A 72,089-nucleotide genomic window follows, 5' to 3' on the forward strand; every position below is an offset into this window, starting at 1 on the left:
GGGACACAAAGCTGAGTGGCTTACACCCGCCTAAAGCCATACTAATGAGAGCTAATACAGAGTGTTTACCACATGCAGCGCTTCTGCCCCGAGCTGGATGCGCATTACCTAGTTTAAGTCTCCCGGCTCTCCTCAGAGGAGGTGCTGTATTATCCCCTTTGGATAATTCTGGAAACTGTCAGTTTCAACAGCTGAGACTTGGTGACCTGTCTGAGGTCCCTAGCTGGAGAGGATGGACCTGGGACTTGACCTCCACGGTCAGGCTCTAGATCAGTGGTTTTGATCTTGGTGGCCCCTTTGTGTCCCCTGGAGAGCTTTTAAAACATAACCATTTCTAGATCTCTCCCTAAACCAATAAAATCAGAATCTCTGAGGGTGAGATCTGGCATTGATGCTTAATAACTGCACCCCAAGGCTGCGTGTCTTCTGCCAGGATGGAAAACAGTTTTCCCAGAGCCTGTGGACTTAACCACTGTGAGGCCCTGCCCCAGCCGTGCCCATCTCTGTGCATCACGAGGGAACCCTGAGCTTTTGCTTTTTCCTGCTGGACCATGCTGGCCCCAGACAGTGGTTGCACAGAGATCTCTGATACAGGGAGGTCCACCACAGTGTCATAAGAGAGGTCCCCTTCCAGCAGGGAAGAATCAGTAACTGCTTTACGTTGAAGGCAAGAGATTTTGGAGAAGGGTCCGAGGTTGAAGAAGATTCTGGGAACATAGCAACGGCCTCAATCTTTGTTTATTCATATGAACTCAATTCCCTAGGTACTGGGGAGCCATGGAGGGTTTTTGAGCATGGTAGTGACCCCATCAGAAAACCATCTACTTGCTGAAGCCCCTGCAGTTCTTGCTATACCCTCTTGCTCCAGGGGGAAGCTGGGAAATGGAATTGGCTGAGGAAATTTTTGAAAAATTAGTAAAACGCATAGCAGGAAAAACCATCCTCTTGTTTCTGCCCATTTCCCTGTCCATACTAGGAATGCCAGGCTCCCAGGCCACACTCCTCTTGACTTCTGTCCTCATAGTTTATTCTGTCTGGAACTCCCTTTCCTGTTTATAGGCCATATAAATGCATTTACATTTATACTTCAAAACCTGCTCCCAAAGCTTAGGAACCCTCCCAGGGTAGACTTACCCCTTTCCTCCGCAGCCCTCCTAGACCATGGACATAGTTCCAAGGCTGTGCAAGTTACCTAGCCATTGTAATTGTCTACCAATCTGGTTCCCTGCTAGACTGTGAGCTCCTTACTCAGAGACCCCAGCCTGTAATAGGTGCTAAAATCCCTATCAGGTCAAAGTTATCTCCAAGGACAGGAGTTTTGAAAAAGCAGAATTTTAGGAACCACCCCAAAACCTCATCTATAAACTCCTCTTGGAACATTTCTTTCCTTCCTGTCTGCCACACTCAGCAATTTTCCTTATTATCCTCACTGCCTGGAACCAAAGGATTGTCTCCGAAGGTTTCTTTTGTAAGACAAAAGGGTTACCTTCGATTTTGGTATCAACAGCTTCCTGACAGCCATGCACCACTGAGCCCAGCCTGGCTTGTCCGATTAGCTTTACCAGGTTCTGGAAAAAAAGTGACACAGATGTGATAAGTCGTTTTATTGTTTGGCTTGCTTGTTTTAGTTGAAGTATGGTTGGTTTATGATGTATTATTTTCTGCTGCACAGCAAAGTGAATCAGCTATATGTATACATACATCCCCTCTTTTTGGATTTCCTTCCTATTTAGGTCGCCACAGGGCACTGAGTAGAGTTTTCTGTTATGCAATCATTTCTCATTATCTATTTAATACATAGTATCCCTCAGTGTATATGTGTCAACCTCAGTCTTCCAATTCATCCCACCCCATCCCTTCCCCTTGGTGTCCATATGTTTGTTGTTTACGTCTGTGTCTCTCTTTCTGTTTTGCAAGTGAGATCACCTGCACCATTTTTCTGGATTCCGCATACATGCCTTAATATACTATACACGCTTTCCTGACTGACTTCACGCTGTGTGACGGTCTCTAGGTCCATCCACGTCTTTACCAATGACTCAGTAAGTTTTGAAAGAGCAGGGAGCGGAAAGGGCTAGGTCAGGGTGCAGATGCATGGGGGTGCTTGTCACTGCAGCCGGGGGAGGCTCGTGGGTTTATGGGGCTGCTAAATGGCCAGAGGGAGACCATCGACTGTGTGAGTGTAGATGAACAGAGGAGAGACGGGGGCTTTAGGACGAGCAAGAGCCCTCTGGCAGGAAGGGGAGGGGAGCCTTGGGGACTCCTGAGCTGGCATTGTTCAAATAGGTCGGGGACCTTAATGCAGTATAGAGTGTGTGCCCCTAAGCACGTGTACAAGAGAGAGCAACCAGTTCTCCCCCCACAGACTCTGAGCAGACCCAGGCTCCCAGGGCCAGCCAAAGAAGGGATTACTTTCTGGTTTAGTAGATTAAATGCTGAGGTTTCTGTGAATTAAACCCCAAAGCAGCTTTGGAATGTTTTCACTATCTCCACTGAGAAAATGAGATCTTTTTCATCTGGTAACACAGGGATAATAATACCCAGATCCCTGGGCTAGAGTGAGGATTAAATGAGATCCTGTACGTCAAAGCCCCGGCCTGTGCCTGGGACACAGCGAGGCCCCAGTAAATGGTGCTTCTCAAGTGAACCAGGGCTCAGGGCGCTGGCTAGAGGCAGGCCTGAAATGAGAGCTTTATTCCTTAAAGAAGCAGCAGTGCCTGCCCTTTTCCTTGGTGTCTTTCAGTTTTTGAGCTTCATGGTCCTGGGGCAGCTCAGGCTCAGGGTCAAATATGGGTTCTTTCCCAGTCTGTCTGCATCCTGGAGCAAGTTCTATAATGTCTCTGAGCCCCAGTTGCCTCTTAACAATATGACTTATCTTCTGGGGTTGCTGAAGGATTTGATGATCTCATGTGCCCCTTACTCAGCTCCCAGCCTCCACCCTCGACCCCTTCCAGACTGTTCAAAGAGTAGCCAGATAAACCCTATAAAACTGAAATTGGAACTTGTTTTCTCGAGCACACATCTCAGAGTGTTTAGGATAAAATCTGAAGCCCCCACCATGGACTGGCAGGCCCTATGAGATCTGCCATCTGCCTCCTTTCACCCTAGTTAGTCTGCTCCTGCACTTGGCCATCAGCAACCTTCCTTTCTCTCCCTAAATAGAGCAGGCTCCTGCCCCAGGGAATCTGTGCTTGTGTTCCCTCTGCCTGAATGCCTTGCCCCCATGCGTGCGTGCTAAGTTGCATGCGTTGTGTTCGATTCTTTGTGACACTTTGGACCATAGCCCGCCACGCTCTTTTGTCCACGGGATTCTCCAGGCAAGAATACTGGAATGGGTTGCCATTTCCTCCTCCAGGAGATCTTCCGGACCCAGGGATCAAACCCACATCTATTATGCCTCCTGCATTGGCAGTAGGGTTCTTAACCACTAGCGCCACCTGGGAAGCCCTCAGAAAACAGATAGAGCAAAGCTTGTCTCCACCATTGATTAAACTCGCTGAAATCTCTCTGTCACCTCCTCCTAGAGAAAACTCCTGATTCTCTCTCTTAAGCAGCATTGTGAGGCTTTCTCAATTCCCCTGTGTGCATATGCATGTGTGTACTCAGTCAATCGCATCCGAGTCTTTGGGACCCTGTGGACTGTCGCCTGCTAGGCTCCTCTGTCCATGGAATTTTCCAGGCAAGAATACCGGAGTGGGTTGCCATTTCCTTCTCAGGGGATCTTTCTGACTTAGGGACTGAACTCGCATCTCCTGCATTGCAGGCAGTTTCTTTATAACTGCATCACCTGGGAAGCCCCCTCAATTCCCTTATCCTGATGTATTTTCCCCAAGTCACCGAGCGTGGCTGACACTGTCATGTACATTTATCTGTTGTTGTCTCCCTTGTTAGAATGTAAGCTCCAGGAGAGCAGAGGCTTTGTTGAACTCACTGCTGTAGGCCCAGCGAGCGAATAACTCTTTGCTCAATAACAGTTTCGTGAAGGAATAGATGAATGAGTTAGCACCTGTGAAAGATCATTCCTACCCCACGGTGAGCATTCAGAATTGTTAGCGATGGAGTGAAATGACCTTGAATATCTAGCCCGAAGACCCAGTTCTTGCTGACTGTCAACTTACTGTGCAACCTCAAGCAATTAACTTACCTTCTTTGGAACCCAGGGCAAGAGAGGATACCCGCTCCTGTCTTAGCTGATAGGGATCGGGGGTCATGGAAGGGTCAAGTTGATAAGGAGACAGTTTGCCAAGCAAAAGAAGCCCAGGAATAATAAAGTGAAGGCCATTTTCTCTGAAAAAAGCCAGTGTCTCTAATTTTTCAATATGCTGCCAGCTGGGCTGTATCAGATGGTTGTGTGTAAGGGGAAAAAATGCCTTTGACTGAAATGGTGATGTTTTACCGAGGCCACTTGGTTCTGCTTTCAAATAATTTCTTCAGGCCTCCCAAGTGCCTCCTCTTTCTTACTCATTAGCAGTCTACAGAACTTAAAGGGAGACTCTAATTAGGCAGAACTTTCATATCATTTACTAGGGAAAGATTGAGGGAGGGGGCTGTCTTATGGGCCAGAGAGAACCTTCTAAATCTGCAGAAAGGCCCGTTGGTTCCAGGCCTCTGACTTGACCTCAGGAACTAAAATGAAAGCCACAGGTCAGGAGGATGCATCTGCCATTTGGAGTAAGTAATTGTTATTTTAAAAATACATAAATTCTGAAAAAGTACACAGGTCTGGGGCATCTGGGGTCCCTGGGGATGGGTCTGACTCTGGCTTGTCAAAGAAGTGCAATTATTGACTCTGCTGTTAATGAGAATGTGGCGCTTACAGGCTCAGGGCAAAGGAAAAGCAATGAGGACAGCCTGAACTGGCAGAGAAGATTCCAGGGACTGCGCTGCCGAATCCTAACTCTGAGACCCCATCAGAAAGCGGGCAGGCCCACTCCTAGTCCCTCTGGAAATCCGTGGAGGTGAAAAATATTTAGATTTTTGTGCTGATATTAGCTCAGTGTGTATCAGCAGTGGTGGAAGGTTGCCTGGAGGGCTGATGTCTTGGGGTCCTACCAACGTAGGTAGAATGTGCTGAATCAGGAAGATGATAGTCCTGCCATCCTCCATATTGATCATCTCCAAAGATATCAGGGTATTTGCCTGGGGTCCCCAAATTGATAAGGAACATAGACATAACTGGTTAAGCAATAGAACTAAAAAGGTAGCGGAATCTTGTGACAAGGACACCCGTTAGCCAAGGAGTGGGAATCCTGGCTCTATGTTGCTGACTGTGTGGCCTTGAGCAGACATTTGTCTCATCTCCTTCCTCATCTGTTAAAGAGCATGATTGTGTGCTCTATCTCATAGGAGTTTTTCAAGGGTCAGTTTGAGTAAAATTACATAAAATGTTTAGCATGTAGCATGCACTCAACAAATAGCAACAGTTGTAAGTATGATTATGCTTACTCTGAGAGAAGGGGAGGCATCCTTGAAATATTAAGTACGAAAATTCTGGAAGGGATTCTTGTCTGGGAAGGCAATGTGCTAAATGGCCTGGGAGCTTTGGGCAGGGCCAAGGAGGTGAGTCCTGGTCTTTGTGGGCAGCAGCTTTCTTAGGCAGCTCTGCTTCCTCTCCCTGCCCTTCTGCCTCTGCCAGGGTGATGCTCATGTGATGCTTGTGGGTGATGTTTGTCCTGTGGGTGGGGAGGCAATGGCTGTTCTTAGATGTGGTCTCTGAAAGCCTTCCTAGAATCCTTTTCACTATGTTGGGCCAGGATGTGGGAAGCAGTGGCTCAGAGGGTGTTTAGGAAAACTTGGATGATGCCAACCCAGAATAAGATCACCTGGGGGCTGACGACTTCAATCACAAATGCAAAGGACTCTGGGTCTTAATCTTTCCCATATCTCCTTTGGTCTGATTTTGACCACAAACCTGGCTGAGGCAGCTCTACCTGGGGCCACTGGGATCTTAAAAGAGGTGTGCTCCTGGGACCCACCTGCAGCTGTTAGCATGAGACTGACCCTAGAGAGGAAATGGGATTTGGTTTCAGCTAAAGCAGTGATGGGCATGTGATAGGTCAGGATTTGCATGTCTGAAACCCCTGAGTGATCATCCTATTCTTGCATGGGCACTACCCCAGTGGCATTCCACCGGGGGTTGGAGTCAGCAGCCCCAGGTTTACATGTCCTGGTTTGGTACCATCCACGTTATTTACAATCACCAGGGTCCTAGGTCCAGTGGTCAGTGATGGAAGGTGGTCAGAAAAGGGACCTCTGTGTCTGGTGTTAGACTCGTATTATCTCATCCTTTATGACAGACCCATTCTAGTCTCCATTTGACTGGTGAAGAAAATGCAGCTCAGAAAAGTTAATCACACTGCCCAAGGTGACACAGGTAGGGAATGATGAAACTGATTTTTGTGCCTGAGTCTGTCACTTCAAGGTCTGTACTCCATCCATTGAGACTTGTTTTAAGGGAGACTGGTGATGGGGAGAGGGAGAGAGGGGGCTTCCCTGGTGGCTCAGATAGTAAAGAATCTGCCTGTGAGGCAGGAGACCCAGGTTCAATCCCTGGCTTGGGAAGATCCCGTGGAGAAGGAAATGGCAACCCACTTCAGTATCTTGCCTGGAGGATTCCATCCATGGGGTGGCAAAGAGATACAACTGAGCGACTAACACTTTCACTTTGATTTCAAGATCTGTGCTCCCTCCATCGAGTCTTGTTTTAAAGGACACTGGTAATGGGGAGAGGGAGAGAGGGTGAACATCTGCCCCAGGGTCATAGTTTGAGAAGTAGGACAGGAGAGCCCCCTTGAGAATGAGAATTGAGGTCAGTGAGTGAGTGTCCGGGATGGTTCCTACCCTCCCTCTCCCTAAGTAAAGGGTGGTAAGGAAGATAGAGGCCGGCTTCCTTTTAAAGGAGGTCCCTCTGGGGAGTGAGCAGTGGGAAGAGCATGGGAGAGTGGCAGAGTGGCCGCCTCCTGCCATCCTGCTGGTTCTGCTGTGGTGAGAAAAGCCCTGGCCCCAGTTTGGCTGTGGCAGCACAGACAGGACAGCCTGGGAGCTGGGGGGTAACATCGTCACCTGCTCTCCCCTGACTTTTTCTGTGGCCTTGCGCCGGCCACTCACACCGCCTCCACGGGTCTATCTAGTTCTGATGCTCTATGCCAGGGCCCCCTAAACTTGAGAGTGCCTGAAAGTCATCAGGGGGGCTTGTTAAAAATGAAATTCTGTTTCACGGCGCTCCCAGAAGAGGCTGGTGCCATCACCCAGGGACCACACTCTGACTGACCCATTCTCACCCTCTGGACTCTGAGGCACACTGTGCAGACAGCACCAGAGTCAAGGTATTTTTTCCCCTGTGTAGACGCGGAGTGTTAATAGATGAACTTGTGCCAAAGGACATGTCCGTCTGGCCTCTCAAAGCTTCTTTCAGGACGTCTTCCCTGATCTGCTTCTACCGTCAGTTCCTTTAGGTGTGCAATGGTTAGGAATATGGACCCTGGAGTCAGATGTTCTGGGTTCAAATCCTGACTCTGCCTGTGTGACCTTGAGCAAGTTACTTAACTTCTCTGAGCCTTGGTTTCACCATCTTTAAGCTGCAGATGATGGCGATACTGATCTCAGAGAGTAGAGGATTAAAGGAATGATCATTGGTAAAGCTCTCAGAGTGAGCCCGTTATAGACATTCCCTCTTCATTATTTTCGCCATCGTCACCATCCCTTTCCTCCCAGCCTCCCTCCCGCCCTCGCTTGTTCCTCTCTGGGCCCCAGTGCCCAGCACAGAGAATTTACTCAGAACTCAAGTAGGGTGCCCTGAGGCCAGGCAGAGCAGGACTGCTGCTCACAGGATGCAGATTTATGGCCCAGAGGCCAACATCAGGGCCGACTGAGGGATTCTGGTGGGATTACAGGCTCCTCTCAGCAGGGTCAACCTTTTCTCATCTTATCTGGGAGCTGACAGAAAACAGAGGGTGACCCAGTTCAAGCCTCACCCTGCTCTGGGGGCCATGACCAAACCCTCTGTGATCTGGACATTTGACCTGTCTCCTGGGGTTTGCTCTAAGGGTAACCCTCTCCCATAAACCAAGCCTGGTGAGGCTAGGGAAACCCATGAGCGTGGGTGGGGTATGCTTCCAAGCTGTCAGATGCGACACGGGACTAGGTCTGTTTCATCACTGACTCCCCTGCCTTCTCACCAAATGCTGGGGATGTCGTACCCTGCCGGGGGACTGGAGGGGTCCATGCCATAATCTGACAGAACGCAGTTCCCTCTTCAGATCCCTGGCTAAAGAGAAAAATGCAAGCACAGAAAACAAAGGCCCCACTACCCAGCATAAAATACTGCTTCCTAATCCCAAGTGTGGCCAAGTACGCTGTTAAGATATTTAGAAGGCTCTTGAATTATTTCCACTTGAAAAATGTTTTTATGTCTCCCATTCTGTTCACTTGATTGGCTAAGGTGTAATTGCTCTCCTGGCCCGGACTTTGCTTCCTCACCGATGGGGACCCTGCTTCTGCATCTTGATATTAAGAACAGATACTGAGAGCTGAATGGGGCATTGTTTCCTGGCCAGATCAGTAGCTGCTGCCTGCATTTAGCGAGCAAGTGGTCCAAGACTGGCAGCCCAACCTAGACCCGCTGTGGCTTGCTTTGATTACTTGGTTCCATCCCGCTCCAATCAGGAATGGATCACACATGTCCAGGTTTGCATTTGCTTCCCCCCCGCCCCCCGCCCCCGCCACGTGTTTTCCACAGTTGCAGCTTAAAAGAGTGGGTTTGTGGTTGGAAGCCTACTTCAGTTTCTGTGTGTTCAGGGGGTTGGGCTGTAGTAACAGGGAATGTCCCATTGTTGTCCCTTCTCTTCAACCCCCCTGTCCCCACCACCATTGACTCAAAGCAGAGGCTTGGAATGTAAGCATCTTCTGCTGATATGTTCCCTTACTTGTGACCAGAAAATGTTCTAGAAACATCCCTCCGATTAAGAACAATGAGGAACGCCCATTCTTTCCCCAGCAGGCAGTAATCACTTGAAATCTGGCACTTTCACATTTTAACCAGATAGGTCTAAATATAGAATCACAGCATCTCAATTTAAAAGGATTTGGGAACACGATCTACTGGTTACTTAAAAACTCTTGACTGCAAGTCTTTATTATCCTGCCCATGTCCCCCCCTGCCTCCCTCTGCTCATCGTGACATTTGGTCATAAATGCCAAGAACCCAAATAGAAGCCTTTGAGCAGTGGGACCCAGCTAAAGAACAATGGCAGGATGTTGGCTCGCAGAGTGTCAGCATTTGCCAAATAAGTTTATCCTTTATTTATTATTTTCACTGTGGCTTAAAACATGCAGTCCTCAAAGCCAAGTCTTTAAACTGAAACGTATGTCAGGCCTGCTTCTGCTCACGACGAACTCGGGGACTTTCCCCTTTGCTCCTTGCCAGTGACTGGGACCAAAGACAGTATGTTTTGAATTTACTGAGAGATCTACTGCTTTGGGCTCAGTTTTTGTACTTTTAAAAAGCAATCAATAATGGCCAGTTTGTAATAAGAAAAATTTATGAACTGACAGGCAAAATGTAATTACGGAGGGGATTCCTTGCAAGAAAAAAGAGGTGATGTTAACAGACATCCCGACAATCTGTTTGCACTCATTTTCATTCATATAAATGATGAAGTGCTTCTGGGTGGAAGTAGCGTTCTCCAAAGGCTTCCTAGGAGCCTGGAAATGTCGCTGCCAAAGTTTTCGCTAATGAAGGGCAATGAGTTGTGTTAACTTCTCATTGTTATCCACGAGGTGGATTTTTCACAGTGTTGTTTTTATGACTATAACTGTCAGCCAGCAGCAATTTCTACACCTCGTCTTGTTGGTCCCTGAGGAGACCCAGCATGTTTGGGAGTTTCTGGAAACCGAGGTGGTGTTGCAGGCGCCTCAGGAGGCTTTGGTTCCTTCCACCCGTCACTCTGGCTCTCTCTGGCCACTTTCTTCTTTCAGTCCTGGCTGCTGAAGAGAGACCTGGAATTTCCTGTCTGTAAAAGGTGTCCTTCAAGAGGGAGAGCGGAGGTTCCTGGGTGCATACCAGAAGTTGCCCCCAAACTAACTGATGCTGATGAGGATGGAGCATAGGGCCTTTATATATCCTAAGACTTGGGCTTCCCTGGTGGCTCAGTGGTAGAGAATCCACAGGCAAGGCAGGAGATGTAAGAGGCAGGTTTGATCCCTGGGTTGGGAAAATCCCCTGGAGGAGGGCATGGCAATCCACTCCAGTATTCTTGCTTGGAGAATCCCATGGGCAGAGGAGCCTGGAGGGCTAAAGTCCATAGGGTCACACAGAGTCAGACACAACTGAGATGACTTAGCATACACACATGCACATCACAAGTCTTAACAAATGCTTGAAAAATAGTAATGGCATCTGACACCCACATGTCATTTCCAGATCATAAAGTACTTTAGATACCAATGTCCATTTTGACCTTCCCAGCAATCTGCAGGGACATTTATTATTATACTCATTCTACAAATTAGGAAATTCAGGCTCAATGACATTACTTGACTTGCCCACAGTCCACCCAGCTTATTAATACTGGAACCAGGTTTTGGACCCACATTTCTCTGTCTCCTCGGTATGTGGTCTTCTGAACATGGCAGAAGTAGAAAGGTCAGTTCTTTTAGGAAGATCGAGGAACAGAATAGACATTCTGTTACAGAAATATGATTTAGTGACATTGAACTTAAATTGGTTGACTTTTAAGGGGAGACTAAAGTTGCCAAAAAAGTGAGAGCTGTTTTACCATTTTACAGCTGCAGGCTGTGTTGATTTTCCAAGTATGTCCATATCTTGACTTTCTGTCATTTGCTTTCTGTCACCACAGCCCTGTGGAGGGGGGCAGGGAGACATCTCTATTCCCACACTGTGGAGGAGAGTAAAGCTATGAGGCTGGGGGACCTGCCCGGGTCAGAGAGGGCAACCCCAGGAAGCTGGAAGCTCCTGATCACATCGCCACAGCTCACTGATGTAGGAGAGGGGCATTTTCTTGTTTTTCCAGAGAAGACAACCTTTGTATGCTTTACTTTTTTTCTCCCCTTCATGTTAACCTTTCAGTCACATCACAAATCAGGTTGTGATCCAGGAGAGAGTTGAAGTGAGCCGCAGCCCCACAAAGAGCAGTGACCAGAAAGAGGGCCTGGGCCCCACAGCCTGATTCCCATTAGACATTCAGCCCCAGTCCCGGTGCCTCTGCAGCCTGGGCAGTTACCTAGGCAGACAGTGACGTCTCAGAGCTTTTCAGTGACAAATGTGAAAACAGAAGGGGTCTGAGCCTCCTGCTCTTACCCAGCGGTCCAATGCACAGCAGCTCTCTTGATCTGGTCAAGGCCCCTGGATGTAGGTTTGGGAATGTTTGGCCCTGTGCCTCCTCCCCAGGCACAGTAACGGGTGACAGGTGTGGCCACAGGACAGGTATGGCTGTGGGGGCAGGGTTACCCTGTCAGCCTTATCAGTTAGGAATCTGGTTTCTAGATCTTTTATTTCTTTGTTACTACAGTAAAGCTGCAGACCCTGTAACTCAGGGGTTTCAAACCTCATTCTCTCTTGCTCCTGTGTCTGTGGGGCATCTGGGTGTTGACCGATCTAGTCGGGGTCAACCCCAGCGCTGTGGGTTGGGTTAAGATCTGCCCCCTGCATCCTTCCTTACTCCAGTTCCAGTGGACCCACCTGGGTGAGAGCCATGTTGATGGCAGATGTGCAAGTCACAGTCGCAAACATTCCACCCATCAAAGACAGTCATGTGGCCCAGCACAGCCTCAGTGGACCAGGGAAATCTGCTCAGTGAACCCAAAGAGAGTAAGAATTTACTGAACTTTCAAATTATCACACAAGCTACCTGATTGGCATCCTATTTCCTAATTGACTGTAACTCAGAGGGAGGAAAGAGATGTGACTAACTATGATAGAATTTCCCCTGAAATCCCCTACACAGAGACCCTGGGCCCTAGATGCTGAGGGTAGAGAGGACTTCAAGAAGGGCAGTCAGGCAGGGGCAGCGGCCTCCCTGTGATGGATCAAGGGCATTGAGCTGGGGACCAGCAATCCTGGGCAGTGCCTTGAAGAGCGACAGGATGGGAAGACAGGATGGTGATGGAAAACAGAGGTACCAGAGCCGGGACGAACTGGGTTCAAATCCCAGCTTCTCTACTTACTGAGCATGTGATTTCCTACTCTAGGGCTCCATTTCCTCATCTATAAAAGGAGGACAACCCCATGTACCTCAAGGCAGGCAAGTGAGCAGGGAGAGCCAGCAGAGAGCAAGGATGCTGGGTGCAGGAGGATGCTCTGAAGGGAAGGAGGAAAACACAGTGATATCTGAGAAGCTTGGGTTTCTGGACAGGAAGAGAATGCTAGGATAAGTTTAGTGAGTGAAGTTGAGTGGGGTGGCTTCTATTTTAGCTGGTTAGAATCTCAACGCCCCATCCCAATCCCAGTTCCTTCATTCCTTCCGGAAATGTTTACTGAGCTGCTGCCCTGTGCCAGGCACCAGACTAGGTGCTGGGGCTGGATCAGTGAATGAACCAGATGAAACTCTGCCCTCGTGGGGGTGGGGCTGGGACTGAATTAATGAAGCATGGGTATGTTTCAGGCACTGTGCTGGGCTCCATATGTATCATCGCCAGATGGTTACTCTTCTTTCTGACTTGGGGATTAGAAAACTGAGAGTAGTGGAAGTAAATAACTATTCCATGGCCATCTGCAGCCTGTAAGAGACACAGCTGATACTGCTCCATCCTGGAGTCTTTCTACTCTGTCACATCTCCAGGCACGAGGAAGCCTTGTGAACAAGCCCTGAGACTCTTGGAGGAACAAGGGAGACTAGAAGAGAAGTGACGGTGAAAGCATGTTAAGGTGACTAGTGATGTTGTGAGCAGAGGCGCTGGGCTGGGAATTCCAGGCTGGTGCTAGAGCATGGGTGAGAGTCCTGAGTGCAGGCAGTTCCTCTCCTGGCCTGTCCAGAGGGGACCAGTGCTCCTTTTAAGACTGAGGGAGCAGGGATGGCTCCAGGGGATCCCTATAAGCTTCTTCACCATTAAGCACAGCCTGATCCCTTCAGTAATGTCAAATGCTCCAAGATAATGGGACCAAGGCCTGACTGAAAGCAAAAAGAAATCTGAAACAGATGTTAGGGAACCTTTTTTTAAAAACTTCGAATATGAGGATGAGCCCAGCAATTATTGGCAGAACTCTGGCCTGTGTCAGAAACAATTAGCTGCCTGGCCTGAGACCAAATGGGTCCCCAGCCTCCTTTTACTTCCTTTCTGGCTCAAGCCAGATGTGTTTCCAAGGCTGAGCTGTGGCCTTCCCAATGGGTGGGTGGACCCTGGGTCTCTGACTCAGTCTGGACCTGTAACCTCCCTGTTCTGCTCCTCCTGACCCGCTGTCTTTCTCTCTTCCTGCCTTTTTCTCCTTTGTTTTCTAATTCCCACCCACACCAATACTAACCATGTAAACTTGGCAGGTGCCCACACACAAACATACACACCAAACATGCCACTTCCAGTTTTGGCAACTGCCTCAAGATTCCTAATGGGAACCAACCAGACAGGGCCATCCAAAAATGTATAATCCTCCTGTTCATCAAAGCCCCTCAAATAATCTTTCTGTGGAATTTACTCTTAGTCATGGCAACTGAATGGGCTCTTGGCTGGGGCCCTGCTTCAGAAATTCCATAAACTTTGGATTCAAGAACACCATTAACTGAGCACCTTTGGTGCGCCAACCACTCGACAAGCATATTCCAGCTCTTTTTGGGGTCTCTCCAGCTTTCTGTGGTGGTCAGATCTCACGCTTCATCGGCTCCTGCCCCATCCTGCAGGACTTTCTGGTCTTGTGTGGAGGAGCTCAGAATGGTCACCTACAGGTTCCTGACTTGGCCAGGTACGTGATGACCATATGCAGCCTTTGGGAGATCTTACTCGCCTGCCCTCTTGCCCATGGGAGTCATCAGGGCCCTAATATCAATGAGTATGACCAGGTCCCCAAAGCTCCTCCATCTGCCACTCTTCAGAGACTAGAACTTGGCTGAACTTCATGTAAGAGGACTTCCCTCCTGCCTCCCTACACCCTCACCTGTATTGTTTGGGTCTCAGACTGTGCTGACCATGGACGACATTTTATCAAGTCCCTCTGGAAACCCATTCCTCCTCTTCCACCACAGCTTTCTTCTCCATAGAGCTTATACTAAAATTTCTTTAGCTTGACTGAGATCCCCAAGAGGTATTATGTTGTCCTCTCTTCCATGTTCTTGTCCCTTATTTCCTCGAGTTTGCATTCCCTTTCTCTCTAGAAAGAGGGCCTTGTGTTCCCTTCCCCATGCCTCTGGACATGACTGATGTCCCAGAGGTACCATCGACTTTATCTCAGGGTAGGTTACATTGACTCCTCACAGTGATCCTGTGAGGAAGTCAACCAGGTAATTTTGTGGTCTAAATTGGGGAGTGGAGGCTGAACATGATGGAAGAGAGTTCACTGTTCTCCAGAAGTCCTGGGTTCTAGACCTGGTTTTGCCACTGATCCCAGTGGGGCACCATAGCCAAATCTGTCCTCTGTGGTTTCCTGAGTTCCTGCCCATGAACTGAAGACAGTAAGAAGATAGCTCTCCAAATTCTCTTTCTGCTTTAATAAAAGGGATGCCTTGTTCAAGAATGGGCTACATGGATCTTCCTGGCGGTCTCCTTACACACTCACCGCCTGGTGATACACCCCTTGAATTTCCTCAACATGTACATTGAGTGCTTGAAGGACTGAGTCAACTTGATACTTCTCTGTGTCCCCAGTGACCTGACAGCCTTGTTGCTTCTCTGCAGCAGCCTCCACTTTCACTTGGCCTGACTTAACGAACATGGCCCCCGGGACCTGCTGGACTTCCTCTTCGACTGCTCTTCCTTTGCTCTCTACTTCCAACACACTAGCCTCTGGGGATCCTTCACACACCGCACCCCCTCCAGCAGCAGGTCTGTTCCTTTTTCCCGGGCCACTCTTACCCCAGAGACTTGGAGAGCCTGATCCTCCATCCTTCGCGTGTTTACTCACATGCTACCTTCTCAGGACTTCCCTGGTGTCTAGTGACTGAGATTTCACCTTCCAATGCAGGGGATGCATGTTCAATCTCTGGTCAGGGAGCTGTGGGAGCTAAGATCTCACATGTCTCAAGGTCAAAAAACCAAAACAACAGAAGCAATAATGTAACAAATTCAATAAAGACTTTAAAAATGATCTACATCAAAGGAAAAAAAAAACAACTTAAAAAAAGACACTGCATTCTCAGCAAGGCCTTCTAGGAATGCCCTCTTTCAAAGTACTCCCTATACGACTGCTCCTATCCCCTTTCCTGGCTTTATTTTCTCTGTAGAACTTATTAACATGACTTATTCTATATTTTCCTCATATTTGTGAACTGTATTGTGTGTCTCTGCACATTGGGCTGTAAGCTCCAGAAAAACGAGGGGTTTAGTTTTGTTTGTCTAGAACCAGGGCGAAAATATTGCACAGCTCGAAGGGGCACCCTTTACATAGCATATAATGTAGAATATGAGGTAGTGGCACTACCTGAAATAGTGCTTGGCATATAGTTGGCACTGAAGGCAGTTTTGTGGCATGAATAAGCCAGAAGTAGCTGTCCATCCTTGGCAGAATTAAATCTCTTGGAAGCAGAATGTATATGGGAGTTTCCCATCCATGGGCAACCGAGGCATGAAGTAGGATGACACAGGATCAAATATCCTTGTGACCCAAACAGCAGAGCCCAAACACCCTGCTTTTGGTCCTGGATATAAGACATGTAGAAGTCTGATATTCATAAGGTGCAGAGGAATAAAAATGGATACAAAAGAAAACAATAAATCTAGTGAGCTTAGGATGACCAGACTCAAACTCAGTGCTCCAGGAGCAGAGAAGAAGAGTCCGTTTCTTTTTTTTTTTTAATTAATTTTTATTGGAAACCCCATGGACTGCAGCACTCCAGGCTTCCCTGTCCTTCACCATCTCCCGGAGTTGCTCAAACTCACGCCCATTGAGTCAGTGATGCTCTCCAACCATCTCATCCTCTGTCACCCCCTTCTCCTCCTGTCTTTAATCCTCCCCAGCATCAGGGTCTTTTCCAGTGAGTCAGTTCTTCGCATCAGGTGGCCAAAGTATTGGAGCTTCAGGTTCAGCATCAGTCCCTCCAATGAATATTCAGGATTGATTTCCTTTAGGATTGACGGGTTGGATCTCCTTGCTGTCCAAGGGACTCTCAGGAGTCTTCTCCAACACCCCAGTTTTCAAAAGCATCAATTCTTCAGCGTTCAGCTTCCTTTATAGTCCAACTCTCACATCCATACATGACTACTGGAAAAACCATAGCTCTGACTAGACGGACCTTTGTTGGTAAAGTAATATTTCTGATTTTTAATATGTTCTCTAGGTTTGCATAGCTTTTCTTCCAAGGAGCAAGTGTCTTTTAATTTCATGATTGCAGTCACCATCTGCAGTGATTTCGGAGAAAATAAAGAAAACAAAGCGTGTCACTGTTTCCATTGTTTACCCATCTATTTGTCACGAAGTGATGGGACTGGATGCCATGATTTTAGTTTTTTGAATGTTGAGTTTTAAGTCAACTTTTTCACTCTCCTCGTTCATCTTCATTAAGAGGCTCTTCACTTTCTGCCATAAGGGTGGTGTCATCTGCATATCTGAGGTTATTGATATTTCTCCCAGCAATCTTGACTCTAGCTTGCACTTCATCCAGCCTGGCATTTCACATTATGTACTCTGCTTATAAGTTAAATAAGGAGGGTGACAATATATGTATGCATATATCCTCTCTTTTTGGGATTTCCTTCCCATTTAGGTCACCACAGAGCACTGAGTAGAGTTCGTGAGCTATACAGGAAATTCTCATTGGTTATCTATTTATATGTAGTATTGATAGTGTATATATGCCAATCGCAATCTCCAAATGCCCCCAAATTCTGTTTTTAGAAGATCTGTCTGTTTACTTGTTTTTGACTGCACTGGGTCTCCATCGCTTTGCCAGTTGCAGCACGTGGGGGCTGCTCTCCAGTTGTGATGTTTGGGCCTCTCACTGCGGTGGCTCCTCTTGTTGCAGAGCGTGCTGTCGAGTGCATGGGCTTCAGTAGTTGTGGTGCTCAGACTTAGTTGCTCCGTGGCACGTCAGATCTTCCCGGGCCAGGGATTGAGCCTGTGTCCCCTGCATTGGCAGCCAGATTCTTAATGAGTGGACCACCAGGGAAGTCCCCCAATTCTTGAGGAAGCTAGGAAGGGGAAAATAACCATATTCACCAGCTCACTCTGATATGGAAACACGTATGTTTCTCAAAGTGTTTCAGGAAAAAAGATGAACTATAGACTGGGTGGCGGGGGTAGAAGTTTTCTGGGTAACTTTCAGTAAGATAGAACTTTCCAGTTACCCCCAGTCTTTCCTCCCTCCTCCCTTGCCCTATCCTGAACACTCTGCTAATCAAGGTCGAGCCACATCTCCTAGGGGGTCTAAGAGAAGTGCCCTTGAGCTTACTGAACATTTGGCTTCAGGGACGGAAAGACATTTACCTGGTGCCATGTCTTTTAGGCACAAAGGGCTAAGTCATGGTTCTTTGTCTCTTTTTCTAAACTGCGTATCTATTAATACAAAACCTATTGCCTGGAGAATCCCAGGGACGGGGGAGCCTGGTAGGAGGCCGTCTATGGGGTCACACAGAGTTGGACACGACTGAAGTGACTTAGCAGCAGCAGCAGCATCCTGGCAGTGGGGCACAGAGGGCTGGGCCAGAGCCACTCCACATGCTTTTGAGAAAGCTTTTGAGGCCATTATCTCCTGGACCACAGCAGGAGCCAAAGTGGGTGTCATTAGATGCCTCTAAAAGGCTGGTCTGCATCCCACCAGAGATACAGAAAAGGGTTAATTACAAAGAGGTGCTGGCTGAACAAAGGACCAGAGACAAGAAATTGTAAAAGGTAGAAGAAAAGAAAAAGCGAGACAAGATAAGTTAGGGGCAGATGGCAGTTCCCTAAACAATAAACACAGTGGGAAGTTTCTGTAATTGTGGGTGGCATGAGGGAAAAGGGGCTTTTAGAATACCATTAGGATAGGAATCTTCAAACCATGGCCGTTCCTAAGTCCAACAGAACCAGGCTGGCAAGGAAAGGGGTCCTTTCGGAATTTCAGGCAGCATTCTTTCTATACACTCCTTAGTCTCCCTTTCCTTAAATATCTAAGGGAAAGTACTTTAAGTTTCTCATGTCTGAAATCAGCCAACTAAGTGCAAGTAATAAGATGCATTGCCTCTCCAGGCTTGCTTACAGTGACAGTGGTAATAGAAGCCTCTATTGAAAACTACTTCATTGAGATGAAGGGAAAAGACCAACCAAGGAGTGCAGTCTGGGCCTGCAGAAGGAGTTGGACATAGACCCAACCCCAAACCATCACCAGCCCATGTGCCGTAAGCAAATTTAAGACAGAATGAATATTGAAATCAGTAAAGACTTGAATTTAAATCTCCGCTTTGCCATTTATTAGCTGTGAGAATTTGGGTTGTCACTTCACCTCTCAGAGCCTCCATTTTCCTTTCTATAAAATGGGAACAATATCACAGTGTTCCAAAGGGCCAGTGGGATGATACAGTGAAATGGCTCCAAGTTGAGGACTCTTTTCATGCATCACAAGGGTCTTCACCTGCTTTTAGTGGCCCCATCAGACTCATTGTATTAAGGGAGCTCACTAAAAATGGCAATGATGGTGTCCTCAATAAGAATGGAGATGACAAGGATGGAGGTATACTTCAACCTCAAGAAATCGACCTCAGGCTTAGATTTAGCCTAAAAGGTAGGATATCAAACAACAGGGAACTTGACAATCAGGATAGATGAAGACATTCTTCAGACACTGTGGTTATTACACCAGGATGTTTTACAGCCACGTTTCTCACTCAAGTGTCTGCTGAATGCAACTGTTCACATTCATAGTGATTATTGATTATATAGGTGGGTGTCTGTCTTTGGTATTTCTCCTGGATTAGCCAGATCATTAATTTCATGGCATATGCTGCTTACTGACACTTCTGGGAAATCTGAACTATGAATAAACACTTTTACCAGAAATTATATTAGATTTAATATTTGACTAAGAGATTCATAGATATTTAACATTACACCATAGTCAAGAGAGAAAGCTTGGGAATTCCTGTGTGACTTCAGTTTGTAACCCATGGCATTTTATTTCCCTTCCTTAAGGTCATCCAAGCACATAAGACATCTTTACTCCTTTTCCCATCCTGGGCATCCTTTGCAGGCTCTGAGTTTCCAAGGAGCCAGGGAGCATGCATTAGATCTTCCTGAGGTCTGCCTCTCACCTCTCAGCCGGGACCACCCACCAGGCCTGTGGTGACCCCTAGTGATATCCTCAAGTCTCGCCAGTTGCTTGCTGTACTGGGTTGAATTGTGTGTGTTTGTGTTTGGTTGCTATGTTGTGTCTGACTCTTTGAGGACCCGTAAGTTGTAGCCTTCCAGGCTCCTCTGTCCATGAGATTTTTCAGGCACGAATACTGGAGTGCGTTACCATATCCTCCTCCAGGGGAGCATCTGGACCCAGGGATCAAACCAGCATCTCCTGTGTCTCCTGCATTGGCAGGCGGGTTCTTTACCACTGAGCCACCTGGGAAGGGTTGAAAGGTAGCCACCCCAAAAGATACACCCACCTAGAACCTGTGAATGGGAACTTATTTGGAAAAAGAAACTTTGCAGATGGAATTAATTTAAAAATCTTGAGAAGAGTTCATCCTGAGTTGCCTCAGTGTACTCTAAACCCACTTACAAGTGTCCTTACAAGAGACAGAGATCAGGAAGCATGGCTGAAAAAGACGGGAAGACACGTGAAGATGGAGACAGTGATGTAACTGCAGGGAACACTGAGAACCATCAGAGCTGGAAGAAGCAAGGAGGGATTCTCTCCCTGAGCCTCCAGAGGACGCAGGGCCCTGCTGACACCTTGATATTGGACTTCTAGGCTCCAGGACCATGAGACTAAATTTCTGTTGTTTCCTGATACCTGGCTTGTGATAATTGGCTATGGCAGCCCTACGAAACTAATATAGCAGTCCAGCCTGCTTTCTGCCAGGCGCTGGTCTCTCCCAACTCTCTGTACAGTATTGCCTGGGGAGGGTAATTTATATGCACACATTCCAGCTTTATTTAGTTTATCTTTTAATATTCAGAGGCTTCAGATACAGGCGTCTCAGCCTCACATCTTCAACCTGAAGATAGCAGGGATTTGAGGCTACAGTTAGTAGGCATCTTCCAATCCCTATGCTCATGACAGACAGTCATCTCGAGCACTCTCTCTCCTTACTCTGATTTCTCTTCTACAGCATCTTGGCAGGGGAATTTTTCTGGGACTTGCTTGCTTGCTTGCATTTATTTATTTAATATATATATATATTTTTAATATGGACCATTTTTAAAGTCTTTATTAAATTTGTTACAATATTGCTTCTGCTTTATGTTTTGGTAATTAGGCATGTGCGATCTTAGTTCCTTGACCAGGGATCAAACTTGCATCCCCTGAATTGGAAGCCGAAGTCTTAACCACTGGACCACCAGGCAAGTCCCCTCACTTACTTGCATTTATTCACAGACAAGGAGCTCACCAGCCTCACAGCAGCCTGTCTGGTTAGAGGCTCTCTGCCTGTTAAGACCTTGTAGTAGCCAGATACCAAAACAAATTTGCTTGTTTGCCTATAGCTTCACCTACTTTGGAGTAACACGAGATACACAGGCTTCCTATATTTGCAGAGAGCTGACCCCATCCCTGGGTCCATCGGTGTCAAGGCGAACAGCCCTGCTTCCTCCAGGGAGTCGGTGCCTGCTGTACCCTCTCAGTTCAGTTCAGTCGCTCAGTCATGTCCGACTCTTTGTGACCCCATGAATCACAGCACACCAGGTCTCCCTGTCCATCACCAACTCCCAGAGTTCACTCAAACTCATGTCCACAGAGTCGGTGATGCCATCCAGCCATCTCATTCTCTGTCATCCCCATCTCCACCCGCCCCCAATCCCTCCCAGCATCAAAGTCTTTTCCAGTGAGTCAACTCGTCACATGAGGTGGCCAAAGTATTGGAGTTTCAGCTTTAGCAACAGTCCTTCCAATGAACACTCAGGATAGATCTCCTCTAGAATGGACTGGCTGGATCTCCTTGCAGTCCAAGGGACTCTCAAGAGTCTTCTCCAGCACCACAGTTCAAAAGGATCAATTCTTCGGCACTCAGCTTTCTTCACAGTCCAACTCTCACATCCATACATGACCACGGGAAAAATCATAGCCTTGACTAGACAGACCTTTGTTGGCAAAGTAATGTCTCTGTTTTAATATACTATCTAGGTTGGTCATAACTTTCCTTCCAAGGAGTAAGCGTCTTTTAATTTCATGGCTGCAATCAGCATCCGCGGTGATTTGGGAGCCCCAAAAAATAAAGTCTGACACTGTTTCCACTGTTTTTCCATCTATTTCCCACGAAGTGATGGGACCAGATGCCATGATCTTTGTTTTCTGAATGTTGAGCTTCAAGTCAACCTTTTCACTCTCCTCTTTCACTTTCATCAAGAGACTTTTGAGTTCCTCTTCACTTTCTTCCATAAGGGTGGTGTCATTTGCATATCTGAGGTTATTGATATTTCTCCCAGCAATCTTGATTCCAGCTTGTGCTTCTTCCAGCCCAGCGTTCCTCATGATATACTCTGCATATAAGTTAAATAAGCAGGGTGACAATATACAAACTTGAAGTACTCCTTTTCCTATTTGGAACCAGTCTGTTGTTCCATGTCCAGTTCTAACTGTTGCTTCCTGACCTGCATACAGGTTTCTCAAGAAGCAGGTCAGGTGGTCTGGTATTCCCATCTCTTTCAGAATTTTCCACAGTTTGTTGTGTGTGTACACTCTGGCCCCCTCCAAATGCAATGTACTCTCCTCTGCAGCTTTTTCTCCAGCCCAGGCACTTCCATAGAGGCTCCCAAGGATGATCAGCACTCTCTGGCCCCTCGCAACACAAGGGAATAGACCCCAGTTGTCCTCCTGCCTGTTTGCCTCCCTTCCTTTAGGAAGAGTCCCACACTCTGCGATTCTGAAGAGGCTGATCAAGGGCATCAACATTCTCACCCCAGGGAAAACAGGGACCCCCGAAAGAGCACCTCAGACCCCTGGACACAGTGGATGGGGTTAGATGGACTCTTGCAGGGACTAATTTATGCTCATGAGATGTTGTTATCGTGTAAGCCTGATCCGCTCAAGCGCTACATTCCCACTCCTGGGAAAGAACCCAACAGAGAACGCCTCAGACACAGTGAAAAACAATGGAGAAAAAGAGAGAAAGAAAGAGGGCGGGGGGAAGAGACGAAGAGCGATGAGAGACTGAACTCTGGGGATACTCTTGGAGCACCTGCATTCAGCTCTGTTTAATGCTAGCCCAGCCCAGGACCATTCACGTGCCTAAGGTTCCATCTTTTCTGGAGCTTGTTTGACTTGGTTTGCTGCTTCTGCAAGCAAGGGTCTTGGCCAAACACATCCAGCCCAGCCAGTGCTCCTCTCTGGGCCACCCAGGAAGGACTGACTGTGTTTGACTCTGGCCATTGCCAAACCTCCATGCTTCTTTCTGACTCTGCCTTCAGCCAAGATCATGTGGATTCCTTCGCTTATGACATCTCAGCCATGGCTGTCTCCTCGTTTCACACTGGTCCTTTGCAAACTCGGCCCCACGCTTCCCTGCCCTCTCTGCCCCATCTCTGAGCTCTGCTCCATTAGAGCTCTTGTGCAGAGAGGTGTCCCCATGCCTTCTGCAGGGCCCTCGTCAGATCCAAAGTGATTCCCTTTGGCCCGATTGGTATCTTTGCAAGCCTCACATGGAAGCCATGCTGCACAGACTCTAAGAAAGCTTGTGCATGCAACACAAGAAGGCTCACCTTCCTTCAATCCAATTTAACTGTAAGAATAACAGCACTGAAAAACAATCTTTAGCAATCAATGCTGTGATGAATTATGTAGCAAATCATTAGCATCACCCCCAAATATTATGTCTACAGGAAATGGCCTTATGCAGCTAATTGTTAACTGGGAAACTCTTTCATTAATTCAAATGGGTCAACATTTTAAATGATACTGTCATATAAATGCGGTGTGAAGGTTTACATGCAGATCACTCTAAGGTATCCCTTTTTTTTTTTTTTGGTGAAGCCGACTAATGCTGCATTATGTTTTATTGTGCAATAAAATTATGTGCTAAAATTATGCTCATAAATGTACGCAAATGTAAACCAAGCTATTAGTTATGTTTTCACAGATAAAAGTCATTAGCATAGCTATCAAACTCTTCTTCCATTTGAATAACAGAATTATGTCTGGAGTCTCTGGCTGCCTTGCTGGGGCTCAGTCTCCGGGGGAACAAGTGTAAATCTTGTTGCCTGTTGGTTATGTGGGAGTTAGTAACCTGACCTGACTTCCACGCGCTGAGGATGACTTTATATGGAGCCCACTGGGTCACTAGCTGAGAAAAGACCCTTTCAGCATCTCTCAGCATCTCACATCCCTGGGAAGTCATTCTTAACACCTCCCCACCTACTTTCTGCTAATTAGACTTACTGAGAAACAATTGCAGATCTTTGGAGATTTCAGGAGTCTGACAGCATCTTTTAGCAACAGTCACAAGGAAACAAAGTTTCATGTATAATTCATGAGGTGCATGGTCATCCTGGTGGGAAATTATCTCCTGACAGACTTGGCGGTGGTGGTGTCCTGTCAGAACGGCCTACAGTGTATAATTAAAACCTGAACAGAACAAATTAATGCTGATTACTTTATAAACAATTTGAAAGCTTGAATTCTGTTCCCTGTCTTACGGGAAGAAAACAGATATTTCAGAAATGTGTAGATTTCCCCCACCCACTAATAGTTCTGCTAATAAAGGACCCTTGAATAGATATTACAGTTAATATTCTTTGTCCTCCAATTTGCTTTCATGAAGCTCAACTACATGAAGTCAGAGGCTCCAAACCAAAAATCTGGCAGGTGCTAAATTTCCATGCTGAAAGTAACTCCCTGTCTCCTGTAAATGCAAGTGTATCTGTCTGACCAGGCTGAGAAAAGCATTCTCAGGATATGAGCACTGTAAGGTCAGCTGGACATATCCCTTACTTGAGAGATAGGGTCACAGAGGCCAGTGAAGAAGAGTGGCCTGAGGTCAAGCAGAGCTGTGGTGAGGTCACTGCTGGCCAGTCCAGAGCTCCTCAAGCCCCCTCTATTTTTGACTCAATCAATCTGCATCAGTTTTCTGAACAGTTTGTCTCCCTGCCTCCAACTCTGATCTCTTCAGATGGATTCTCCACACCTCAGTCAGAGCTGGCTTTTCAGAAAATGCATCATCTCACCTCCAGCATAAAATAATCAGTTCAACAAAACTCTATTTAGCACCTGCCACCAGCCAGGCACAGGGCTAGGGGCAGGGTGCAGTTACTTCTGTGTTGTGCTCAGTTGCGTCTGACTCTTTGTGACCCCATGGACTGTAGCCCGCCAGGCTTCTCTGTCCATGGGATTCTCTAGACAAGTATACTGGTGTGGGTTGCAGTTCCTACCTCAGGGGATCTTCCAGACCCAGGGAACCTGCATCTCTTGTCTTCTACCTTGAGAGGCAGATTCTTTCCACCGTGCCACCTGGGAAGCCCTAAGTGCAGGGTGTATGTCAGTGACTAAAACAGATCAGGTGTCTGCGCTCAGGGAGTTAGTTGGATGGAGGGGGCAGATGATGACTGCACTTGAGTCAAGGTTCAAGCTCTTGTAAGTCGTTGAAAAGACTCACCGAATCTTGGGCTCTTTTTCTCCAGCTTCACCTTCAGCAATCCTTCCTGCATGAGACCACTTTCAAAAAGCAAGGAAATAGGTCTCAGCTGGCTTTTTCCATTGCAAAAACCTGTGACATTGAACTTCGTGCCCTTCTGTCCTGTCTGCTCCACAAGAACCCTTAGCCAGAATTCTCTTTTCATTTTTGTTGTTCAGTCGTTCAGTCATGTCTGACGCTTTGCAACCCCATGGACTGCAGCATGTCAGCCTTCCCTGTCCTTCACCATCTCACAGACTTTGTTCAAACACAGTAATAACATGCAGCCTCACATCACAGCCCCCCTGGCTGAGCCCTATTTCCATCGAGGAGGATAGTGCAACTGGGTCAGCGGAACACCGGACTGAACCAGCTATGAGTTCTATTCTAGCTCAGGCTTTTAGTAGTTACCTGAACTTGAACTTTCTGTCTATGCTGTTGTTTTTCAGTGGCTAAGTCATGTCTGACTCTTTGTGACCCCATGGACTGCCCTCCACCAGGCTATCTCCCAGAGTTTGCTCAAACTCAGGCCCAATTGAGGCTGTGATGTCATCCAACTGTCTCATCCTCAGTCACCCTTTTCTCTTCCTGCCTTCAATCTTTCCCAGCATCACGGTCTTTTCCAATGAGCCAGCTCTTCGCATCAGGTGGACAAAGTATTGGAGCTTCAGCTTCAGCATCAGTCCTTCCAACAAATATTCAGGCTTGATTTCCTTTAGGATTGACTGGTTTGATCTCCTTCCTGTCCAAGGGACTCTCAAGAGTCTTCTCCAACACCACAGTTCAAACGCATCAATTCTTCGGTGCTCAGCCTTCTTTATGGTCCAATTCTCACATCCATGCGTGACTGCTGGAAAAACCTTAGCTTTGACTAGATGGACAGAACTTTGTCAGCAAAGTGGTGTCGCTGCTTTTTAATACGCTCTCTAGGTTTGTCATAACTTTTCTTCCAAGGAGCAAACATATTCCAGTTTCATGTCTGCAGTCACCATCCACAGTGATTTTGGAGCCCAAGAAATGAAAATCTGTCACTGCTTCCACTTTTCCCCCTTCCATTTCCTACGAAGTGGTAGGACTGGATGCCATGGGCTTAGCTTTTTGAATGTTGAGTTTTAAGCCAGTTTTTTTCACTCTCCTCTTTCACCCTCATCAGGAGGTTCTTCAATTTCTCTTCCCTTTCTGCCATTACAGTGGTATCATCTGCATATCTGAGGTTATTGATATTTCTCCCAGTAATCTTGATTCCAGTTTGTGATTTATCCAGGGCAGCATTTCTCATGATGTACTCTGCATATGAGTTAAATAAACAGGGTGACAATATACAATCTTGTCTTATTCCTTTCCCAATTTTGAACCAGTCAGTTGTTCTATGTAAGGGTCTAACTGTTGCTTCTTGACTCGCATACAGATTTCTCTGGAGACCAGTAAGGTGGTCTGGTATTCCAATCTCTTTAAGAATTTTCCACAATTTGTTGTGATCCACATAGTCAAAGGCTTTTGCATGATCAATGAAGCAGAAGTAGATGATTTTCTGGAATTCCCTTGCTTTCTCTATGATCCAGTGAATGTTGGCCATTTGATCCCTGGTTCCTCTGATTTTGGGCTTTCCTGGTAACAGCTGGTAAAGAATTCACCTGCAACGTAGGAGACCCCAGTTTAATTCCTGGGCTGGGAAGATCCCCTGGAGAAGGGATAGGCTACACACTCCAGTATTCTTGGACTTTGCTGGTGACTCAGATGGAAAAGAATCCACCTGCAATGCAGGAGACCTGGGCTTGATCCCTGGGTTGGGAAGATCCCCTGGAGGAGAGCATGGCAGCCCACTTCAGTATGCCTGGAGAATCCCCATGGATATAGAAGCATGGTGAGCTACAGTCCCTGTGGTTATAAAGAGTCAGGCATGTCCTCTGCCTTTTCTAAACCCAGCTTGTGCATCTGGAAGCTCTCGGTTCAGATGGTGCTGATGTCTAGCTTGAAGGATTTTGAGCCTCTAACTTCATGTTAATGTCTAAGGTGTGGTATGGTTTGGGGTGGTGTTTGCAATTCAGACAGCCTCTCCTCAAATTGTGTCTTCTGTAAATTTAATTTGGACTGTCAAATTTTATGTATCTTGACATTGAACTTTTACCAGCATTTTAAGTGATATATTCAAATTATTTTATTCCATTTCTTTCCTTTTAGAATGTGAGATCTTCAGCATTCCAGCAATATTTAAAGTGCCAAGACTGTGTGTGTGTTAGGATACTTGATGGGGGTGATGGGAGAAAGCGACACAAGAGGCTAGAAGTGCGTCTGTTTCATTCTTAGTAATGAGCAAGTGGAGATGTACACACACTCAGCCCGGGAATGGAGATTAGACACCAGAGAGAATTTATTGAGAAGGAGGAATGCAGACTTGCAAAGTCATTCTGCATGAATGCCAGCGAGCTCCCTGTGAGGCATTGCACTCAAGCTGTGAATCCAGAGATGAGCAGGACTTAGAGCTGCTACCCTCATGGGACGTAAACGGAGGCTGGAAGAAAGATGAAAACAAATAATTATGCTTACAACTCTGGGGTAGCAATCATCCTTACAAGCAAGGGTCAAAAATTTCAAAGCCATCGAAGAAAACATTAATACACTTAAAGACATTAAAAACTAAAAGTTCTGCGTCATAAAAGACTCAACATAAACAGTTAATGATAAGCAAAAGATTGGTTGAAAATATTTGCAACATATATAACCTTTAAAAGATATTCAACTGTGTTGTACAGATTATCTACAAATCAAAAAACAGGAAACTAGGCAAAGGATATGTATTAGTTATCTACCATCACATAACAAATTGCTCTCATATTTAGTGACTTAAGACATTTATGATCTCAGTTTGTGTAGCTCTGGAATCCAGGCATGGCTTAGCTGGCTCTTTTTGCGGAGGTCTCATGAAAAACTGGACTCAAGGTGTTGGCTGGGGTTGCAGTCAAGTCAGACTCAACTGGGGAAGGACCCACTTCCAAGCTCACTCTCATGACTGTTGACAGGATTCTGATCCTCACAGGCTGTTGCATTGGGAGCCTCAGTTCCTCTCTGGATGTTGTCTGAAAGCCATGCCCAGTTCCTTGCCATGTGGGCTTCACCATAGGACAGGTTGAAATCTGACAGATTGCTTCATCAGATTGAAGACAAGCCAGGAAAAAAAAAGTGTTAAGAAGATGAAAGTCACAGTCTTTTGCAACCTAAATTTGGAAATCATAAAATGTCATCTTTGCCCTGTTCTATTCATTAAGAGCAAGCCACTGGGTCCAGCCCATCCTCCAACAAAGGGGTTACACAAGGGCATGAATAACAAGGGATGATGGTCACTGGAGGCCAGCTAGAGGTCTGACTACCACAGGATACCAAAGGGCAATCCACAGAGAATTATCTATAAACTTATGAAAAGGTGCTCAGCTTCATTCTAAAGATGAGGAAATTGCAAATTTATAAAATAAGAAAGAGAAATCATGTTTTATCCACCACCCTGGGGAAAATTAAATACTGATGACCTCTAGTATGGGCAAGAGTTTTGGGAAATAAGTATTGTCACACACTATTAAATTGATAGTGAATGTAAAATTTACAGCTAACTTTTTATCCATCAAGGGAACTTCAAAGAATCTACTGCAGAAAAATGCATGTTCAAGAATGCTCATTAAATAATGTCTGTGACGATGAAAGATTGGAAACCACAGCCATGCCCATTTATAAGGATGGTTAAATAAATTATAAGACCTCTGATCTATGGAATTTAAGCCAAAGCTTGAAAGAATGAAGTAGATGGAAAGATCTTTAAAACATATTTTTAAATAAAGAAAGCAAACTGCTGGATAACAGACATAATGATATGTAAAGAAGATGTCGTACATATATACGATGGAATATTACTCAGCCATAAAAAAGAATGGAATGATGCCACTTGCAGCAACATGGATGAACCTAGAGATTGTCACGCTAAAGAAAGTCTAAGTCAGAGAAAGGCAAATATGATATCACTTATACGTGGAATCTAAAAACAAGGGGTACAAATGAACTTATCTACAAAATAGAAATAGAGCTATAGATGTAGAAAACAAGCTTATACCCGGGGCGGATTCATGTCAATGTATGACAAAACCAACCAATATAATATTGTAAAATAATTAGCCTCCAATAAAAATTAAAAAAAAAAAAAACAAGCTTATGGTCACAAGGGGGCAAGGTGGGGAGGAATAAATTGGGAGACTGGGATTGACATATATACACTGCTGCTGCTGCTGCTGCTGTGTCACTTCAGTCGTGTCTGACTCTGTGTGACCCCATAGACAGAAGCCCACCAGAGTCCCCCGTCCTGGGATTCTCCAGGCAAGAACACTGGAGTGGGTTGCCATTTCCTTCTCCATAGATAACTAACAAGGACCTACTGTATAGCACAGGGAACTCTTCCCAACACTCAGGAATGGCCTATATGGGAAAAGAATCTACAAAAGAGTGGATACATGTGTATATATAACTGATTCACTTTTCTGTACACCTGAAATTAAAACAACATTGTAAACCAACTGAATATTCACTGGAAGGACTGATGCTGAAGCTGAAACTCTAATACTTTGGCCACCTGTTGCGAAGAAATAGCTCATTAGAAAAGACCCTGATGCTGGGAAAGACTGAAGGCAGTCGGAGAAGGGGACGACAGAGGATGAGATGGTTGGATGGCATCACCGACTCAATGGACATGAATTTGAGCAAGCTCTGGGAGTTGGTGATGGACAGGGAAGCCTGGCGTGCTGCAGTCCATGCAGTCACAACTGAACTGAAACCAACTGTACACTAACAAAAATTTTTTTAAAGGTTAATTGAAAAAACAAGCACACACAATAAAACAAAGCTATTACTTTTCTATATGCACATATAGGTATACAGATACATATGGAGAACATGTGACGGTAGTACTTACCTCTGGGGGAAGTTAGAGGAAAGGAAGGAGGGCTAAAGAGGATTTTCCCTTTATCTGTGATAGTCTTAACTCTTAAAATTAGAATGTATACATGCATTATTTGTTTAATTAAAAGATAACTGAAAAGAATGGTTATTTTTGAAACAGTTACCATTGGTGGAGATTATATTGATAAATCCATTCTCCTTGGAAAAGAGAGTATGCTGTAGCCATGGTTCTTAGCCTGGATCCTGAATGTTCTTGAGGGATATAAACCAGATTAGATTACAGAGTTCTGAAGCTAGAATACCTCATAGTAAAAGGCAGAAAATCTAACAGGCTATTAAAAATGGAGGGACTTTGGGAGCTGCTCCCTCAAACTCTCTGAGATTATCTCCTCAAGGCAAAATATGAGAGAGTTTGGAAATACCATATATTCTACCGCTCTATGGACATCTTAACTTGGGATCTATGGGAACCCCCATGAAATATGGTGAGATCAGATAAGTGTTGAGATGCCTTTCTGGTCTCTAATATCTGCAAGGCTATTGTTTCTGATGAATTGTGGTTAAAATATCAGAATGCTTTCATACTAGTTAATACACACATCCGTCCCCCACAACTGACACCTTTACCTCCTCTTGGACCTGCACCTCCCCGTGAGTCAGCAGAAAAGTGGGGCTGTCTGGTACACGAGGGGCCCCAGGACCTTTCTTGATAGGTTGGCATCAGTTGTGATTGGCCAGTGCCAGCCCACTGCTGTTGCTAGATGTATATATGATTTGAGTAAGTCAGGATGTTTGATGGGTACATGGGGTAATAATGATGTCCTCCTATGTAGAATATTAAAGGAAATTGCAGGATTAGTGGTCATCATAATGTCTCTTCCTTTTTCCTCTTTAGAGGTAGGTCATTATGGTGATGAGAAGAATTGAATTGGAAGGAAATTGGAGAAGTTATTGTAATATGGGGGCCCATATTAAAAAGAAATCCTCTCTGCTTGACCTGGCTTAGACATGCCTGAGGACAGATTTCATGCTATCAATGATGCATATTAAGGTTCTCTTACATAGGCAATGCAGACAGAAGGACATGTGGCATGTGGTGGTGGAAGCATGCTTGAGCACTGAATGCTATGGGAGACCAGACAAAAGGATGGGTCAGGGAAGGCTTCCTGGAGGAGGTGATCCCTGGGCCTAAATGATCTTTGAAAGACAAGAAAGAATTAATCAGCTGAAGAGGAGAAGGAAGGGTATTTCAGACAATGAGAAAAGTGTCCAGAGGGCTTCCCTGGTGACTCAGTGGTAAAGAATCTGCCTCCAAAGTAGGGACATGGGTTCAATCCCTGGTCTGAGAAAATCCCACATGCTGTGGGACAACTAAGCCCACGCACCGCAACTACTGAGCCATAACTACTGAGCAAGCAGTCTAGAGCCCGTGAACCACAACTATTGAAGTCCATGCACCTAGAGCCCGTGCTCTGCAGCAAGAGAGAACCACTGTAACGAGAGTCTCGAGCACCACATCTAGAGAGTAGCTCCCACTCCCTGCAACTGGAGAAGGTATGTGTGCAGCAAAGAAGACCCCGCACATCCATAAGTAACATACATAAAAAGCAAACTCTTGAAAAAAGAAAAACATCAGCCACACACACAAACACACGCCTCCAAAGTGAATTTTACATGGTTGGAGAAAAGGGTGTGGATTATAGGGAGGGAGGAGGCTGGGCACAGAGGCCAGGATAGGCGCAGGTAAGTGTCCTTAGTGACATAACTATTGCAGGAATGTGCCTTGGTGGGCTTAAGTGAAAGTGCCACTGTCCCACCTTTCATATGCTAGGCTGAAAGCTTTTCCTTAGTCTAGATTTTCCCTCTCAAAATCCAACTCTGTGCCTTGCCACCTCCCCACACCTCTTGTCCAGGAAAAAGACTGAATATATTGAGCAAAACCGCTAGTATGATAGGAAACTCAGGCAGCAATTGCGTTTGAGGCTTCTCTGGTCAAGATATAACCCATGGCTGGAAAATGACTGACTTGGGATCCTACGACCTTGGTCGTCAACACCAGTGGGCAGAGTTGTTTACATGAGACAGTTGACCAATTGTAGACCAGGGAATTCTGGGTCTGGACGGGCTTTTCTCAGGGGAGTGAGGTGGACATTCCACAGCCGTCACAGAATCAGAGTCCCAAGGGTGCTCTGTCAGGCAGCCTGCAGAGGTCGTCTTCACCTCCTCCGCCCCTCCCTCCGCCGATGAGGATGCTGGGAAGGATGAACTCATCCAGCTCTCATGAAGACTGGGAGTTGTGATTTGTCTCTTCCAATCAGAGTCTGGTGTCAGAAATTCCGACCAATTTCATGTTTACTCGCTATTTTTAACAGTTACCAGCAGGATACCATGGGTATGGTGTTTAAATTCTCTGAGCCTCACACTCCTCAGCTGCAAAATGAGGGAAAAAATAACCTCACAGAGCCTCTCTGTAGATGCCCTGGAACCACGTGTAGTTGGGACAAGCTCTTTTTGTGCCATCTACCCCAGTCTTTTCTGCAGCTCCTGGGGAATAGGATCATTTTTGCAGGAATCCCTTGGACAAACATTTTGATGGAGTTTTGGATCGTGTAAAGGGGACACCCAGCTCCTGTTGCCAATGGTGAAGTTGAGAAAATGAGAAGAGAAAATGAGAAACTGCTTTGTCCTAAGAATGCTTCTCAGTGGATAATTTTCTGGATGGTGCCAAATGGACACCAACTGGTGTGGAAGAAATGGTTTATTTCTCAGTTTGTTTCTCTTCTTAGTAGTCCAGGGAGAAAGTTGAGGTGACCAGATAGAGCAGCACCCCAGAAGATGACTTAAATAATGATGGTAAGACTGATGAGGAGACTGTACGTGGGGCATTTTCCCTCCCTTCTTTATTAGTCTAAAAAGTTTTGAGAGGACAGAAGCACATGAGCAAAGGCGCTCCATGGGAGCGGATCCCTGAATTATGTGACAGGTGAGGAAGAGGCAACCTAAAGATGGCGGGTCAGAGGGTCTCCCCATGGAGGGACCCCTGGGGTTCTTCAGGAACTCTGATGAATTCAGTTGATGTATTTTTTTTCTTTTTCCTTTCTTCACGTTTTCTGTTCGGATTATTCTCAAATCCTCACCAACATTATGCGAATTGTTTAGTCCTCCTTGGTCTTAGTGTTGGAAAATTATGTCAGAGCCAAAGTTTAGAGCTGTGAGGATAATGAAGCTGTAGCAGCCTAAGGCAGGAGCAGAGGAATGGCTGGAGTGACCTCCAGCCCCACCAGTGACCCTGCAGGAATACCTGAGTTTGGGAGGTTCCTGGAAGGATAGGCTTCCTGGAGTCGCCCAGGAATGGAGCTTGAACTCTGAAGTTGGGAGTTGTTTCTGTTTTGCAGAGCTAATTGGTCACCTCCTTCCCACTCTGGATTCTGAAAAATAGACACAAGGGTCAAGGTGCAGGGTCACCAGTCCTGCTGATGAGGTACCTGGCACCAGATGAGAGTCGTCTTCTATACTTTAGTCTAGCTGCCAATTGTCTGAGGCGGGGAACTGGGTCTGCAAGTCACCATGAGCTGCTTGCTTGGAGGGTTGCTGCGCCCTCACCTGACAATAGGAGGGATCAATAGCACTAACCAGTGAAGCCACCCATCACTTCCTTCTGTTACAAAAGGATGGACCAATGGAAGGATGGACCAGTTCATACATCAGACAAACCATCTGTCCCAGGCGGGAACCTCAGAGACGGTGCAGCAAAGGTCAGAAGATTTATACCTAACACCTTGAAGAAGAGAGAGAGAGTAGTTTCCTATGTGTATTAGGACTAAAATGATGCTTGATGGAAGGAGAAACTGGAGACCTATACTTATAATGGTAAGTTGTGAGAGGCAGCTATGGGATGGGTTAAAAGCACACACACAGGAATCATCCTGGCCCTGCTACTTACTAGCTATGTAACCTTGGGCATGTTACTCAATATCTCTGGGACTCAATGTTCCCATCTGTAAAATGGCGTTTGATAATAATATCTATTTCATTTTTTGTTGGATTGAATTTCTGTTGTTATAAAGACTAAATAAATTAATACATGTAAAGCTACCAGGTCATCATTAACTCATTGCTTTCAATCTCATGAATGCATACATACTCAACACAGCTCCTGGCACATAGCTGGCAGCAGTAAATGGTGGTCAATTCCTCTGTTTTATCTTTGGGGTGAAAATCATTACTAGATACCCTGACAGTGAGAGGGAGTGGTCATTGGGAAGAGCCATGGTTCTGGACATGGTCTACTTTTCAGAGAAAATATAATAGATTGTTCCAATAATAGCATTGGAGAAAAATTCCTTTCCCAAGTAGGGCCAGTGATTTATTCTCCAGTTGTGAGTAGAGATTGTTGCTAATGCTGTGCATGTAACCCTCGCTTTTCTAAACTTTTAGTGGCTCTGGGTTTGAGCAATCCCTTGCCTCTCCTAAGGGTCTGGAAAGCGGACATGTCTCTCCTGCTCACCTCCAGCTCCTCCTGTAGCCCTCTAATGAAATGGTAGCCCCTAGGGAGAAACTGTGAGCTCTCAGAGCCCTCTCCAGTGAGAGGCTGGACTCGGCATGCCTGCTTCCTTACGGAGTGCAAAATGAGGCAAGAGGCCAAGACGATTTCCTCTCCTTTACTGCATCATAAAAAAGCATCTCATTTTGCACATGACACATCTGAGGTGCCCATGCCCAGGCCATGATTCGCAGATAATCTCCTAAAGGCCTGTGGTCCCACTGCCAAGACCCACCTGTCGGAGAAAGTGAAGGCCTGTGGCAGAGACCCCTTCCCACAGCCTTGAAGGCTTGATCTGTTAAGTCACCCCTTTTCCATCTGAGGATAATCCAGGCTCTCTATTTCATTGCTGGCTTGGCTTCCTGGCCCCCATTTTACCTTCTCAAAGAGAAGCCCGCCCCCCCAACCACCCAGACACTACCAAAAAAAAAGACCTCACTCATTCTCTGACTGAGTCAGAGAAGTATTGAGCTGGGAACTTTGGAAATTGTCCAGCAGTGAAACATTTTCATGTTATTTATAGGGAAAATGAGGCTCAGAGACATCAAACGACTTCCCCAGAGTCACACCACAGAGGAATGGCACAAGAGGAGTTGGTATCTGGATCTCCTGACACTCAGCTGAAGGGTGCATTGTCTACACTCCCACCATCCATCAGCTGGGCCTGTTTCTTGGCTGAGCGTTTATTGTCTCAGACCCAGCCAAGAAATACCTGCTGAGAAGGGGCACCAGTTCCCAGGCTGGCCTTGCAGCATCCATCTCAGGTAATCACCGGAACTGCTATTCCGCTGTGTGTTCAGCTCCACAGGGGCACCCAGTAGGGGACAAGAGGATTCATGAATGCGGTCAGCAGCAGAGGACATAGTGGGCTTGTAACAAGCAGTTGACTTGTACTCACTAGGAGACTTCGATGGGGTTAGGATGGCCAGGCACGTTCTCTATGGGTGACCAGCACAGGCCAATGCTCTTCCAGACTAGAGAGACCATAGGGTAAAGGAAACGGTGTGGCATGGGCTTGGGTTTGGGCATGGGACAGGCCACTTTCTAGCTGTGTGACCCTTGGCTATACAATTCTCTCTGAACCATGTTTTAAAAATAAGAGCAAAAATTGCTGGCATCGTAGGCTGTTGTAAAGATTTAAAAAGTGATTCTTTATAGATAGGCCTAGCATGGAGTCAGACTCTTGGTGAGCATGCAGTTATTACCATTATATGATCCCTCCTACTTTTACCAAATCAGACAAATCACAGCTTATCTGAGCCTCAAAGTTTTCATCTAAGGGAGATTATTCCTACCCCATAAATCTAACCATAAGTTAGTTGAGAAACACTCAATGGGTTCTCCTGTCAGCATCAGTTTCCTTCCTTCCATTTGGCAAGTGGGAGTTCTTGTTGGCAGAAAGAAATGCAAGTCAGTTGAAGGTTAAAGCTCAAGCTCTGTTATTCTTACCATGGGTGCTAAACATCTGTATTTATTATATGTCCATATCTCTCTATCTGTGTGTGTGTGTGTGTATATAGATATGTGCACACAGACACAGAAGATAAAGATATGTAGAGAAATACAGATATGGGTAGAGATATGGATATATATCTGGGCTTCTCAGGTGGTGGCTAGTAGTAAGGAATCCATCTTCCAGTGCAGGAGATGTAAGAGATTAAGTTTCGATCTCTGGGTCGGGAAGGTCCCCTGGAGGAGGGCATAGCCACCCACTCCAGTATTCTTGCCTGGAGAATCCTATGGACAGAGGAGCCTGGTGGGCTACAGTCCATGGGGTTTTGGACACGACTGAAGTGACTTAGCATGCACACACGTATCTACGTCTATTGCTGTATATGTCTCTATAGCTATTCCATATATGCTGCCAATATCATCCCTTTTAAAAACAAAACAAACCAACTATTTGAAAAATTATATTTAAAAAAATATAATAGAGAAAAGTTTAAAGATAAATTAGTAAAATGATCTCACATACTACTACTCAGAAATAATCCTATTGAGAATAATTAAACATCATTGCTGTTATTTTTGTATTTGTGCACATAGATAGAAAAATAGATATCTAAAAACACTTTAATAAAAATGAGATAATTCTAAACTATTTAGAATATCAGAAGGACTACCTTTAACTTTCCTGGAATTTAATGGAAGAAAATGTGCCAGAATCAAACTACAGGTTACTAAATATAAACATCTCCACTGTAGGACAATATTTTATGAAAAAATCCTTTTAAGGCTGGTCAAAGTGATTATGATGTATATCAAAGTGGCAGCCATTATTTCTTTTTAAACTACATGTTTCAATTTTAGTATCAGTTGTGTTTTGGCTGTTAAAGGTAAAGACACTAGAACTCTCCCAAGTCTTCCAGCTCCCCTCCCCACACAATTTGAATTTTGTTTTATATTGTTCAGATATATAGTTCTGACTATCAGCTCTGTAACTAGCATATTTCCCATATTTCCTCCCATATTTCGTTCAATCCCAGCCATGCTGACTGAGTTACCTTCTATGGGGTGGGATGGGGGCAGATAATGAAGAATAAAAGAGTAAAACATATGGTATGTTAGAAAGTGTTCAGTTTAGTCACTCAGTCATGTCCAACTCTTTGCGACCACATGGACTGCAGCACTCCAGGCCTCCCTGTCCATCACCAACTCCCAGAGTTTACTCAGACTCATGTCCATTGAGTCGGTGATGCCATCCAACCATCTCATCCTCTGTCGTCCCCATCTCCTCCTACCTTCAATCCTTCCCAACATCAGGGTCTTTTCTAATGAGTCAGTTCTTCCCATCAGGTGGCCAAAGTATTGGCGTTTCAGCTTCAGCATCAGTCCTTCCAATGAATATTCAGTACCGATTTCCTTTAGGATGGACTGGTTGGATCTCCTTGCAGTCCAAGGGACTCTCAAGAGTCTTCTCCAACACCACAGTTCAAAAGCATCAATTCTTCGGTGCTCAGCTTTCTTTATAGTCCAACTTTCACATCCATACATGACTACTGGAAAAACCATAGCTTTGGCTAGATGGACCTTTGTTGCCAAGGTAATGTCTCTGCTTTTTAATATGCTATCTAGGTTGGTCATAACTTTTCTTCCAAGGAGCAAGCGTCTTTTAATTTCATGGCTGCAGTCACCATCTGCAGTGATTTTGGAGCCCCCCAAAATAAAGCCTGTCACTGTTTCCACTGTTTCCCCATCTATTTGCCATGAAGTGATGGGGCCAGATGCCATGATCTTAGTTTTCTGAATGTTTAGTTTTAAGCCACCTTTTTCACTCTCCTCTTTCACTTTTGTCAAGAGGTTCTTTAGTTCTTCTTCACTTTCTGCCATAAGGGTGGTGTCATCTGCACATCTGAGGTTATTGATAGTTCTTCCAGCAATCTTGATTCCCGTTTGTGCTTCATCCAGCCCAGCATTTCTAATGATGTACTCTGCATATAAACTAAACAAACAATATACAGCCTTGACATACTCCTTTCCCTATTTGGAACCAGTCTGTTGTTCCGTGTCCAGTTCTGTGCTATAAAATAAAAACAACAAGTAAAGCAGGGGGAAGGAAATGCAGAATGCTGAGGTGGGCTTGGGCATATCCTGCCAGAGTAGGGCAGTTAGGGCAGGCTACATTGAGAGATAGTGCTTAATATTAGTATACATATTAAATAGATTTATTACTTACCACTAGTGCTCTCTCTGGAGAAGGAAATGGCAGCCCACTTCAGTGTTCTTGTCTAGAGAATCCCAGGGACAGAGGAGCCTGGTGGGGTCACACAGAGTCGGACACGACTGAGGTGACTTAGCAGCAGCAGCAGCAGCAGCAGTGCTCGTCCATGGTATTTCAATTCCTAAGTTCTTTTTTCCTACTTTATTTCTTAATTGGCAGAATGTCATTGTCACACAAGTTTGTTTAAGAAAGGCTCACGGGTGCTATATTCCTAGGTTTCTCAGGTTTAAGAGTCTGTTGCTTTTATATTTAACAAGGTTCTTGTGTGGCTACAACATCCTGGAGTGTACTTTCTTTCTCTTAGATCATCATGAACACTGTCTTTTGTCATTAAATGGTGCTGTGGAGAAGGCTGAGGCAAGCTTCATTCTAACCCCTCATAATGGTTTGCTCTTCCTGACTGAATGTTTGAAGTGTTCTTATTTATCTAGTAGAGATATATTTTGAGCTGTCAGTATTAAATTTTCCAGGAACATGGTATGTCTTTTAATTTGCATATTCAATTTTTTTCCTTTTTTGGATAATTTTAAAAAGTGTTACCTTTGGCTATTTCTTATCTTTTATCTGTCAGGTTTTTTAAAAATCTATTAGCTTCTTTGCACTTGTTTCAAATACCTTTGTTTCAATCTGTACTTGCTGTGATTGTCTCAAAGTCTCCTCCATATAAATAATTTATTTTCAGTGGAATATACCTGTTCCTTGCTCTAATTTTTGTATTAGCTCTATAATGATGTGGCTTGGGCCCTCAATTTGTTTCTTTTAGATCCTCAATCTCCCTTTTTATTTTTAATCTCATTATCTTGTCTTTCAGCCCTACAGCTCCTAAATTTATATTCTTACTAAGATGTCTGGTAGCATGAAAGAACTGTGAAGAATTTCCTTTTGTTTCTTTACTATTTTTTTCCTTAGGTTGGTTCTTTGGTTCTTTCTTTTCTTCTTTCCTTTCTTCCTCCCTCTTTCTCTCCTTGCTACTTCTCTCTCCTGTCTCACTTTCTTTCTTCTTTTATAATGCATCTGCACTGTTCTTTCATAAATAAGAGAGGAATTTTTATGATGCTGTTTCAACTCACCAACATAACATTTGTAGAAGCTCATTGTAAAGTGTCTGATTCTGTTTCTCTGCCTTAGGAAGCACTATCTGGGAAACTGTTGCCTTAGATTCTGAAAGGGGCTGTTTCCTTGTCCAGTGGGGTGAACCAAGGCAGAGACTTAGATCAGGGACTCCATGGGGCATCCTGATTGGCTGGAAGGCTTAGACATAGATAGTAGGGAAAATGCTAAGACTACAATACAGAAACCCAAAGAAACTGATCTGAGGGAACCATGAATCCAATTTGTAGTATCTGAACCAAACACTTAATATCTACGGTGGCTGAGAGATACAGAAAAACTGGTGTTTTGTCTAGGCTCTGCAACTTACTGGTTTTATAATCTTGATCCTCCGTTTTCTCTTCTGTACAAGGGGGTTGACAGTGTTATTTCCCTTACAGAATTGTTGTGAGGATTAGATGAGGCAATGAAAGCAACAACTTACCTCAGAAGCTGACAGCTTTAATAAACGCTAGCATTTTCTGTCCTTATAATTACTAACATACAAAGTTCTGGTAGGCATTGATGTCAGAGACTGTCTAATCAGAAGATAGTGCTGAGCAGCAGAAGGATGTATTAAAAGTGACACGAAGTTAGTTTGGTGCCAGCCACAGTATTTAAGGCTGTTGGTTAATCATTCACCCTAGGACCCCAGACTGACTGGGAGTCACAGGGAACTCGAGCTCCCACCTCCACTGTGCTGGTGAGAGGTCAGAGGACAGGGGGCACCTATGAGAGACAGATAGAGTGACTTGCCTTGGTCTAGTGGTTTTTGAAATGTGTTCCCCAGACCAGTGACATCATCACTTAGAAATCTGTTAGAAACACAGATTTCTCGGGCCCATTCCACACCTACTGAATCAGAATCTCAGGAATTGAGATAAGGAAATTTGTGCTTGAATAAGTTCTCCAAGTGATGCTGATGTCCTTTTAAGTTTGAAAAGCATTCTGCCTTCTCCTCCTGGGCTAGAGTTTGGGGAATTAAGAGGCCAGGGTGGGAAGGCAGTACTCCTGGAGTGCCTTGGCCAACATCTTGGAAACTTGAAGTAGGCTGTGACTTTGTATGCAGAATTGGACTAAGTTGTACTCGTTAATGGGCTTCCCAGGTGGCACAGTGGTAACAAATCTGCCTACCAGTGCAGGAGCCGCAAGGGACGCAAGTTCCATCCCTGGATCTGGAAGATCCCCTGAAGTAGGAAATGGCAACCTACTCCAGTATTCTTGCCTGGAAAATTCCATGGACAGAGGAGCCTGGTGGACCCAGTGCATGGGGTCACAAAGAGTCAGACGTGACTGAGCAACTGAGCTTGCATGTATATGCTTGTTAAAAGTGAAAAAATATTGTTAATAGGCATACAGTCAACCTATTTATTCTTCCAAACATACATATTATCTGTATCATCTGTATCTATAAGGATACTCCTATGCTTACCTATTTTTTTTATTGAACTATAACTTTGATTATGAAATAATAAAATATAGAAAAACACCTGACTTCCATGGTTAAGGTAAAAATCTGGAGCTTACCATGAAACCAGAGTATCATCTGCCACCTGGTGGCAGCCTACCCTACTGACAGATTTTAACAGCAATAACTATAAGGATCTTAAAGATCTCAGAGACATAGGAATTAGGGGGCATCTTGGATCTGAAGAAATCAGGGGAAAGTTTCCCCTCATGTCAGGTCATTATGGTTTCCTTTCAGAGAAGTGGGGGGTGGGGGAAAGCATGGATGCTAGACAGAATTGGGCTAGGACAACTTTTGGAAAGGCATTTAATGTCTCTGAGCCTCAATTTCCTCAGCATGAAATGCAGGTGATAGTATGTTAGGTGACAGTATGTTAATGCTTCCAGCTCTAGATTATTGTGGGGGTCAAATGAGGTAATTGGTTGAAAACAGCTGGATGTGTTTGGAAAACTAAGAGCTGCCCAGATGTGAGTTGTTTATTATTTAGATTTGAAATTTGGTCTCCAATTGTGGAATGTAGTGTTCTGTGTTGGAGGAATTCTAGATATTACCAAGCAGGTGGAGAAGGTATTTGGTGTTTGGGTTTGTCTTGGAAAAAACTTTTTTTTTCTTTTTTTAATTTATTTTATTGGAGGCAAATTACCTTACATTAATATATTGGTTGGCTTTCCATACATTGACACGAATCCGCCCCGGGTGTACATGTGTTCCCTTTCTTGAACCCCCCTCCCACCTCCCTCTTCCCCATATCCTCCCTCCAGGTCATCCTCATGCACCAGCCCCAAGCATCCTGTATCATGCGTCGAACCTGGACTGGTGATTCATTTCACATATGATAATATACATGCTACAATGCCATTCTCCCAATCATCCCACCTTCACCCTCTCCCACAGAGTCCCAAAGACTGTTCTATATACCTATGTCTCTTTTGCAGTCTCGTATACAGGGTTAAGGTTACCATCTTCCTAAATTCCATATATATGCGTTAGTATACTGTATTGATGTTTTTCTTTCTGGCTTACTTCACTCTGTATAATAGGCTCCAGTTTCATCCACCTCATTAGAACTGATTCAAACGCATTCTTTTTAATGGCTGAAAAATACTCCATTGTGTATACGTACCAAAGCTTTCTTATCCATTTGTCTGCAGATGGACATCTAGGTTGCTTCCATGTCCTGGCTATTATAAACAGTGCTGCAATGAACACTGGAGTACACGTGTCTCTTTCAATTCTGGTTTCCTCGGTGTGTATGCCCAGGAGTGCGATTGCAGGGTCATATGGCAGGTCTGTAGGGGAGGGAGATTCTGCCCTGCGTTAACCCCACGCTATGCCCGCACTGAGGTGATGGGCAAGAAGACCAAGAATTCTGGCCATTCTGCCACCTCTTGTCCTTGTGTTGTCTCAACTCAAGGGAGAGAAGGGGGGGAGAAGGGGAGAAGACTGGATAGGAGTTTAAGGAGACAAAAATGGCTGTGCGGGAAAGGGGGAGAGAGAGAGAGGATGGAAGGCAAGACAGAGGGCAGGAAGGGAGTTAGTGACAGAGAGGATCAGGGAGAAGAAAGAGAATGTGGAGGAAAACACTTTAAAAGAAGGCTCAGATGGAGGGAAGAGGGCAGAGCCTGTGCCTGGTGCCGTGGCCGTAGTTGCTTCTACGTCCTTCCAACTGGCAGCACTTTCTGTGAGTCCACTTTTGCATCTGAAACTCTTCTTTCTTCAGGGACCTTGTGCTTTTGTATCCATGAAGTGTTTGAATCCAATGTGCTCAGTGAAAGGGAAGAGTCATACATTGCTGGAAAAAGAGACCAGATGTCTTTGAAATCATCTAAATTGTCTCTATTTTTAAAAAAGTTACTCTTCCATTGCTGCCAGATCTGAAAGTCCAATTTGCCAGGATAATGTATCCGGTGTGGATAAAGATTTCCAAACTTGAAGTGTTGGTTGCTTAGCAACCCAGGGGCATGAAGGGCCCACTTGGGCTTGGCCACTGAACCTTTCAGGGGACCAAGCTTCCCCTGGCATTAGGGAATAGACTGGGAAGGAAGGTGAGCTCCCTCAGGCCCTGGGCCCACTGTCCCTCCCCTTCCAAATTTCTTCCCAGGTACTTGAGTCTAATAAAACAGAGGAAGAAAAGGAAGCAGGGAGAGAAGCAGTGAGAAAGGGAGCCACCTAAAGACCAAAGTCCCAGGGAAGGAGTTGAAAAGAAAAACACCAGTTGTGCTTATGACTTGATCGTTGGTCTGCAGCACACAGTCAGACAGCTACTTCTCAAGTGGTGTGGAACAAGAAGAGCGTTGTTCTTTCACAAAGGCTTTTGCAATGTTAACTTTTAAAACACCATGCACAGTATCATTATGGCTATTTCTCCTGCTGTTTAGAAGAATGCTTTCAGTCCGTACATGGTATGTGTGTAAATCACTCAGTCATGTCTGATTCTTTGCGACGTCATGGACTATAGCCTGCCAGGCTCCTCTGTCCGTGGAATTCTCCAGGGAAGAATACTGGAGTGGGTTGCCATTCCCTTCTCCAGGGGATCTTCCTGATCCAGGGATCAAATCCTGGTCTCTCTCAATGTAGTCAGATTCTTTACTGAGTCACCAGGGAAGCACTGCCTTTCTCTCCTCATTGATCCAGAACTCAATCAAAAGTTTGAGGCCTCAAGTTTCAAGCTGGGGACTGGGAAAAAGAAGGGTGGACATTGTAGATGTTCCCTCACTCCCACGCCTTCTCTTGGCAATTATCCTGATTGTTGGTCCAGTTTCCATCCTCTAGACTCTACACGGTTCTTGCACTAGCAACAAAGATGGCTACATGCAAGGGCTATGGCCAGACCTAAGCTAGTATGCACAATCCCACCTTCCTGCCACAGTTATTAGTTCAGGGATGGGCCTGGGAATCCATTCTGGCTATGGAGCTACAAGAAGAGTGATTTGCTAAGGGTTCCTAGGAAAGCTTTTCTTCACACATATGGAGAAATTTCTAGGCATGGGTCTTTTCTTATTCTCTCTGCAATCAAATGCTCTGCCACTGAGTTTGTTGGTTCTCTTTGGATACTTACAACCATTTGGGGGACAATGAGAAGGAGACAGCCTTAGGGTAAAGCTGAACCTAAGAAGGATAGGGTGAAGAGAGAGAAAACAAATAAACAAAGGAACAACTTCTTGATGACATAGTTAGGCCACTCAATCAAACTGCTCCCAAAGCCCAGCTTTTTCTTGAATCTCCAGTTACATAAACCAATAATTTTCCTTTATTGTTTAAGCTTCTTTGAATTGGGCTTTCTGTTACTTAGAAGCAAACATTCCCTATTTACATAGTAACATTTATTGAGCACCTACTCTATGCCTGACACTCCATGAAATGCTTTTATGTGTCTTAGTTGCACCTAATCTCCATGGTAACCTGGCAGAGAAAGCACAATGTCTCCCCTTTCAACTGAAGAGAAGTCCAATTTTAATACAGAAGGGTTTTGTGGCAGAGCTAGAGTTTTAACCAGCAGTCTGACTGTAGCACTCAGGCCTGCCCCCAGGCTCAGATTCTCAGCTGGCAGCAGGAAACACCTGCTCTGAGCAGAGGTGGCAGAGAAAGATGGGGAGGGCAAGTCTGAGATGACAGGATGGACTAAGACCGAGACCCTGATAGCTCCGTTTGTAAAGAATATGCCTGTAATGCAGGAGACCCCAGTTAGATTCCTGGGTTGGGAAGGTCTGCTGGAGAAGGGATAGGCTACCCACTTCAGTATTCCTGGGCTTCCCTTGTGGCTCAGCTGGTAAAGAATCTGCCTGCAATGCAGGAGACCTGGGTCCGATCCCTGGGTTGGGAAGATGCCCTGGAGAAAAGAAAGGCTACCTACTCCAGCATTCTGGCCTGGAGAATTCCACGGACTCTATAGCCCATGCGGTCACAAAGAGTCGGACATGACTGAGAGACTTTCACTTTCAAGACGAGGGCCTTCAGTAGAATCAGCAGTGGGCTCAGATGAGCTGGCTTGTGCTGGGTCCTCATGTGGCAAACCATCTTCTGACACCACATGGACGTCCTCTATGTCCAGGCCATGGTTGGCTTTAAATACCAGCTCCCTGGGCACCATGAGGGATGACAACTTAATGACAACTACTCATCCCTTTGAACATATGCAAAATTTGTGAAATTTTATTTTACTTAAATAATGCTTCCTAATTTAATGTCTTCCTTTCCATCTTTCTCTTCCAAGTCAAGATCAGTCAGCTAAGCCCTGGAATGACAAGGCCATTGAGACGTGACTATACTAGTTAACCTTCACAGACCATTTTCTCTGTGCCAGGCACTCTTCCAAGTGTCTTCCATATGTATCGTGTATGTTACTGGGCAGGATGTAGTCTACCCTCCTCCACTGCAAATGTGGAAATGGAGGCTCAGAGAGGTTAAATAGCTTGGCCAAGGTCACACAGCCAGTGCTCTCAACCACTATACTATATTGCCATTTCATATGGGCAGAATGAACAAAACCTCCTGCCAAGGTTCTTGGTGAACAGGATATAATAGATGAAGTGATAGATTGGGCATGAACACCACCATTCAGTATGGAAATGAATTGAGTGTCACTTTGAAGTTGGAGACTGATATTTTTAAAAAACATCATACATTTTATAATTCATTTGTTGTTGTCATTGTCCAGTCACTCAGTCGTGTCCGATTCTTTGCAACCCCATGGACTGCAGCACACCAGGCTTACCGGTCCTTCACTATCTATTATACCATACTTTAAAAAGTTATCCTCCATGCCAAAGCCTTATTTCTGAAAGAAAGAAAACCAGAAAAGACTATATAAAAATCTTTCAAAGAGAATAGCACTGTTGAACATTAAACAGTAGTAATTAAAGCTGCCTGGTCTGTGAATGAAAATAAACAAGTAGATCAGTCAAAACAACAGAAAGTTCCTCCATACTATTATTTGGTATGTAATAGATGTAGTATTTCATGTGTGGAGGGCTGGGCAAAATATGGTACATAGAAACATATTAATTTGGACTCTTTCCTCCTACCCTATACTACATTACATTCCAGATAGGTTAAATAATAAAATATAAAAACTAAGGCCACAAAACATCTATGGGATTAGATCCCATTTTAGGATGGGATTAGGGGAGGCTTTCCTAAATATTGCATCAACAGAAGGAACCATTTGCAAGTTTATAGATTTCACAACATAAAACAAGTATTTCTGGATAGCAAATATATCATTGAATATATGAAAGACAAAAGGTTCACAGCATTAGTATATAAAGAGCTCATAAAATCAGTATGATAAACTGGTGAACATAGCAAATAAAAAACATCAGGCCACTTTTATCAATTATTAATGAAAGTATGAATTTACACATGATGAAACACAACGTGACAAAACACATCAAAGACCTTAAATATTTGACCCAGCAATTCCCCTTCCAGATATTTATCTTAAGAGAAGGACTGGACAGATATGCAAAGGCATTTGTGCAAAAGATGCTCATCCCAATGTTATTCATGAGAATTTAAAAAATTGAAATTAAGCTAGCTGTCTGAAGAGATACATGACAATATCTCTCCATTCAAAGAACATTTAACAGTGATTAATAAGGATGGTATAGATGTGTATATTTGCTGACATCAAAATGTGTTCTTGATATGTCCTTAAGGGGGAAAAGGAAGTTACAGATATGTATCAAAATATGATCATATTTGTGTATAGAGGTAACCTTCTTTCTCTAAGTATAAAAATGCCTGGCAAGCAATTCACCTAAAAATAAATATATTTGTTTTTTGTGTGTATTTCTGTTTTCCAATATTTTCTAAAATAAATATATATTTTTATGTAATAAATTTAAATACATTAGCAAGTTATTTTATATGTATCAAGTATTGCATGATACAAAGCAAACAAAAACTGAAGATGTGTCTATAAAAGAAAAGACATTTTTCCCTTTTCCTAGCCCAAGTGACTTGGGAATTGGCCTGTTGGGTTGCAAGAAAGAGCATGATCTTGGAAACCCAACTGACCTAGGTTGAAATCTCAGTTATTACATACCAGTTGTAAGATTATAGACACACCTCTTAACCTCCCTGAGACTCAGTGTCCTCATCCACAAAATGAGAGTAATATTTCCCTTGCAAGGAAATACTATGTGGAATACATTAAAATGATAAATCTTCCAGCTCAGTGACTGGTACATAGACGAGTCTTAATAGCCTGTAAGAAATATCACCCTCCTTTAATACTTAGCCCCAGTGCCTCTCTGGGTGTCTTCACCAGCTACCCCGGACAGTTTGTTCTTTTACTGCCCTTTATAGGCACCTACTATTTTTCAGTCTTTTGACCCATTAGATGTGAGCTCCTGGAAATCAGAGATCAAGTGAGCTTGCCTCTGGGTCCTAAGTACTTAATCAGTACCTGGAACATAGTAGGGCCACATGAAATAATTGTTAAATGAATGAATAACAATTATTATCAATGGCAGCAAAGTAATAAGAATACATTTCCCTAAGGGGATTTAAAGGCTTACATTTACTCACTGGTATGCTGCATTTAAAAAAGCTATGACAAACCTAGAGAGCATATTAAAAAGCTGAGGCATCACTTTGATGCCAAAGGTCCATATAGTCAAAGCTATGATTTTTCCAGTAGTCATGTACAGATATGATAGTTGGACCATAAAGAAAGCTGAGCACCGAAGAATTGATGCTTTCAAATTGTGGTGCTGGAGAAGACTGTTGCTTGTCCCTTGGACTGCAAGAAGATCAAACCAGTCAATCCTAAAGAAAATCAACCCTGAATCATCATTGGAAGGACTGATGCTGAAGCTGAAGCTCCAATACCTTGGCCACCTGATGTGAAGAGTTGACAAACTGGAAAAGACCCTAATGCTGGGAAAAATTGAGGGCAGGAGGAGAAAGGAGTGACAGAAAATGAGATGGTTGGATGGTATCACCAAATCAATGGACATAAGTTTGAGCAAACTCCAGGAGACAGTGAAGGACAGAGAAGCCTGGCTTGCTGCAGTCCATGGGGTCATGAAGCGTTGGTCATGACCTAGTGACTAAACAATACATGAATATTATTTTGGAATATCATTTCACAAAGAAATTTGATTATATTATGATTTCATAAATAAATGGGATTATGTAATGATATATAAGATATGACAATGGTGATTGCAAATATTTAACTCTTAACTGTGTACCTGACAACATGTAGGCACTATATATATAATATTTATATAGCATGTATATACTACTTACATAGTATACATTATATGTATATAATTTCATTTATTACTTTCAAAAGATACACAATGAAGAAACTGATGACTCAGTTCAGTTCAGTTCAGTCGCTCAGTTGTGTCCGACTCTCCGCGACCCCATGAATCACAGCACGCCAGGCCTCCCTGTCCAAAAACACTTGCCTCCAGAGCCAGAAATGGCAGAATCAGGATTTGAACCCAATCTTTCTGGCTGATTTAGGATCCTATGTTCTTCAGCATGACCCTCTCCAGACAACATTTTAAAGGCTCCATTGAGAAGAATGCTGATGGCTCTGTAGCAGCCAGCCCAGTGGGCCTCATAGCACTCTGGAGAAGCCTACAGTGGTGGAAAATGAGGAAGAGGAAGTGGGTTATGCTAAAGAGATAGGAGAGAAGAATGATGGCAGAGGGAGGGTGGGAGATGACAGGGAGAAACAAAACGGACACCAGATGAATGGATAAAAAGCACCATTGACCACTGTGGCCTGCCATCCTGGAACGCAGCGTTTTTATTATTTGGGCAAAATTGTGAAGCAGGCAGAAATGCAGAAATTAGGCAGAAATGAAAGATATGTAAATGTATTTTGTTTAGTCTCACAGTTTAAAAAAAAAATCAAACTTTATGAAATATTGATTTGTGTGTTGAGTTAAAGCAAATTGACCGTCCAGCAAAAACTTGGCAAGAGGAAGAGGTCTTTTACCTCCCATCCCTGCAAGCCCTAACCTTCCCCCCACCCCATAAGCCTTTTTGGTGTTCTATTTCTGCTAATCCTTGCTAAGAAGTAACTGGTGAGCAAGAGGTTAGCTGATGGGGTCTCAAGGTGTGACCTTTCCCAGGGGCATTTGCATGTTAATAGAGGGTACTGGGAACCCAGGAACAGCCTCCAGGTCTCAAATGAAAGAAGTCCTGAAGGTGGAGGAGAGGGTGGCTCGGCCCCCAGGGGCCCTGCTGTGGAGGCCACGTTGAGTTGGCCTGTGTGGATGGCCGCTGGTCTGGGCTTTCCTCCAGCTGCTTTTACAAAGAAATGGTTTGGAGAAGAACAAAGGGATTGTGTTTATTCCCCCGCAAGAGCTCCATTGCCAGGGCTGTGTGCTTGGTGCCCAGCTCAGAGAATCTGGACTCAGGAGGCTTTGCTTAATGGTAATTCATTGAATGAATGAAGAATCACCTCCCCACCCCCCACAACACAACAGACACACCTTTAGCCCTGTTGCCTATGAAACCCTTAAGCTCCAAAGCCCACACCCAAAACCTGGGCAACTTCTTTCTAGTGATAAGAACATGGCCAAGAAGAAATGTCTACCATTTGCATTTTTATTATTTTCCTGTCTTAACCTGGAAACTTGTGCTGAATTGCATGACCTTGCTGATCATGTTTCATCTTCCTCATTGAACTGTAGTTAAGACAATCTCCTACAGCCCAACTGCAGAAAAGGAAATTCCTACATGGTCACAATTTCATGCACATGCACACTTCAGGGTCCTGGGGAGGGAAAGCGGGCGGGGAGCAGATGGGGAGAGAGCAGTGAGGACAAGACTACTTTTCTGTTTGGCTGAATTCATCAAAAATGTCCAAACCCCATACCGAACATTCATCACTAATTAAATCCTAGCACCATAATTCAGAGAAAACAATTACAGCATTTAGAATTTTTAAAGGAACTATTATTGCTGCCTTGGCCCTTTTAAAAATTATGCTCCCCAAAGGACAAAATGTGATCCATTAATATGTATGTATTATTACTTTTTTTTTTTTTTGTAAGGGGAAGATTGCTGATGCCTGTGAATATGGAGGCATTTATCGGTTGCAGACAGCCGCTTCGTTGACTTGCAGTTTTAAGTGCAGTATTTTCTAGAATCTAAAAGGCTATAACATTAATTACCTTTTTGCTTTTAGCTGGTAGACTGCTCATTTCTCCCTCACGTTCTCTTCTCTTACCCTGCCCATTCGGGTAACTAGTTATCCAGGGTAGGGTTTGGTCAGAGCCAGGAGTCAAAACCATTATTGGGAAAGATCATGCAGTATTTCATTCAATGGAGACAATTGTTCCCATTCACCACTGGTGCCCAAAACGAGTCCATGTTTCTCATTTTTCAGTTGAAGCCCCTCACGCTAGTCCTTGAGCAAAAGATTTCCCAAGTCAAATGGAGATTCTTCCGCATCAAGTATCCCCAGCTAAACTGAAGACTCAGCTCTACTTTTCTCTCTTTCATTTTATTCTTCTTTGTCTTGATAATTTAACTGAGTTACTCAGAGGCTAGTTAACTGAGCCTGGCACCAAGGATGACTGTTAGGATGCGCTGTGTGCGTGATGTGTGTGTGTGCGTGTGTACATGCTCATGCACAAAGTTGCGTGCATGTGTGTGTGTATGTATGCTTGTGTACCTATATAAAAGCACAACTCAGAAATTTTCATTCAGCTCCCTGATCAGTCTATTGTCACATGCATTTGGCATTCATTATCCATGAGCCTCCGGCGCCTCTGGTCCTGTGCCCTGGCTCACAGTGATTTGGTTTATAGAGATCATATGGCAGGGAAACAGACCTTGAAAGACAGAGCTCTGAGAAGCACATTTGATGAATTTCCTATGATTTGAGTCTGGGTTTATTCTTCCCTGTGGCGGGGCAGACACCCCAGAGCACACAGAGCCGGCCTGGGAGCCCAGGAGGAGTGGAGGCTATGACAATAAGCGCAGTGTTTTTTTCTTCACACGTCTCGGGTTGCATTTCCTATCTGGGAAAAAAAGAAAAGGGAGCCTTGTAAAGGATCCAGAATCTGGGCAGGAAACCACACAGAGTGAAGGTTGCCATTGTCATTAGCAATTAATGTAACCACCACGGCTGGAAGGAGAAAACCCTGCCAAGGCAGCCGGCGTGGGGAGGGGGCAGGGGCTGTTGGGGGAGAGGGTTGTTCACCCCATTCACCAGCCGTGCTTGGTTGCGGGGCTGAGCAGGACATGTCTCCAGACATTCCCGAGAGGTTCCACGGTACTAAATGGGTTTTATTTTAAAACAAGGTGCTCAGGACTTGATAAGTTATCAAATGTCTCTGTCACCCATTCTCACTCTCTGTGGCTCTGTGTCCAATTTCTTAGTCTCTTGATCAGTGAATTTTTTCTGCCTAAGTGAGTCTGCTGAGACTCATTTCTTCAGCAGTATTTACTGAGTACCTTCTATATGCCAAGCACTTGGGGTGCTGGGCAAGAGGCTGGTACTAATCTATAACATGTGTTGAGTGTGTGAGGACCCAGCCTGGCGCTATGTATTTTCCATTTCCATTTATTATTTCATTTAGGCATCACTACAGTTCTGCAAGCTAGGTTTCTTCTTACTCCATTTTACAGATAACATAACTGAGGCTCAGAGAGGTTAATTAACTTCTTCCAGGTCATAAAGTCAATACATGAATCCAGCTGGGATTTGAGCCCCAGTAAGTTAATCTCTTCAGACCTATACTTCCAGTCCTTACTGTATGCCTTCAAGAAGCCCACAGTTTAGGCAGGATTCTAGCAAGTAGATCAGTGTTGAAATGTTGAGGTGAAACAGGTTACAGTGAGGGTCAGCTTAGGGTCTCTGGAAGTCCAGTGAAGAGATACCTAACCTAGGCTCAGGGGGCACTCAGGGAAGGCTGCCTGGAGGAGGTGAGTTTGACATTGCTCCTGTCCTCTCTTGTGTCCCAGTGGTGACTTGGCCACACTAGTCAGCCTGGAAGGAAATGTTTGTGTGTTAGTATGTCTGCACCGCTTACTTTGTAGGTGTTGGGATATTCGGCAGATCTGTCCAGTCACTGAAAAGAAGCCTGGTCATCTGGGCCGGTAAGAGATGGGACGGCCGCATTCCTTCTACGTTTTAGATGGATTCAGTCGCTCTCCTAGTCCTCCTCCCCGTCCTGTTTCCTCTCTCTTCCTCTTCATCCCTCCCCTTTCACCCCCACCTTCTTTCTCTTTCTTTCTGGTAGTTTAAAAAATGCCACTTTTCATTAATGTGACCAAAATGTCATCAAGTAGTTTAATGCTCTTTAATGTCCTTGTATCGTTTACGTTTTGCGAACAGTGTGGAAATGAATCCCATCTGTGGGTTCAAGAACATCAAAAAAGTTGGACAGGCTATTTAGACGTGCTCCTTCACATCGCATTAGTGTGTACAGTGTCAGGGGGCCGAGCCAGGCGCAGCCTGTCCGGGCCTCGGCCCGCCCCTTCCTCAGCCTGGGAGCAACAGATCCTTTACCTTGGGAACTCAGAGTCAGTCCTGGGGATGGGGGTCCTGGAAGGCTGCCCGGAGGCCCCAAGAAAAGTGTGAAAGCTAAATAAAAAATGAGAAATGATTCAGGAAAATCTCTCTCTTCCTTTCTGGTGCCAAGACGCCCCAACAATAGCTTTTTCATCACTTGGGTAAGAGGCTGGTTATAATGCTGTCTGACTTCTTCCAAATCATGAGCTAGTTTCTCTCTGTCTTTCTCTATCTCTCTTCTCCCCTGTCATCCTTCCCCGGTTCCCCAGGGAAGGAAACTCTGGGGCCAAAATTAAGCTGATGGTTTGTATGGAGATGGCTATAAACCAAAAATGACTGCAGAGCATCAAGTTCAGGGCCAGCAGAACTCGTAAGAGAGATGTTCACCAGAGGACCCTGAGAGGGTCTCAGGAGCCCCATCAGCAGGGTGATGGTTCCAGGATGATGGATTTGCTGTGGCAACTGACAAAGGGTGCTGACTCTGGAGTCACCCTGCTAGAATTCTGGCTCCTCTATTGTCTTGAACAGGTGAACCCCTGTGTGTCAGTTTCTTTACCTGCAAATTGAGGGTGCTAATTACATCAACCTTAGCAGCAGCAGCACCAGTCAAATGAGCTAATGGATGTAAGGCACCCAGACCTGTGTCTGGCCATAGAGAGTCCCCGATAAACGTTACTGATCAGCTGTTGTTAGTACTGATTGGTGGCCCTGCTCTTGCCATATCCCGCCACCTACCCTGAGCCCCTTTGGTTGTGCTTCCAGGTGGAGTCAGTCCTCCTTCCCTCCCGCTGAGCCCTACCTAACCCTCTCCTGCAAGGGTAGTGGCTAGGGGGAGGGGCAGGGGACCTTGACTCCAAAATATCCTGGCTTTTTTCCAGCTCTGTGAAAACCCCTCATTCTAATGCATTCCCTGGAAAGAAAGATGTAGCTTTTTTATTTCAGGAAAAAAAAAAAAAAACTCTCCAAAACAAAAGCTTCTATTCTTCCCCCAGACATAGAGCAAGAGTGGATTTTTAACTGTTAATCATTACAGCAGAATGAATAATAATCCACGTCTCTGAAGGCTCTTAATCAGTAACCAGTATTACAACCCCCTCCTTATTTTGCATTTGCTCATATGAATACCTAATCCTAAATATAAACATAAGCAAATAACTTCTGATGATTATTTCACAATTTTCAAGACAAGGTCATTCTGTTTTAACTTCTAAGGTAAACAAACAAATATGTTCCCTTAATGCAATTACCAGAAGGGCAATTTTCTTCTAAGTTCTTTATAGGATGTGGTTTATAAGATGTGCATCTGTCAACCTGTTGGTTATTTATGCTGAGGCAACTGGAAGAAGGCCAGGGGGTGTTACGTCTGCAGTTCCCTGGAGAAAATGTGAGCTCAGCTTATAAAAGCCTCCACTCTAGTCTTTGGGCTTAGCCTGTTGGGAAGGACACTGGATTCTAAAGTGCGCCCCAACCCCAGGCCTGACTCGAAGACCTGAATCACGCCTTACTTGCTGTGTGACCTTGGATAAGTCCCATAGTCTCGTCCAGCCTGATTTTCCCATCAGTATAAAATGCAGCTGGTCTGTGTGAGCCCTGTGGGGCTCTCAGTGTCCCGTCCTTGTGACATTAACATCTGTTCATCCTGCAGGCTTCAGTTAAGAAGGCTTTTCCTGACCTCTTTACTGGGTTAAATACCAGAGCCTCCTTGATCCATCTACTTTTCATTTTAACTCTCATAACGCTGTTGTTGGCTGGTGGTTTCAGTGCTATGGCTAAGAGCACAGACTCGGGCGCCAAGCTACATACGTTTGATTTCTGGCTTTGTTAGTTGCTGGCTAACTGGATGAGTTACCCTGGATGAGTTACCCAACTTCCAAGACTAATAATAGTATCTCTCTCAAAGGACTATTGTAAGGATTAATTGAGTTAATATGTGTTGGGCACTGAGCCTAGTACCTGACACACAGTGAAAGCTAGGTATTAATACATCAGCTATTACTTTCTCTTCAATAATTTAACCTTTCTTTATAACTACACTGAGAGTTCTCTGAGAAACAGAGTCCATGTCTGCTTCCACTGCCATAGGCCACCACTGAGCACGGTGCCTGGCACTTGGAAGATTCTTATTATTATCTGTTGAATTGTATCGAAGTAAAATAAATGATGTAGAAATGTTTTGTGAATCACCATGGGAAAAATTGTTTATTATTAGCTCTGGGAAGAATTTATTAGATGAAATATAGCTGCTGCCATTGAATATAATAAAGTGTCGATCAATCGACTATTCGGTCTATGAGTTCACCTCTGTTAGCATTCTCTGTGTTTAGTTTTATCCTCCCTGTTGGCTCAATGAGTAAAGAATCTGCCTGCAATGCAAGAGACACAGGAGACTCGGGTTCGATGCCTGGGTCAGGGAGATCCCCTGGAGGAGGAAATGGCAACCCACTCAAATATTCTTGCCTGAAAATTCCCATGGACCAAGGAGCCTGGTGAGCTATGGTCCACAGGTTTGCAAAGAGTCAGACATGACTAAGCACAAGCACATATATATATATATTTCTTGTTTGTGCTGAGTGGGCTTGCTAGAGAAAACCTTCAGGTTTGCTAATATCTTTGACTCAACTGATGTTGACTTAATGTCCCTTACATTGCATCCCCAGGCTGGGCAAGGCTGCAGACCGGAAGCAGAGTGAGATCCATTTCCAGTCCTGTAGTCCAGAAGGGAGGCAGATGTTTGAAGCCTGGCTTGGCCATACAGAGTATCCTATTCCCCTGGACACAGTAAGAAATCAGTGCCTGTTCCAACCCTGGTCAAAGTCTTTCCTCAGGATTTCACATATGGTGACTGAGAGACACAAGCTTTCTCTTTCCTTTGGGGTCAAAGACTGGTTAAATGCAAGCCTGAACATGTCTGGAGGCCATATTCACTCTTTCTATGTTGCCTGGAGGAGAAGGCAATGGCACCCCACTCCAGTACTCTTGCCCGGAAAATCCCAGGGATGGAGGAGCCTGGTAGGCTACAGTCCATGGGGTCGCGAAGAGTCAGACACGACTGAGCAACTTCACTTTCACTTTTCACTTTCATGCATTGGAGAAGGCAATGGCAACCCACTCCAGTACTCTTGCTTGGAGAATCCCAGGGACGGGGGAGCCTGGTGGGCTGCCGTTTATGGGGTCGCACAGAGTCGGACACGACTGAAGCGACTTAGCAGCAGCAGAAGCAGCATGTTGCCTGGAGGGTGCCAATTGGAGGTGGCAAAAGATGAAGACAACTCATAAAGTGAAATGGGGGTGCTGTGAGGGAGAGCTCTGGGGGTCTTTCAGTATTGTAGCAAAACCAGTCTACTCAGCTAACATAAGCTCAGTTCAGTTCAGTTGCTCAGTCGTGTCCGATTCTGTGCGACCCCATGGACTGCAGCACGCCAGGCTTCCCTGTTCATCAACAACTCCTGGAACTTACTCAAACCCATGTCCACTGAGTCAGTATGCCAGCCAACCCTCTCATCCTCTGTTGTCCCCTTCTCCTCCCACTCTCAATCTTTCCCAGCAACAGGGTCTTTTCAAATGACTCAGTTCTTCACATCAGGTGGCCAAAGTATTGGAGTTTCAGCTTTAGCATCAGTCCTTCCAATGAATATTCAGGACTGATTTCTTTTAGGATGGACTGGTTGGATCTCCTTGCTGTCCAAGGGACTCTCAACAGTCTTCTCCAACACCATCAATTCTTCGGTGCTCAGCCTTCTTTATAGTTCAACCCTCACATCCATACATGACCACTGGAAAAACCATAGCTTTGGCTAGATGGACCTTTGTTGGCAAAGTAATGTCTCTGCTTTTTAATAAGCTCCCTCTTCCCTACATCTCTGTATGATGCCACATACCAAGGCCTGAAATCCCTATCGTTTGGAAAGCTTGGGCCATGAGTTAAAGGATTCCAAAGCCTTGGAATGCGCAGGAGTCTTCGGCAGAGCTCTGTTTGTATCTGTCTTGTTGTTGGCATCCTGGTCCCTAATGAGGTCATTTGAACATCTGTAGCGTCTCTGCCAAGAGCCAGTTAACTGGAAATGACATTAGTCACTGTTCGCAGAGTGTCTCTTCCCCTTTCTCCCTGGCCCTGTGCCTTGGGGACACTCCGGCCCAGCTCAGAGGTTCTTATGGCCCAGACATCAAAGGGAGGGATATAGTCATCAGCAGCCCCCTGTCAAAACATTCAGCATTGTGCTTGCTGCCTCCCAACCTTGCTGATGCTGAAGACCTCTTTTAGTAATCCCTCCCTCTGAGTTTTGAAAGATCAAGTCTTCAAACATAAAGCACTGATTAAGTCATAATATACTTATTTGCTCATTTGCTGTTAATCCGCCTTCACATAGAGTGCTGATCAGATAACACTAACAGCAGGGAAGTGATATAATTTCAGACCAGAGAAATTTCCGTTTGGTTAGGTGGGTTTAACAGCGGGCAAGAGGGGGGTTTCCAGTAGGTCTTTTATTTTACTTTTAATTTGCTTTCAAAACTGAGAAATTGTTGTAGACCTTTTAAATGAATGAAATAGTCCAGAAATCACTACCCTTTAGCATCTTAAGACTACGAGCTCTAAAATGGCCTTATACTGTACTCTGCCATTAATGCTCACTTTATACCCTGTCAGTAATGCCTGCAGGACACAGAACCAAGGTAAAAGGCAGTCTGCATACTCACTGTGTCCCAGGCCTAGGCCAGGGACTGTAGAATATTAATTCCTTTTACTCATCCCCAAGCCCTGCGGTAGAACTACAGGAGTGTCCCAGCATGGCTAAGCTTTGGCATGAGCTCCCGGGGATAAGGGGCAGGAAAAGCCAGAAGCCCCCAGGACAGCCCTACTGATCTTGCCTAGTGCCCCACCCGTCCCTCCCCACCCAGTGTACTCACAAGGAGCCAAGAAGCAGCTGCTCTGAAAGGAAAGGCCTAGTGTCCCCTCCCAGGTTGTGTGTATGTGTGTGTTTGCACGGAGGAGCTGGAGTCCTTATAAATATTTCTCGCCTTGAGGTTTTCACAATTTCCATCAACACAAGTTACCAGGCAACTATGCTGTGACTTAATGGAAATTCATGTTGGACAGGACCAGAAATCTTCATTTCAGAGATGAGAAAATGATGACAGGGAAGAGCTCTGAGGTGCCAGAGGTCACACATCAAGTAGGGAAAAGTCTTTGGTTCCAAAGCCCGCGTTCTTACAACTTGATGGAGTGGCAGGGTCAGGTGGGCCCCTATCATTGTGCAGGTAGAGAAACTGAGGCTCAGAGAGTGTATATCCATGACCAGGGTTACAATTAGTTCATAAAAGAGCCAGGGGTAGGATGCAGGTCTCCGAACTCTAATTCCAGTGCGTCTGAAATTTTTGAATGGCCATCAGAGATGAATGGAAACGTAGAGATTCATTCATCCAGCTGACCAACCTTCACTCCTTGTTAGAAATGAGGAAGCCTTGCCCAGAGGCCTCCTTCAGCCATGTGTCACTGGCTAGAATTGCGCCCCATGCTGAAGTCTAACCAATACACTGGTCAGGGAACTAGGACCCTCTATTCTCCTGAATGTCTCACTCCTGTATCCACCTTCAGCCTACTTGATATTTGCACCTGAATGTCTAGTAGGTACCCCCAAATCCAGCATATATCAACCCAAGTTCTGGATCTCTTCCCACTCAGAAGTGCTCATCCTCTGGTGTTCTTTATCTCAGTTAAAAATGGCACTCTTATTTATTCAGTTGTGCAGGCCCCAGTGGCTCAGTGGTAAAGAATCTGCCTGCAATGCAGGAGATACAGGAGACACGAGTTCAATCTCTGGGCTGGGAAGATTCCCTAGAGGAGGGCATGGCAACCTGTTCTAGTATTCTCGCCTGGAGAATTTCATGGACAGAGGAGCCTGGCTGGCTATGGTCCATGAGGCCGCAAAGAGTCAGACAAGACAGAGTGACTTAGCACACACAGCAGGCCCCAAACTTTCATTCTCCATACCAAATTCATCAGCAAATTCTTTTGCCTCTACCTTCAAAATAGGTCCCAAATCCAACCAGTTATCACCCCCTCCCTGGCTACCACCCTGGTTCACCATGCTCACTGGTCTCCTGCTTTCTCTCTTGCCCTGCTTGAGTCAGTTTCCCACATGGCAGGCACGGTAATCCTCTTAATATGTAAGTCAGATCAATTATCTCTCTTAGTGAAGAGTCCCCAGTAATTCCCTATCACATTTAGAACAAAATTCAAAGTCATAACACTCTAGCCACTCCAACCAACACTTCAGCTATTTGGCCTTCTAGCTCATCTCAACATGCAGGTTCATCTCTTATCTAGGGCTTTCAAGCCTGCTCTTCCCGCTGACTGGACTGCTTCCCATCACCCCTGTCCCCACCCCTAAGAGTCACATGGCAGGTGCCCTGCCTTTATTCATGTCTCTGCTGAAATAACCACCACCCTCTGTCCCCTTATCTGAAATAGCAAGACTGTTTCTCTGTTTATTTGCATTTATTTTTTCATTAAATCTATCATTATTTGGCTTGACACTGTATATTTATTATATAGCATATATTTATGTGTCTATTTCCTATCACTCCAACTAGAATTAAAGCCACATGAAGGTGAAGACTTTGTCTAATATTTTCATGACTCTACCTTCAGTGCCTAGAACAATGCCAAACATAAATTGTATAGTCGCTAACTCCTGTCTGAGTCTTTGCAACCCCAAGGACTGTAGCCCACCAGGCTCCTCTGTCCTTGGAATTTTTCAGGCAAGAATACTGGAGCAGGTTGCCATTTCCTTCTCCAGGGAATCTTCCCAACCCAGGAATCGAACCCGCATCTCCTACACTGGCAGGTGGGTTCTTTACTCCTGAACCACTGAATAAACATATGATGAATGATTGAATGGCTTGGACCCATGAGGATCCATCCCTCAAAGAGGGAGATGCACCAGTCTCTCCCAGAGGAAGGTGCAGATGTGAGCATCAGGTTCCACCAGCTCAGGAGGAAGAGTATATGGATGTAGAGTAGATGATCAGTAGAGTCTGCTGTATCTAGCTTGTCCAGTTTCTGTTGTTACAGAGTCATGAGCACATTTGGGCCAGCTCAGCATGACCCACTATGTTTTGTTTCAGCAAAGCAGCCAGCAAGAGGGTGTGTACTAGCTCTCCTGGGCTTGGTCAGGGTGGGAGCACAGGGTGTCTATTCTGTAGGCCCACAGCAAAGCCACAAAATGAATTCTGATTTCCTGGGGCAGTGGGGACTCAGGGCCAGTATCCATTTGTTATCTCCCTTGGTGACAGGCTGGTCCCCAGTGATGTCATCTGAGCATCTGTAGGCACCTCTGCCAGGAACCCACTAACTGGAAATGACATCAGCTACCAGCAAAGTGACTTGGGCGCCCAGCAGACACGTCCCACTGATCCCTTGTCTGGAGCTCATCTCCTGCCTACCTGGAAGTCTTCTGGCTGGCACTTTGGCAAACAAAGAGGCATTTGAGAGGGAATTAAGTTGACTTTAAAAGATAGCCTCAAAGTGTTTCCCAACACGTTGATGCTTACATTGAATTATAGGTGCTAATAAAGCTGTCAGAGCCTTGGCGCGAGGACCAAACTCAAGCTAACGATCCCTGAGAAATGATGAGAATTCCTCTGGGCCTGGAAAGTCAGTCCCTGGCCCAGCTGGAGGCTCACACACACACTACAAAGTTAAGGAGGGGATGGAATTACCCATTCTGACTGCCATGATGATTGGCCCAAAGGGCTTGCCATCATCTTAAAGTGGAAGGCAGCTTTGCTGGAGTCCCCTGTGTATTCTTGTATTCTGGAAAGACCTGTCCTTTCCTTTCTAGAATACTCAGTGTTGTCATCGAGCCTGAGTGACTACCAGAATTTGTAGTTAAGAGTAGTGTTTAAAGTGTTAGGGAAAAGGAGGTACAACAGAGCACTCCTCCTGGGACTTAACTAAGATCAGGTCTGTGATTTTGTTCAAAAGACACACAGATAAGTCCCAGATCTCACATAGGTTTCTATTTCCTGGGAACTTATTAAATGCCAGGTCTTATACCAAGTTCTACACCTCTTGAAAGCATCTAATAAACTGTGTATGCATGTATCTATGGATGACTGGAGAATATATGTATGTATTCATTTCACCAAATATTTATCAAGAAACAATAATGTGCTAGGCCTTGAGCTAGACTCTTGGGATATAGTGAAGAGCAAGAGACACACACCGTACCCCGTCCCTCAGTTTTGGTCACGTAAACCACAATCATCAACAATTATAAATGTAGTGAGTACTAACGAGTAGTCGAGGGGGCTGTGTGAAGATGTAATTGAGAAATATAAGGTATTTTCATGGGAAATAGATGGGGAAACAGTGTCAGACTTTATGTTTTGGGCTCCAAAATCACTGCGGATGCTGATTGCAGCCATGAAATTAAAAGACACTTACTCCTTGGAAGGAAAGTCATGACCAACCTAGATAGCATATTAAAAAGCAGAGATATTACTTTGCCAACAAAGGTCCATCTAGTCAAGGCTATGGTTTTTCCAGTGGTCATGTATGGATGTGAGAGTTGGACTGTGAAGAAAGCTGATCGCCAAAGAATTGATGCTTTTGAACTGTGGTGCTGGAGAAGACTCTTGAGAGTCCCTTGGACTGCAAGGAGATCCAAACAGTCCATTCTAAAGGAAATCAGTCCTGGGTGTTCATTGGAAGGACTGATGCTGAAGCTGAAACTCCAATACTTTGGCCACCTCATGCGACGAGTTGACTCGCTGGAAAAGACTCTGATGCTGGGAGGGATTGGGGGCGGGAGGAGACGGGGACTACAGAGAATGAGATGGCTGGATGGCATCACTGACTCGATGGACATGAGTTTGAGTGAACTCCAGGAGTTGGTGATGGACAGGGAGGCCTAGTGTGCTGTGAGTCATGGGGTCATAAAGAGTTGGACACGACTGAGCGACTGAATTGAACTGAACTGAAGGTTAAAGTGTCAAGGAAGGCTGCCTTGAGATGGTGAAATTGAAGCTATGAGCTCAAGGGTTGTGACAGTTAAGGAAGGCAAGTTCAGTTCAGTTCAGTCGCTCAGTCGTGTCTGACTCTTTGCAACCCCATGAATCACAGCACACCATGCCTCCCTGTCCATCACCAACTCCCGGAGTTCACTCAAACTCATGTCCATCAAGTCGGTGATGCCATCCAGTCATCTCATTCTCTGTTGTCCACTTCTCCTCCCGCCCCCAATCCCTCCCAGCATCAGAGTCTTTTCCAGTGAGTCAACTCGTCGCATGAGGTGGCCAAAGTATTGCAGTTTCAGTTTTAGCATCAGTCCTTCCAATGAACACCCAGGATTGATCTCCTCTAGATTGGACTGGTTGGATCTCCTTGCACTCCAAGGGACTCTCAAGAGTCTTCTCCAGCACCACAGTTCAAAAGCATCAATTCTTTGGCGATCAGCTTTCTTCACAGTCCAACTCTCACATCCATACATGACCACGGGAAAAACCATAGCCTTGACTAGACGGACCTTGGTTGGCAAAGTAATGTCTCTGCTTTTTAATATGCTATCTAGGTTGGTCACGACTTTCCTTCCAAGGAGTAAGCGTCTTTTAATTTCATGGCTGCAGTCAGCATCTGCAGTGATTTCGGAGCCCCAAAAGATAAAGTCTGTCACTGCTTCCACTGTTTCCCCATCTATTTCCCATGAAGTGATGGGACCAGATGCCATGATCTTTGTTTCCTGAATGTTGAGCTTCAAGCCAACCTTTTCACTCTCCTCTTTCACTTTCATCAAGAGGCTTTTGAGTTCTTTTTCACTTTCTGCCATAAGGGTGGTGTCATCTGCATATCTGAGGTTATTGATATTTCTCCCAGCAATCTTGATTCCAGCTTGTGCTTCTTCCAGCCCAGCGTTCCTCATGATGTACTCTGCATATAAGTTAAATAAGCAGGATGACAGTATACAACCTTGATGCACTCCTTTTCCTATTTGGAACCAGTCTGTTGTTCCATGTCCAGTTCTAACTGTTGCTTCCTGACCTGCATACAGGTTTCTCAAGAGTCAGGTCAGGTGGTCTGGTATTCCCACCTCTTTCTGAATTTTCCACAGTTTATTGTGACCCACACAGTCAAAATCTTCGCATAGTCAATGAAGCATAAATAGATGTTTTTCTGGAACTCTCTTGCTTTCTCCATGATCCAGCGGATGTTGGAAATTTGATCTCTGGTGCCTCTGCCTTTTCTAAAACCTGCTTGAACATCTGGAAGTTCACGGTTCACATATTGCTGAAGCCTGGCTTGGAGAATTTTGAGCATGACTTTACTAGCGTGTGAGATGAGTGCAACTGTGCAGTAGTTTGAGCATTCTTTGGCATTGTCTTTCTTTGGGATTGGAATAAAGACTGACCTTTTCCAGTGTGGCCACTGCTGAGTTTTCCAAATTTGCTGGCATATTGAGTGCAGCACTTTCACAGCATCATCTTTCAGCATTTTAAATAGCTCAATTGGAATTCCATCACCTCCACTAGCTTTGTTCGTAGTGATGCTCTCTAAGGCCCACTTGACTTCACATTCCACGATGTCGGGCTCCAGGTGAGTCATCACGCCATCATGATTATCTTGGTCACAAAGATCTTTTTTGTACAGTACTTCTATGTGTTCTTGCCACCTCTTCTTAATATCTTCTGCTTCTTTTAGGTCCATATCATTTCTGTCCTTTATCGAGCCTATTTTTGCATGAAATGTTTCCTTGATATCTCTAATTTTCTTGAAGAGATCTCTTGTTTTTCCTATCCTGTTGTTTTCCTCTATTTCTTTGCACTGATTGCTGAGGAAGGCTTTCTTATCTCTCCTTGCTATTCCTTGGAACTCTGCATTCAGATCTTATATCTTTCCTTTTCTCCTTTGCTTTTCGCTTCTCTTCTTTTCACAGCTATTTGTAAGGCCTCCTCAGACAGCCATTTTGCTTTTTTGCATTTCTTTTCCATGGGGATGGTCTTGGTCCCTCTCTCCTGTACAATGTCACAAACCTCCGTCCAGAGTTCATCAGGCACTCTATCTATCAGATCTAGTCCCTTCAATCTATATCTTACTTCCACTGTATAATCATAAGGGATTTGATTTAGGTCATATCTGAATGGTCTAGTGGTTTTCTCTACTTTCTTCAATTTCAGTCTGAATTTGACAATAAGGAGTTCATGATCTGAGCCACAGTCAGCTCCTGGTCTTGTTTTTGCTAACTGTATACAGCTTCTCCATCTTTGGCTGCAAAGAATATAATCAATCTGATTTCGGTGTTGACCATCTGGTGATGTCCATGTGTAGAGTCTTCTCTTGTGTTGTTGGAAGAGGGTGTTTGCTATGACCAGTGCGTTCTCTTGGCAAAACTCTATCAGTCTTTGCCCTGCTTCATTCCATGCTCCAAGGCCAAATTTGCCTGTTACTCCAGGTGTTTCTTGACTTCCTACTTTTGCATTCCAGTCCCCTATAATGAAAAGGACATCTTTTTGGGGTGTTAGTTCTAAAAGGTCTGGTAGGTCTTCATAGAACCGTTCAACTTCGGCTTCTTCAGCATTACTGGTTGGGGCATAGACTTGGATTACTCTAATAGTGAATGGTTTGCCTTGGAAACGAACAGAGATCTTTCAGTCGTTTTGAAGATAACATCCAAGTACTGCATTTCGGACTCTTGTTGACCATGATGGTGACTCCATTTCTTCTAAGGGATTCCTGCCCACAGTAGTAGATATAATGGTCATCTGAGTTAAATTCACCCATTCCAGTCCATTTTAGTTAGCTGATTCCCAGAATGTCTACGTTCACTCTTGTCATCTCCTGTTTGACCACTTCCAATTTGCCTTGATTCATGGACCTAACATTCCAGGTTCCTATGCAATATTGCTCTTTACAGCATCGGACCTTGCTTCTGTCACCAGTCACATCCACAACTGGGTATTTGTTTTGCTTTGGCTCTATCCCTTCATTCTTTCTGGAGTTATTTCTCCATTGATCTTCAGTAGCATACTGGGCACCTACCAACCTGGGGAGTTCCTCATTCAGTATCCTATCATTTTGCTTTTGCTACTGTTCATGGGGTTCTCAAGGCAAGTATACTGAAGTGGTTTGCCATTCCCTTCTCCAGTGGACCACATGCTGTCAGACCTCTCCACCATGACCCGTCCGTCTTGGGTGGCCCCACACGTAATGGTTTAGTTTCACTGAGTTAGACAGGGCTGTGGTCCATGTGATCAGATCTACTAGTTGTCTGTGATTATAATTTCAGTGTGTCTGCCCTCTCATGCCCCCTCGCAATACCTACCGTCTTATTTGGGTTTCTCTTACCTTGGTCGTGGGATATCTCTTCACAGCTGCTCCAGCAAAGCGCAGCCACTGTACCTTACCTTGGACGTGGGGTAGCTCCTTTCAGCCACGCTTCTGCACGTGGTCAGTTGCGTGGGGGCCAGCATCTCCTGCGTCTGCGCTGCTGGAGGCAAAGGATGTGCCAGAAAACATGGGTTGTGCTAGTGCCACTGTATTAGTTTCCTGTTGCTGCTGTCACAAATTGCTATAAGCTTGGCTGAAAACAAAACAAATGTATTCTCCTTCTTAAACATTCTGGAGGTCTGAAGTCCAAAATCAGTTTTACTAGGTGAGAGTCAAAGTGTTGGCAGAGCTGTTTTCCTTCTGGAGCCTGGAAGACTTAGTTCCTTGCTTCTTTCAGCTTCTGGTGACTGCTAGCATCCCTTGGTTTGTGGCTGCATCACTCCAATCTCTGCCTCCATGCTCTCATTGCCTTCTCCCTTCTGCAGTCAAGTCTCCCTTGGCTTCCATCTCATAAAGACATTTGTGATTACACTAGTGCCAACCCAGATAATATAGGATGAATCCTCTTATCCGAAGTAAGGATCCCTAACTTATTCACTCCTGCAAAGTCTCTTTTGCCTTATACGGTAGCATTCACAGGTTCTGGAGATTAGGATATGAATATAGTTGGAGACCATTCTTCAGTCTACCACAGCCACAAAATGGGAGAAAATCTGCGGAATGCATTTACAGAGGTAGCATAGTGTAGTAGTTAACCTATGGGCTTTGGAGGTGTGCCTGTGTGTGCCCTGTTGCTTCAGCCGTGTCTGACTCTTTGCGACCCTATGGACTGTAGCCTGCCAGGCTCCTCTGTCCATGCGATTTCCCAGGCAAGAATACTGGAGTGGGTTGCCATGCCCTACTCCCGGGGATCTTTCTGACCCAGGGATTGAATGCGTCTCCTGTGGCTCCTGCATTGCAGGTAGATTCTTTACCACTGAGCTGTCTAGAAAGCCCTGGGCTCTGGATACTGGCATCTAGGTTTGCAATCTGACTGTAATGACTCTTTACTGTCTGACATTGAACAAATTATTTGACCTCTCTGTGTTTCAGTTTTTCCATCTATTAAGTTGGGATAATAATAGTATCTACTTCATAGGACTGTCTTAAGGCTTCTGAGGTGATAAAGAATCCTCCTGCCAATGCAGGAGACACTGGTTTGATCCCTGGGTCAGGAAGATCCCCTGGAGAAGGAAATGGAAACCCACTCCAGTATTCTTGCCTGGGGAAATTCCATGGACAGAGGAGCCTGGCAGGCTACAGTCCATGGAGTCACAAAGATTCAGACACTACTTAATGACTAAACAACGTAAGGGTTAAATGAGTTATTTCAAGTAAAGTATTTAAAGCACTGCCTGACCTCTTGTATGTGCTCAATAAATGTTCGTTTTTATTATTAAATATTATTATTTATTATTAACTAATTTTTGCAATTTTATTGAGATACAATTGACAGCATATTAAAAAGCAGAGACATTACTTTGTCAACAAAGGTCCGTCTAGTCCAGGCTATGGTTTTTCCCGTGGTCATGTATGGATGTGAGAGTTGGACTATAAAGAAAGCTGAGTGCCAAAGAATTGATGCTTTTGAACTGTGGTGTTGGAGAAGACTCTTGAGAGTCCCTTGGACTGCAAGGAGATCCAACCAGTCCATCCTAAAGGAGATCAGTCCTGGGTGTTCATTGGAAGGACTGATGTTGAAGCTGAAACTCTAATACTTTGGCCACCTGATGCAAAGAGCTGACTCATTGGAAAAGACCCTGATGCTGGGAAAGATTGAGGGCAGGAGGAAAAGGGGACGACAGAGGATGGGATGGTTCGATGGCATCACCGACTCAATGGACATGGGTTTGAGTGAACTCTGGGAGTTGGTGATGGACAGGGAGGCCTGGCGTGCTTCAGTTCATGGGATCGCAAAGAGTCAGACACGACTGAGCAACTGAACTGACTGACTGAATTGACAGCATTGTGTAATTTAAGGCATACAACTTCCTGATTTGATATATTAATATATTGCAAATAATTAACACCATAGCTTAGCTAACACATGTCTCATGTCACATAATTAACATTTCTTTTTTACAGTAAAAACATTTAAGATTTACTCTCCTAGTAACTTTCCAGCACATAATACAGTATTACTAACTATAATCAACATGCTGTACATTAGATCCTCACAACCTAGCCTTAAATTAGTTTGAGTCTTTACCTGTTAAGTCACAAAATTAATAAAAAGTGGAACTTAAACCAGTGAGATTTGAAATCAAGTCAGCTTGATTTCAAAATCTGTACTCTTTACAGCATTAAATGTCTGCCATATCCATTGTAACATTCTTCTAGCATGTTAGAAAGACTAGCTTCCTAGATACATCAGGTGTAACTATTATATGGTAACATGCTTCTAAGCATGTTAGAAAGACTTGCTTCCTAGATACATCAAGAGTAACTATTAAGGACCTGCTGGTAGACCGCTACATGAGAGAAGCCTTTGCTTTCCTTGTCGTTGCTCTAGCTCAGTTTCTCTCGCAATGACAGAGAAATGCTTCTTAAACTATAGTATATTGCATTTCCATTTAATGAATCTCCCACTCTACATACACCCTGCTTCACTATTCACCTTGTCCCTTCAGGTTAGGGTGTTTTGGTCTTTGACAGCTTGGTCTTTTTCCTGAAACTCCCCTCTCTATTTCCTGAAAGTCCCCCATGGCAGTCCTGTCAACCGTGGCCACTTCCCGTAGCCCTTCTGGACCAAGGCCCTCATATTATACTATATATTTCCAGATGCTAATGATAAAAATGTAAGTCAATCTGGCTTAAGAATAAATGGGAATTTTTAAACTTATAAAACTAAAATAACAAACCAGGAGGTGTTGTCTTCAGACGTGGCTAGATCTAGGTGTTCAAATGATGCTGAAGATTCACCAGGCTTTATTTCTCAGCACTACTTTTATTTTTTATTGACTTACTTCTTGGAGTGTTTCATTTCAAAACAAAACATTCACTAACTCTTACAACTTCTGGCTAACATTTAATCCAAGTCCAGTGGGAAGATGCTTTTGAACTGTGGTGTTGGAGAAGATCTTGAGAGTCCCTTGAACTGCAAGGAGATCAAACCAGTCAATCCTAAAGGAAGTCAACTCTGAATATTCATTGGAAAGACTGATGCTGAAGCTCCAATACTTTGGCCACCTGATGCTAAGACTCAACTCATTGGAAAAGACTCTGATACTGGGAAAGATTGAAGGTAGGAAGAGAAGCGGACGACAGAGGACGGATGGTTGGATGGCATCACTGACTCAAAGGACATGGGTTTGAGCAAGCTCTGGGAGATGGTGAAGGACAGGGAAGCCTGTCATGTCGTAGTCCTTGGGGTCACAAAGAATCGGACATGACTGAGCGACTCAACAAGTGGAAAGATGGAATCCAGAAAAATTTGGTGTGAGTTTCATTGGATCTTCTTGAGTCACATGCCCCTATTTGGACCAATCACTGTGGTAAGGGGAATGAAATACCCTACTTTTCTGGATCAGTATCATATATTTCCCCTGACGCTAGGTGGAGCGGGATCAGTCTTATCCAAACCAGGTGGACTGAGAGCAGGAAAGTGGGTACTCCGGAAAGGTGAATTTCCATGCTTTTATCCAAAGAAAGGAAATTGCTGATGGGCTCATGAAGACCCAATAAATGTCCTCTCCTTTCACAAATCCCATGTGCATTTCAGTCTTTCCACTTTGACCTACCTAGTCACTTCTACTCAAAACTTCATACCTTGACACTTTACTTGTTGGGCCATACTTAATTTCTTCTTCCCAGGCAACTCTCCTTTATATCAAGGACAGTCTCCACCTCTTACTCTGCCCCATACCCCTCTGCTACTGCTGCTGCTAAGTCACTTCAGTCGTGTCCGACTCTGTGTGACCCCATAGATGGCAGCCCATCAGGCTCCCCCGTCCCTGGGATTCTCCAGGCAAGAACACTGGGGTGGGTTGCCATTTCCTTCTCCAATGTGTGAAAGTGAAAAGTGAAAGTGAAGTCGCTCAGTTGTGTCCGACCCCTAGTGACCCCATGGACTGCAGCCCACCAGGCTCCTCCATCCATGGGATTTTCCAGGCAAGAGTACTGGAGTGGCTTGCCATTGCCTTCTCCATACCCCTCTAGTTACATCTTTATTCAGTTCAAAAAGCTTTATATTATAGTTATCCAGGTCAGTCCTTCCCACCTCTCCTGACAGGGTATGGCCTGAGAAGAAACTAGAACATCCACATGGAAGTTCATCCCTCTGCACCAGGCACAGATGGGATAGTCACAAGATATTTGCAAAATTAATGATTGTCCCTGATATAGTCATGAGAAAAAAGTCTTCCAAAGATACAATTAATAATGATAGCAGTGAGTTACTCAATCAGTAATGAGTTGAAGTAAGAGACTTCACCATTCCTCATCCCCCTCTGCTCCCTTTCCTGCTTCTCTGTCCCCTCTTAGGCATCCCTGCTTCATGGAATTAGAGACTCTTCACCCTGGAAGAGGCTCCAGGGAGCACCTAATTCATTCAGTGCTAGACTAGATCTGAGTCTCCTAACAACCTGTTCAGTAATCTTCCCATTCCAACCCATTTTCCTTTTCTCTTTTTTTGAAAATTTGCTTGTCCTCAATAAAGAATTTGCCTGCAATGTAGGAGACCTGGGTTTGATCCCTGAGTCAGAAGGTTCCCTGGAAGCGAATAGCAACCTGCTCCAGTTTTCTTGCCTGGAAAATCCCATGGGCAGAGGAGCCTGGTGAGTTATAATCCATGGGGTCACAAAGAGTTAAATATGACTGAGTGACTTTCACTTCACAACAATCTTATAAAAAAGATTCTTCTATTTTATGATGTGGAAACTGAAGCTCAGAAAGATACAGTGGCCTGCCCTAATCCAGGTTTGATTTTTATAATCCTGCCGCTTACATTCCCCTCATCTAGTCTGTTTAATATGTGTGCATCTTTTAATTTTAACTTTATCTCCTTATATTACATTAAAAGTGTTTGGAGTGAACCACCCAGAAACCATTTTTTAAGGATGTAGGGTATGAACAGATATATAGGGTAATTCACCTCAAAACACATGGCCTGGAGCTGAGGTCTCAGCCACTTAGATGACCTGGGTTCTCTGGACTCCTTGCTGCCAGGATGTCCCCACACACTGGGGCTGGGAGTGGACGTTCCCCCAGAGGAGGGCAGGAGGGTAGGATTACGCTTGGAACCGAGAAACAATATGATTCACTTCCCATCACCCTCAGATGCCTTTTTCTTTCCCCACCAGACATGAGCTCATGGAATTCTGTTTCACGTTCCTTTCGATAGACTTTCCTTTTCCTGGGGTAAGGTTAAATGGAACCATCACAGGGATGCATTCATCCAGAGCAGCCATTGGATGGTAACGGGGTAATTGTGCTGGCCCTGGGACCACAGAGATGATCACTAGCGTCGCTTTAAGAATGTGCAGAGGCCACATTTATGTTTTAGGGCAGCCCCTCTGACAACTTTGGCAAAAGTCCCCAGCACTGCTTTCCTTCCCGCAGAGTGATGTGAGAACACTGCTACAGTACAATCCTTGTTTAAGCACAAGCCAGGCACTGTGCCACCTGGGAGGTGGATTACGGCCCAGATGATGGCGGAAAGCCTCGGTGGGGAGGGATTCGTTTCCTCCAGGCTCAGTGTATATATTTTACAATAATGTCTGTTGCCCACAAACTCCGTGGCTATCATAGCCATGTAAGGAGCAGCTGAATCCACACTCAGCAAAATGTTTTCATTATTCGTATTCTTGGTCTTGACATTCAGGGCTCTCTGCACTTTGATCCAGTCTTCTTTTCCACTACTGGCTTGCGTGTGCACGAAGTTCCTTCAGTTGTGTCCGGCTGTGTTATCCTATGGAGCCTGCCAGGCTCCTCTGTTCATGGGATTCTCCAGGCAAGAATACCGGAGTGGATTACCATTCCCTTCTCCAGGGGATCTTCCTGACGCAAGGACTGAACCCATGTCTCTTGCATATGTTGTTATATATACTTTAAATCAAGAGAGCAAAGAGGTTCCATGCTACATATCTGCTGTGATCATTTGGGAGTGGCTGGCAAGCCACTCCAGTACTCTTGCCTGGAAAATCCCATGGATGGAGGAGCCTGGTGGGCTGCAGTCCATGGGGTCGCTAGGGGTCGGACACGACTGAGCGACTTCACTTTCACTTTTCACTTTCACACATTGGAGAAGGAAATGGCAACCCACTCCAGTGTTCTTGCCTGGAGAATCCCAGGGACGGGGGAGCCTGGTGGGCTTCCGTCTATGGGGTCATGCAGAGTCGGACACGACTGAAGTGACTTAGCAGCAGCAGCAGCCTGAAACACAATTGAGAATCTTTCTTAGGCCCCACCCTGACTAAGCAGGATGAAGCTCTGTGATTGACTGGTGAGGTCTGCTATAGGTGAAGGTGAGGAATTAGCAGCACACGTATCTGCCTTCCCCTCTCTCTACCCAGCAGGGGCTTCTCATCTGGCTCAGTGGAAAAGAATCTGCCTGCTGATGCAGGAGATGCAGGAGATCGGGTTTGATCCCTGGGTCGAGAAGACCCCCTGGAGTAGGAATCGGCAATCCACTCCAGTTTCCTTGCCTGGGAAATGTAATGGACAGAGGAACCTGGCAGGCTACAGGCCACAGGGTCACAGAGAGTCAGCTGTGACTGAGCACACACGCATCTCTGCCCGATACATTACATTCCCTTTATTCCCTAAGCTGCAATTGCATACCCATTGGCCTTTTCCCATCTTTTTCTCACTTGTTTGGAATTCTTCACTTGTGAATATCTGTTAATATTCTCCATGGGTCATCACCCTCTACAGCTTTTCTCTAAAGCTACTATCAAGTCCTCCTGCTGCTGCTGCTAAGTCACTTCAGTCGTGTCCGACTCTGTGCGACCCCATAGACGGAAGCCCACCAGGCTCCCCCGTCCCTGGGATTCTCCAGGCAAGAACACCGGAGTGGGTTGCCATTTCCTTCTCCAATGTGTGAAAGGGAAAAGTGAAAGTGAAGTCGCTCAGTCGTGTCCGACCCTTAGCGACCCCACAGACTGCAGCCAACCAGGCTCCTCCATCCATGGGATTTTCTAGGCAATAGTACTAGAGTGGCTTGCCATTGCCTTCTCCGTCAAGTCCTCCTAAGCAAGCATATTTATCTTTGTTCATCATTCCTTCAGCCTTTGGTAACTTGATGGACATGAGTTTGGGTGAACTCCGGGAGTTGGTGATGGACAGGGAGGCCTGGCGTGCTGTGTTTCATGGGGTCGCAAAGAGTCGGACACGACTGAGCGACTGAACTGAACTGAACTGCACTGAACACTCTTAAAGCACCATCTTCTAATTTGAACTAGAGAGTTGTGTATGTATGCATCTTATTTCTCCCGCAGGTTCATAAATTCTTTGATGCTAGAAATCAAATCTTTTATTTTTGTATCCCCATGGCCAGTTGCTGGAAGAAGAGCTAAAATCCAAGAATGAATCTAAGCTCCTATGGTCAGGTCCTCACATTTTACAGATGGGAAAACTGAGACTTAGGAGAGG

This window comes from Moschus berezovskii, chromosome 14 (genome assembly GCF_049115385.1).
Source record: "Moschus berezovskii isolate FMDL1 chromosome 14, NW_MosBer_1.0, whole genome shotgun sequence".
In the NCBI taxonomy this organism is placed as follows: domain Eukaryota; kingdom Metazoa; phylum Chordata; class Mammalia; order Artiodactyla; family Moschidae; genus Moschus; species Moschus berezovskii.